This window comes from Megalobrama amblycephala, linkage group LG14 (assembly GCF_018812025.1).
Source record: "Megalobrama amblycephala isolate DHTTF-2021 linkage group LG14, ASM1881202v1, whole genome shotgun sequence".
Lineage (NCBI taxonomy): Eukaryota > Metazoa > Chordata > Actinopteri > Cypriniformes > Xenocyprididae > Megalobrama > Megalobrama amblycephala.
The window spans coordinates 22,180,070-22,252,158 of record NC_063057.1 but is presented as its reverse complement, the minus strand read 5'-3'; the positions used below and the strand labels follow the sequence as shown (position 1 = coordinate 22,252,158).

At 39.7% G+C, this 72,089-nt stretch overlaps 2 protein-coding genes across 3 annotated transcripts in view; both read right to left on the bottom strand.

Annotated features, from left to right (window-relative positions):
• LOC125246013 (neoverrucotoxin subunit alpha-like) overlaps window positions 1-10,582 on the bottom strand; it is a 25,052-nt gene extending 14,470 nt beyond the window's left edge. The window contains exons 1-3 of the mRNA XM_048156856.1: window positions 10,449-10,582; window positions 9,349-9,441; window positions 1,163-2,869 (exon numbers count right to left, since the gene is read on the bottom strand). Of these exons, the coding sequence (XP_048012813.1) occupies window positions 1,163-2,869; window positions 9,349-9,439 (1,798 nt within the window). The 5' untranslated portion in view covers window positions 9,440-9,441; window positions 10,449-10,582. The remainder of the gene's footprint in view (window positions 1-1,162; window positions 2,870-9,348; window positions 9,442-10,448) is intronic.
• A 36,725-nt stretch (window positions 10,583-47,307) lies between these two features.
• On the bottom strand, window positions 47,308-59,241 carry LOC125246037 (tripartite motif-containing protein 16-like). 2 transcript variants are annotated; one of them, XM_048156888.1, is made up of 5 exons: window positions 59,111-59,208; window positions 58,652-58,925; window positions 55,789-55,851; window positions 54,092-54,127; window positions 47,308-48,269 (listed from the first exon to the last, which is right to left on the bottom strand). In XM_048156888.1, exons 2-5 carry the CDS (start codon window positions 58,905-58,907, stop codon window positions 47,710-47,712), a joined length of 915 nt encoding a protein of 304 aa, XP_048012845.1. In that variant the 5' UTR covers window positions 58,908-58,925; window positions 59,111-59,208; the 3' UTR covers window positions 47,308-47,709. The 2 variants fall into 2 exon arrangements, with proteins under 2 accessions (XP_048012845.1, XP_048012846.1); XM_048156889.1 differs by lacking the exon at window positions 47,308-48,269 and adding an exon at window positions 50,737-53,795 and having other exon boundaries at window positions 59,111-59,241.
• Window positions 59,242-72,089: the final 12,848 nt, after the last annotated feature.

The following is a 72,089-nucleotide window of genomic DNA, read 5'->3' as shown; positions in this document are numbered from 1 at the left end:
ACCCCCCAACCTAAGTAATGTGTAACTTACGCATTAACTAACTGGTATATTCACTAGTACGTTCATAGTAAGTACATGGGAATAGGACTGTAAAATAAAGTGCATCCTTGTACATAAACATTACATAGGAATTACCAGGTCTTACCAGTGGCCAGTTGCATAAACTGCTTAGACTAGTCTTAAAGCTAAAGTCATCTATTTTTTTCTTCAGGACTGTTACTAACTTTGTAAAGTCAGTTACATAAAAAGGTAGATCAGCCTAATTTGAATCAGAAAAGTAAGACTGATTAGCCCTAACTAACTGCTAGTTGGTCAGACTAGATCTTAAGTCACAGTCTTAACATAGAGGCTAAGTTTATGCAACCAGCCACAGGTGTAACTTACACATTAACTAATTGGTATATTCACTAGTACGTTCATAGTAAGTACATGTAAATAGGACAGTAAAATAAAGTGCACCCTTGTACATAAACATTACATAGGAATTACCAGCTCTTTTACCTTTGTAAAGTAAAAATAAACTCAAGCATATTAACTAGTAAGGAATGTAAAATAAGATGCACAATTACTTTATTTCTTGAGAATTTTTTTTTTTTAAATGGCATCAGTGAGAAAACACTGTTTGGTAAGCCTCTGTTTTGTACTGTTGTTAACATGCATACACTGTGAGTAAGTGTCCCTTATGTGTGTCCACACTTGGCTGTAAGTACAACATAGTTACCATGTACATACCATTAGTAAGTACAGTAATGTGTCTGTTAGTTACCATATACGGACACTACAAGTAAGTGCCTGTTATTACCCAACACTATTACTATCACTACTAGTACAAAGTAATTACCATGTATGTACCGTTGGAAAGTACAGCAGTGTTTCTTATTAGTTTCCATGTACAAACATGTCAGGTAAGTACTTTGTTTTACCACTCTTTTACCTGTATGTACAATATAATTACTATATATGTACCAGGAAAGTACACGTACTGTAAAATAAAGTGCTACCCAGTCGGATAGGAAACACTTTACAACATGTTACACATTTATTAATAACCACACCTGTTAGGAAATATGGTTGTCAATACAAACATTGACAGTGTGAATATATATGTAATTTTTATTTTTTTAAGTAAAGATTAATGCAAAAAAGTGCATATGGCACTTACCTGAAGGCGGTATGGGGCCGATAGTGTCACTGGCTTCACTCACTCCCACTTTACCCACAATCCTGTAGCGGATCAGGTACTGCTTTCCTAACTCCAATCCAGTCAGAGTAAAGTCTTTATCAGGTGTGTTTTTGGCAAGCCACTCTTCCTCTTTCACCTGCTTGTACTCCACTCTGTACTGCACAGTTTCTCCAGTCGGGGACTTCTGCAGTTTCAGGGACACACTGCGCTCCTTCATTTCCTTCACTTCTGGTGGGGGAGGCTTCGACACGGGCTGGAACTGTGTGTTTGTCAGCTTCCCTTTTTCATACAGATAGATGGAGGAGCCTGGACTGGATGGATCAGAGATGGCAGAAATAATGAAACGGTATCTCTTTTCATTTTTGTTAGCCTCTGAAAAACTTTTGAAAAGATGCAAGATCTCTCTCATCTTTAAAACAACATCAGGCTTGTTGAACCACTCTTCTGTTATGAACATGCTAGAGGACTTTTGCACTACCACTTCTAGCTTCTTGAACTCTTCAGAATCCACAAACTCCTTCAGGTTTGAAAGATCCTGGTCTTCATACTTCAGAGATGTGAAGGTCAAGCACACCACAACATCAATATCAGGATTAAGGAAGATGGTGTAGAGATGGTTTGAGTCTTCAGTTTTGATTCCCTCCAGCATCTTGGTTTGAGTACTCAAGAGGTCAAGTTCAGACTTTGCCTGATCTAACCACTGGATAAGCAGGTCAGCTTTAAAATGGGAGTGGTAGTGGATCTTCAGGATGTCTTCCAGTGACTTCTCCCCCATCTCTCCTCCTCGTATAGCAGGCAAGACCTTGGCCACTGCTTTCAGGATCACTGTTTTGTAAATGTTAAGAGAACCCTGAAATAAGCGCAGCCTCTCTTTGACGTCTCTGAAAACATTTACCAGTGTATTATTGGAGAGATCGTTGCTTGTCCTCTCTGCCTCTACCAGCCCCTCTATTATATCTTCAACGCTGGAAACCAGATGTGTGGTGATTTCTCTCTCCAACTTAGCTGCTTTTTTATCCAGTAGAGAAAGAGGATAGAGCCAGACTTTTATTGGAACAGCATTCTGTGGATTCTCCTTCAGGATAGCGGGGAGCTTCTTGTACACCTCTAGGGCCTCTTTGTATGTGGTGGGGTTCTGATCAAGGTGGACATCACCATAAAATGTGCAGGAGATGTTCTCAGCCATTTTCTTATCACCGTCTGCCATTTTTACATCTGCTCTTCCCTCAATGGAAATTCCAGGGATGGCCTTGACCATGATATACAGTTCTCCCTCAATCTTCTTCTTGTTTTCCTCTTCTGAAAATGTCCGATCAAACACCATGACGGCCTGAGCTCCGTACAGTACAGCCGTGACCACATGAGTCGCAGTTTTCTGGTCAAACACCTCAGGGTAGGTGATTCGGCCCAGATGGGTCATGGTGAGTTGTTCAAATCTTGTGGTTTCTTTGTAATACATTGCAACTCTGGACTGTTGGTTTGAGGATTTGGTGTCACGCAGAAACTTGGCAGATCCTCCCACCTCCACCAGCCCTCCCAAGAAGCTGGCCTTCAGGGAAGCGTTTACATCTAGGAGACTGGACTTATCAGAGAGAGAGTCGGAGCAACTGAACTTCACATCTGTCGTGGGCTTTCGATGACTGTCCAAATCTTCACTCAGTGACTTCTTATCCCACAGAGTAACACCTGAAATGAGAACATTAACAGTTATGCATGAGGACACAATGTACTGTTGAAGTAAACATACTGATGTTGTATCTATAAGACTAATAATTTAACACTCTGGAGTTGGCGGTGGCGCCGGCGATACCACCTTGCTTTTTTCTTATTATTCTTCTTTATGTAAAGCACTTTGAATTACCATTGTGTATGAAATGTGCTATACAAATAAAATTGCCTTGCCCTGCCTTGCCTTATCAGTGTGAAAGAGACTCAAAATACTCCGTAAATTTTGGACATACAATTAAAAATTTTACACCATTCTACTTTGTAAAAAGTCTTTTTTTATTTGTGTACACAAAATGTTGTGCTTTTTGCAAAATAAAGAAAACGTCTCGGGTTACTTGTGTAACCCTGGTTCCCTGAATAGGGAATGAGACGCTACGTCATATGACGTTATGGGAACCTTCTGCGTGATTGCGTCGTGAAGCACTCTTGTATCGAACCAATAATGTGACGAAACGTCAGAGGCGGGTGACGTCACAGACCAGGAAACTATAAAGCATACCCAGAACAAAGAATGCTAGCTTCTGGATTATGGCTAAAGCAAGACGCTCACAGTTATGCCGGGGGTACGGCAACGCGACGTAGCGTCTCGCTCCCTATTCAGGGAACCAGAGTTACACAAGTGACCCGAGACATTCCCTTTCATGGGAACTGTCCCAACTACGCCGTAAGACCAAGTACCTGTCTGTTATCTTGTAGACAGAACTGAGGACCCCGGAGTGGAGCCTACGTCCAGGTTGTAAAACCTAATAAATGTGTGCTGGGATGACCATCCAGCTGAATCACATATGTCATTAATGGATACTCCTGACATTAAGGCCTTTGAGGCCGCCATACCCCTAGTAGAGTAGACACGGACAGCTAATGGAGATGGCTGTCCGGCCGCCTCATAAGCAAGTGAGATAGCCTCGACCACCCACTTGCTCATTCTCTGCTTAGATGCTGGGCCTCCTTCCTTATGAGACCCGTAACACACAAACAATTGATCTGTTTTGCCCCATAGGGCAGCTCTGTGGACATATGCATCTAAAGCACTCACTGGGCAGAGCAGATTGAGTTTCTCCTGATCCAAAGTTGTAAATGGAGGAAGATAGGCGGCCTGAAGTACAATGGGACCTGGGACGTTGGTGGGGACCTTAGGCATATAGCCTGGTCTAGTGTGCAGGAATGCTTTGACCATTCCAGGTGCGAATTCCAGACATGAAGGAGCAACTGAAAGTGCTTGAAGATCTCCTATTCTTTTAAGAGATGAAATAGCCAGTAGAAATATGGTCTTTAGGGTGAGGAATTTCTCTGAAACTTCCTCTAGTGGTTCGAAGGGAGCCTCAGCTAACCCTTCTAATACCACGGCCAAGTCCCAGGCCGGAGTCCTTGTACGTACTGAAGGCCTCAGCCTCAGAGTACCACGGAGGAAGCGTATAAAAAGGGAGGCCTCGACCTACCGAGGAATCCCCAAGAGGAGCATGGCCGAAATGGCCGCATACAACTTCCTCATGGAGGGAGCTCTGAAGTGGAGTATGGTCTCCACAACCTCAGTTGGGAGACCAGCATATATGAGCCTGGCCCCCTCAGAGGCCAGGCCCACAGTCTCTGTAGTTCTGGGCGTGGATGAATTATCATGCCGCCCGCTTGAGACAGGAGGTCCTGCCTGAGAGGAAGCTCCATCGGGGAGCAGTCTCCAGAACTCCCAGGAGCAGAGCGAACGGGGAAATGCATACAGATGCAGCCTCGGCCACGTCTGTATCATGGTATCCAGACCCAATGGTGCTGGATGAGATAGTGAGAACCACAGTGGACACTGGGTTGATTCCCCTGAAGTAAATAGGTCGACTTCCGCTCGACCAAAGTTTTCCAAAGTGAGCTCCACCAACTTGGGGTGGAGTCTCCATTCCCCGGGCCTCGGCCCCTGCCTCGACAGGGCGTCTGTTCCCACATTTTGATGCCCTGGGATGTAAGCTGCTCTCAGTGAGAGGAGCTTCCCATGGGCCCACAGGAGGATCTGACGGGCCAATTGCATAGTTGGCGAGACCGCAGACCCCCCTGATGGTTGATATGAGACCACCGACATGTTGTCCATGCGGACCAACATGTGATGGGCCCTCAGGTCTGGGAGGAAGTATTTTACTGCAAGAAATAGCACCATCATTTCCAGCCGATTTATGTGCCAGGAACTCTGATGGTCCTCCCAGAGACCCTGAGCTGAGCGACCACTCATGATCGCCCCCCCCCCCCCCCAGCCCGTGAGGGAAGCATCCGTCGTAAGCATTACGCGACGACAAGGAACCCCCAACACAGATACTTGGGACAGGAAACAAGGCTTTTTCCACACGACCAGAGCACAAAGGCATCGCCGCGTGACTTTGATCGTGCGAAAAGGATTTCCCCTCGGAGAAAACCCCTGGGTCCTGAGCCACCACTGCAAGGGTCTCATGTGCAGCAAGCCAAAAAGGTATCCCGTTGGACCCGGCTGCCATGAGACACAACAGTCTTTAAAACAAAAGTCTGTTTCACCCCATTCACGGCATTGAGGATGGAACTCACACAAGCAGGAGACAGATGTGCATACATCGTGGTGCAGTCCCAAACTATCCCTAAGTAGTTGGTAATTTGAGCCGGAACCAGCACACTTTTCTTGCCATTGAGCCTCAGGACAAACCTCTTCATGTGTGGCAGAACAACATCTCGATTTGCTCTTGAACTGCCAGATGTTCTGTTTGAGCTATAATCGACCAGTCGTCTATATAGTTCAGTACGCGGATGCCCTGGAGTCTCAGTGGAGCCAGAGCTGCATCCATGCACTTCGTAAATGTGCGGGGTGATAAAGCCGAAGGGAAGAACCCTGTACAGGTAAGCTTCGCCCCCGAAAGCAAACCTGAGGAACTTCCTGTGTTGAGGATGGATGGATACATGAAAGTAAGCATCTTTCAGGTCTATCGCAACAAACTAGTCCTCGGACCTGATCTGTGGGATAACCCTCCATCCTTCTTTGGAACAATAAAGTATTGGTTGTAAAACCATGACAGCTTGCTGGGAGGAGAACCCCTTCTATAGCTCCTTTTTGCAAGAGCGCCATAACCTCCTGTTCCATTACCAGAGACTGCTCGGGGGCCACCACTGTGGGAAGGACCCCATTAAACTGGGGCAGGCGAGACCTGAATTTGTAACCCTTTTCTATTGTGAGCAGCACCCATTTTGAAATATTTGGGAGAAGTTGCCATTCTGCCAGAAAATTTACTAACGGAACCAGTCTCTCGAGACTGGCCTCTGGTGTTTATTGAGCACTTGACTCGACGCCCTGAAGTGGCAAACCGGCAAGGAACAGCCGAATCAAGTGATGACCGGCCCTCCTCAGAGGGTCGGTGGAGACCGCTGCGCCCTGAAGCACACTGGGTGGCAGGGTTAGCAGAACGGTCCCCTGAGGGCACCAAAGAGGGATGGGTACCAAGTATTTTAATACCCGACCCTCTCTGGAGGGGACTGCCCTCCAATGTCCCGCGCCACTGGCATCAGGACCTCTTCGAAGCCTTCTTGGTGATAATTACAGTCCGCAGATCTGTGTTACCCCACAAAGACTTCAGCCTGTCCCTGTCCCCAAGCTTTCTGCGGGGGAGCACAGGTGGCGACACTTTCTTTGGATGAACGGTCAGTCCAGTGCCCTGAAACGGCGAACCGGCAGGAAACATTTGAACTGACCGCTCTACAGTCCTCCTCTTTCTTGGATGAACACTGGAAACCACTGCGCCCTGAAGCACACGAGGTGGCAGGGTTGGCAGAACGGTCTCCTTTATTTTCTTTTAAATTCCTCAGAATTTAATGTATTCAATATTTCATTTAATTCTCAAATTAAATGCAGACAGATTTTTTTTGAACAGGCTGAATATATTTAGAATACAAAAAAGAATTATAGCTCGTAATAATTCGCAAGGTATTTTAGGAAAAGAGAGAAAGGGAAACTCCCGTCTACTCAGTTCCCTCCAAATATAAATACATATATATATAAAATTACTGACACGTGATCTATGCGCAGCCTCGGCAAATGCGAGACCCGAGCCGTATATTCTTTCTTGCAGACTTAATCTACGCGCTGCTTTGGCAAGCGCAAGATCTGAGCTATATATTCTTTAATGAAAACTCAATCCACACACTGCCTCGGCAAGCGCGAGATCCAAGCCTTGCGTTAGACTTTTATTCCCTCGAGAATAAAGCCAACAGGAGTGGAGCTACAAAACTCCCGCTAGAGCATGCTTCTCTTCGGGACATTTTTATGAATGAGCACCGTCACTGTCAGTTGTGAGCTGACGTGCATGCTCCACTCCCAGCAAACGACACATAAATCGCGTGCATCCCCACTCGCTTTGTAGTGTAGCACAGGGGGAAACACGATTCAAACTGCTGTTCACTATTGATTTGTTATAAATGTGTGATTTTGAAACACGATATGTGTGTGACTGTGAGGTGGCGAGTCCTCAGATCAATATCACAATATTCACCTCCTCGGAGCTGGACATGTGAGTATCGGTGCCCCAACCGGGGGAAGAAACCGCAGAGCGTGCTTCCACCTGGGAGACGGCACCTAACCTGGCAGGTGAGGGCAGAGAAAGGGCGGCGCCCGTCTCTAACCCCTCTGTCAGATCCATTTGTGAACCCCACGAATGAAGCCTCCGCCCTGCCTCAGCAGAAGCGGGACCCGATCCGCGGGGAACACTGGAGCATAGTGTGAGTGAGTTTTTACAGTGCACACAGACAACTCCCTCGAGAGCTGCCTGGACATGCTCAACTCCCATTCAACTGCTGTTTCTCGCCATAATACGTGACTTTTTTATATAAATATATGGATTGGTGTAAGATACTCTTGTCCTCAGACGAAGAGATCATGACTTGTTTATATGCAATAAGACAAACAACACCAAATAAGAGATCATGACTTGTTTATATGCAATAAGACAAACAACACCAAATAAGACACACGATAACACAGAGCGCTTGCTGAAGACAACAGAAGCAAGCGTTCTTTGTTCTGGGCATGCTTTATAGTTTCCTGGTCCGTGACGTCACCCGCCTCTGACGTCTCGTCACATTATTGGTTAGATACTCCTCGTGAGTGAGAATGGGTTGACTTTTTAACAGGAATAAGAGGGGAGCAATCTCGCCCGTCACCATGTGTTCCGAGATGCCCGTTTTCATTATCATGGTTTCAGAGACATGGCTCTCGAAAGTGTGAGAGAAAAAATAATTTTACAATAGAAAACTCGTAAATTGACATTTCTTCGACTTTAAGGTCCGTGTACTTTTGCATCCATGCGTTTTTCCTTTTTTGGAAATGAAATATGGAAAATGCAGTTTTTTAATATGTAAAAATGCTAAATTGAATTTACAGTGCGTCATGAAAATTGACCAACCCAGTGATTGGGTTGTTTTAACCCAGTGGTTGGGTTAAATGTTTGCCCAATGTGCTGGGCAGTTTTATTTAACTCAACTATTGTTTAAAAATGACTATATGTCTGACTTTGTCAGCATTCTACCTCCTGTAGTTTGTCTCCATGCCCCTAGAGGTCCACTGTGTTCCCCTCTGCCTTAATCCTTCCTCATTTACTCTTGTTAGTGTTATCCAGGTCACCTGTGCCTTGTTTCTCCTAGGGTATTTTAGCTGTGTTTTTCCCTTTGTTCCTCACTTGGTTTTTGAGTCTTGGCTGTGTGCTACCTGCTGTTTTTCCAAGCCCTTCCAAGCCCTTCCAAGCCCTTCCAAGCCCTTCCAAGCCCTTCCAAGCCCCCTCAAGTAAGGTGTTCTTAGTTATTTGATTGTTTATGTGCTCTAGTTTTGTTTTCTGTCTAGTTTTTTATTTTCCCATGTGTTTTTTTTTTTTTTTTTTTTTTTTTTTTTTTCATTTATCTCTCATGTTATTAATTCCTCTGAGAAGAACTTTTGTTGGATTTTTGGCTTACAAAGATTTTTATTTTATTTTTATCTTTTTATTAAATAAACCAACATTGCCTGGAGTACTGCTTTGAGTTTCGTTTTGGTCCAACATTACAGCCTCTGTGGCCTAATAAACTGACATGTTGATAACACACACACATCAGTCTTTCAGAAAGCTCTCACATGTAGCCTAGATCAGATACACACTATATGCATTAGTGAGTGTGGAGGTGCTTATGGGGTGTCGCTCTGGGACGGGTGAGTATGAGGCTGGGAGGGAAAAATCACAGTATACTCACTAGAAAAAACTACACTACACCACTGGTGTAATGACACTTATGCCATTAATATGTTTACGAACAACTGAAAAAGACACAAATGTCAGGGCATGTCAAAACCCCTGAGGGTTAATATTTGTGTGCTTCATCTTATGTCTCAAAATGACCACACATGTACTGTTTTGTGGATTCACATTTGGGTGAAGAGGGCAATAAAAGGCATTTCAGTAGGTACTGTACAGCACCTGGAATGAAGGTGTCTTTGCGGCAGTCATACAGCATACCAGGATACAGAGCTCTTCCCAGAGCTGCCACTTCAATCGTCTGTGATTCCATGGCTGCAGTAAATAACAATGAACAATGGGGATATTTATACATTTCAAGTTTAATAATGACTGTGTCATGATCTGCTGGTGTTGATAAACATGATGAAGGCAAATGACAACCAAATTCAGACTTTACTTGATAATCCACAAGTAATGGCACACCACACATATCACAATGTACAAAAACACAGGACAAAGACCGGACTGAAACTGAGGGCTTATATACAAGGCAAACAGATGAGTTAACGAGGCTAATTAATAAGACACACCTGGGCTGCGTTCAGCCCCAACAAAACGTTGCAAAATGTTTTTTAAACGGAAACGGTGGTGCGTTGAACACCCTGATCTGATGACGCAAGAGTTGCAACTATGGCAGCTGAGAAGGACATTCTTTGTGTTCTTATTGAAGAATTATCGGAGCCTGATGAAGTCGGTATAAATACGTGTTTAATACTGCAAAATACGCTCGATGTTACAGTCACTGCCCTTGCCGTCCAGAATAAAACATCCCAATCGAGTGAAGGGATTTGTGGAAACTTCTAATTATTGTGATCCAACATTCGCCTTTATGAAACTTTATGAAAGTTTCCACAATGCAATAGCAAAATATATAAGTATAGTATTTTTATGTTACATTAATCCGTGTCTAGCACACCTTCCTAAGGAAAGGATATGGACCAGAAAACATTGCAATTACTAAATGATATTTAGACAGACCTAAAGAAGTTAGAACCCTAACCCATATTGTTTTAAAATTCTTTAAAATTAATTCTAATTCAGTGTTTAAACAAATAAAGGCATAAATCCTTCCTTCACAGAACGTAATCCAATAAATAATGTCTAACCATTGCCTGTGGTGAAATGACATGCATCTGATTAGTTTGGAGACATATTTTTGTTCCTAATGCATTTTGAGTCTTCCTGTATACTGTTGAGGTCTAAACACCTCATAAACTGAAGGTGGCTATTCACAGTGTCATAGCATAACCTGTTCGTATCATTTTAAAGTGGTGTCTCACCTGGAGTCCTTGCGTGTATTCGCTATGTCAAAGAAAGAAGTTGTCTGGTAATATCTTTAGTTGAAGTCTGAAGCCAACTGGGTTCTTTGGTCATATATATAGTCCTTGAGGCATTTTTTACTGCAAGAAAACTGGTTAGACAGAGTATTGCTCAACAGGAGGGTAATTATCTGGCTCTATAAATCTTTCAGAAATGCTGTAACTCCCTGTCCCTTGTTTGGTCTTGTTTTTTCGAGTCTTCTTTGGTATGCTCAGTATTAGGTTAGTTCCAGATAGCTGACATATTTCATTCTTGCAAAAACTGTTAGGTAACACTTTATTTTGATGCACTGCAAAAAATGCTGTTCTTACTTAGAGTTTTTGTCTTGTTTCTAGTCAAAATATCTTAAAGTTCTTGCATCAAGAAGCATTTTCTTGACAAGTAAAAAATATTTTCTTGTTTTCAGGAAAAATAAGTCAAAATTAAGTGAGTTTTTCCTTAAAACAAGCAAAATAATCTGCCAATGGGGTCAGCAAAATAATCTTATATCAAACCAAAAATAAGCGATATAATCTTGTTTTTGTCACGGTGCACACAAAAACAAGAGGATAGGATCCAATTGCAGCGGTTGTTTATTGGGTAATCCAAGGTCGTAGTCCAAAAACAGGCAAAGGTCAGAATCCAGAAAGGCAGTCCAAACAAGCACAAGAAAACACAAGGAACAGAAGTGTATGTAACATTAAACAACGAACCACAACCCAAGACAGAAACAACTCAGTATAAATAGACAGACACTAATGACATAATACAAAACAGGTAAGTGCAATGACGTGAGATGATTAGTCCGGGAAGTGTGTATTGGGATATGTAGTCCATGTAACAGGTGGAAATGAGAGTCCGGGATGGAGTGCCCTCTAGTGACTGAAAGGGCACTCTAACTGGTGATCATGACAGTTTTGTTTTTATAATCTTGTTTAAGATTATTTTGCTTGTTTTAAGGAAAAACTCACTTAATTTTGACTTATTTTTCCCGAAAACAAGAAAATATTTTTTACTTGTCAAGAATATGCTTCTTGATTTAAGAACTTTAAGATATTTTGACTAGAAACAAGACAAAAACGCTAAGTAAGAACAGCATTTTTGTCTTACTTTGCAACTACGTCAACTTATTCTAACCCTACCCGTCTACTAACACACTACTAACAGTCTAATGAGAGTTAGGTGCGACGTTACTTATAGTAAACAGAATGTGTTAAAGGTGTAAGATAAAAAATATCCAAAGGTATTTTAAAATGAACAAAGACATTTGACTTACTGTTTAAACCCCCTCTCTCTTGCTACAAGTACCGTGGGGGAAGTTCTAATCTTCTGATTGGTCAGTTTGAATGTCTCACATTTGGGTTTCAGTCACATGGTCAAGGAAGAGATAAAAGAAGACTGTAACTGTTGTTCTTTTTTATTCTCGGTCTCTTTGTCATTAAACCCTTTTAATTAAACAAATGATGTGCTAACAAGTTTTGATTTAATTTCAACATTAATGTGCTCCCTATTGCATTATTGTATCGTCACACTGTAGCAACGCTCTCCCACATATTTTGCTATTGTAACTGCACTTATTTCCGTCGTTGGTACAAGTAGCAGTGGATGGTAATAGACAAGAAATCTACCATCTTACTGATACATTCCTTTAGTCTTTCAGCAACCCTGCAGCCTGAACCCCTGTAGGCGAACCATCCTTACAAAGGGACCATCAAAATAAAGTGAAACCATTTGCTCTTTGCAGCTATAATTGTATGGCTTTCCTCACACAAGCATCATAATGTTTATTTGATCAGTAATGTTACAACTTCTCTTCCTAGCAAAAATGCTGGTGTTTCTGTGTTTTCGTGACAAAATGTGGTTTTGGGACCGGATAGACTAGTTGGGTGACTGATTTGTTGTCAGCTCGTGTTGAGTGTAACCACCTGTTGCAGATCATTTATGTAGTGTGAACACCACGACTTCGAGACTCCACAGCAAGTCATGTTGTCTGAACAGTAAGGACTATTTCTTGTTTTCCAAGAAAATATCGCACAAATTATTAATAATGGCCACTTTAAATCATTTATGATTTAGTGCTTCACTTTTAATGAAATTGCCAAGGACCTTTGGAGATGTGAGGATAGATATAAGTTCATAATCTAATACATAAAAGCAAATTACAAATGTCGCCCAATTAGAGAACTGTCTCATCCCTTTACCCCAGTCATATGCTTCAGGTGGATCAACAATTATGGTTTTCATGTGATTTGTCAAGTCATAAATATTGTTTTAGTAATCTGAAATTGAAAAACTGCATGATAGATTCAACATTTTACAAACTCCTCCTGCCTGGCTGTTAAAAGCTGTAAGGTCATTCTGTTCTGAATTACAGCACTTCTTATTGCTCTCATTTCGTCATTTAACCTAAACACGAGCATCTCTTCTGTTTTTTCCTGGTCCTCAGTGCTGTTGTTGTGTTGCACGTGGGCCTGGGTCAGCCTTCACTCTACGCGTGTTTCCACTGCGGTAGGTTAGAGTTTCTTCTGATGCACATTTCCATACTTGTATGATACAGAGATACAGTTGTAACAACAATTTTTTTAATTTTTTTTTATTATTTTTATTATTTTTTACAGTTTTACAATAACAAAACTGTGGTACAGGTGTCTTATGGCAGTATATACAGTCATTCATCATACAATCATACAATGGTAGTTCAATGGTCGAGTGGAGGATAATAGCACCAAACTAGTCAAGAATCAAGAAATGTAGACAATCAACCAACATTCTCAAGGAAATTCCAAAGAGGGGACCAAACACGCCAAAATTCATTAGACCTCCGGTGTAAGTCAAAGGTTAATTTTTCTAAAGGTAGAGAAGTAGCAATTTGAGTCAACCACATATTGACAGTTTTGTATCAATACAAACAAATTTGGGAAACATCTCAAGGCCTCAATCCCTGCCCACCGAGAATCTATTCTATTAAGAAACCAGTTTATCATATTTTTAATCTGGGCAGACCAAAAATATAACTGGAAGTTACGCAGTGCAACCCTAAAATAGAAAATTTGAGTCTAGGCTTTTTTTTATCCCAGATGAATTTTGATGTAATGGAATTTAACGTTTTGAAAAAAGCAGCAGTCAAGTAACAGGGTAAACTTTGAAATAAAAAGTTTAACCTGGGTATGATGTTCATCCTAATTACGTTAATCTTGCCCAGAAATGAAATGGGGAGATTTGACCAATCGGACAAGTCCTGACTGATTTTAGTAACTAATGGGGTGTAATTAGCTTTGAATAAATCACACAAATTGGGTGTGATATTTATTCCCAAATATTGAAAACCTGAGGGAGCTAAACGAAACGGACAGACCAAAGCAGCTTCGGGGGGAGCATACAAGTATAAGGCCTGAGATTTATTTAGATTGATCTTATACCCAGAAAATATACTATATTCTCCAATAATCGAAAGGATTGTGTCAACAGAAGTCTCTGGATATTTGAAATATAATAACACATCGTCGGCATGTAGAGAGATACGATGCTCATCTGAGCCAATTCTAATACCCTGTAAGTCAAGTCAAGTCAAATTTATTTATATAGCGCTTTTTACAATTGGTAATTGTTTCAAAGCAGCTTTACATATTAGAAGCACAGAAAAAAGAGAAGTGGTTAAAAATAAGCTGTACAAGCAAGCGTGGTAATATGTAACATATACAAGATGGTGCTACATTAAGCCAATGTCGGCTGACTCCCAGGGGTGGAAAAAAACCCCTAGGAGAAAACCCAGCGTGCTAACACTGGGAAAAAAGTCCTAGGAGGGAAAAAACCCCTTGGAAGATATGTTGGGAAAATTCATTGATTATTAACGTATTACCAGTAGAGAATAGCTTGTATGAAAAGCACTGGAAAGCACCAGGTTTTCTGCACAGAGAGCATCAAGCGTAAATGAAATATAATTGTATTCAATGCAAATTACTAAGTGTATTCAATGCAAATTATAATAGCAAGTTGTGGAAAGTACCAAAGAAACCATTAAAACATGTTTTTTTAAAAATATAGCGGCTGGCGATCCGCCACCATTAAAACCAAAGCTGAGGGGTATTCATAGATAATAGTGGCCAAACGCCAGGGTGGAGCTAAAAGAAAAAGATAGCTAGAGGAATCCTCATTGGACCTGTAACGATAAGAAAAACATATAAAACGAGCTGATTAACGCTGTTTAGATCAGATGTGATGCCTGATGAGAAGCTGACATCTCACTTTGTTGCCTGGCAATAAAGAATATCTTTTGAAGACCTGGAACTTCTGACTCTGAGAGCTTTTTTGAGAAGGAAACAGAATCATCTTAGGACACTGCAGACTGGCCACAACATAATTGGCGAGCCAGCCAGGAGCAGCGAGAGGTCAGAGGTGACCCCCACGGCGGGACTGCTGCAGGAGGCCCTACAAAACAAAAAAGGCGCCAAACAAAGAGGTAAGCACTTTTGCTTATATTTGTTTTGTATGGCCCCTTGTGAGCTGATGCCTGGGTGGTAACTACAAAACCTCAGCCAAACGAACCTAAATTTAAATTGAAATAATAAATGAAAGAATTAAGAAAATTAAAATAATCAAGATTAAAATGATGTATTGTGAATATTAAAATGAGGAACAATTTCCAGGTCTTTGAAGATAGCGCATGCGTAGATTAGTAGTATTTAACACGCAGAAGTGCGTTGTGCCAGAAGTTGGCTACATAAGAAGTGTTTTATGCAGAAGTGCATCTCTGTCTGCCTGAAGGAGGCACAGAGGAATGTGTGTGCGCAGAAGTGCGCTTATTGTTTGATGTGTGTCAGGGAAAGCCTTGTGAAGAGTGGGCAGCCCTGTAATTGTGTTGTATAATAGTGTATAAAGTGTAAAGTAAGGAAAAAAGTGAAATAAGGTGGATAGAAGAATTCTTTGGCTTTGTATAATTTGCATTGAGAAAAACAGTATGCTTAGGATTGATGAAATCATTTAAAGGTGTTTTTGTGAATTGGGAAAACAAGCTTATTAATGGATAATGAGAATCAAAATAAAAATGGAAATGTAAAATGTGAGAAAATTTATGTGAGAACAAAAAATACTCCAAAGACTTTGTGTTGCAGATTATTTGGACATTTTCCAGATTGCAGACGCTGTGATCCAAATAAAGAAACACAGCCAATTAATAATAAAAAAAATAAATAAGACTGAATTGTTTTCCCACTGTCACAAAAATCCGAAAAAAGTTAATGTATTGTAAATACATTGTATATGAAGTGTGTGTGAAATCCCGGGTGTGTGAGTGCGCATTGAAGTGTCCGTGAGCTTGAGGAGGGGAGAGAGGTGTGTGTGTGTGAGTGTGTAGTGGAGCAGAAACAGAGAGATTCCTTTCTAAGAAGCAACAGTTGGCTAGGATCCATGTTTGAGTTATTTGTTTCAGAATATGAGAAAGATAGGGTGAGGGAGTATTGGAGGCTACAGAGAGAATAAACCAAATTTAGACAAGCATTAAAAGAGTCCCAAGGGATACGAAATCATTTTTGGCTTGAAACTGAATATATAGACATTGACGGGCAGAGAAGGGAGCTTACTGAACAGAAAAAAGAACAGTTGCTGAAAGATTTAGTAAAAGTCACCAATGCAAAATTGATTGAAAAAGAATGGCCTTTAGTGGATTGGAGTGGAGAAATTAAAAAACAAATAACACTTGAAAAGCTAAGGCCATATTTAGCTAAATTTTGCCATCCTAGAACAACACTTCTAGAAGCATTGCTGACAACAGCAGAAATAGAATTAGACCCAATTCTCATTCCCTACCTGAAAAGAAATGTTGGGTATCGTTGGCCTCAGGACTTAGGAGGAGCAACTATATTGCAAAATATTTACATCATTGTAAATTCATGCACAAGACCAGTACAGTGGGAAAGTGACAAGATTTTTAAATTAGGAAAAAAAGGAGTTAAAAGTGTCACAACCACTAATTGGACGCTGGGAAAACTGGCAGTGTCAGTGGTGCTGAGGAACAATCCAGAACACATACATCACTTGTGGGTGGAGATAAGGAGGGGCAAGAGGGAAGTGGAGGAGCAGCCAGTGACTGTGGAGGATGACAGACCCTCAAGCAGGGAAGCAGAAGCGAAAGAGGGGGAGGAAGGGGAGGAAGGGGAGGAGGATTTTGAATACTAGAGAGAGAGAAAGTTTGATTGAAGTGTTTGAGCCATTGGATTTTATTACCTTTCCCAAAGCACAATTACAAATTTCAATAACAGTAGTAGGAGGATTTAATGCAAATTTAACCTCATGTCTCACTTATTCATATTGGGCAGGAGGAATAACAGCAATTGGGCGGAGAGTTGAGGAGAACGAGCTCTGGAGTTTTGAATTGATCTGCTTGGGGGAAGACATTATTTGGAAACGCAACAATTACAGTTGGCTGGATCTGGAAGATGTGACTCCGAAGCCATTGACTGAGGTACAAATAAGAGCAATTTTAAAATACATGAGAAAAAGAAAGACCATCAAACTATTGTTTTAAAGTCCTCAACCCAGTACAAGTCCGGTGAAGGTCAGGGGTCGGATACTTTTAGTGGTCCTCGTCTGACTAATCCGGTGAAGAATTATAATAAAATTGGAAAATGATTTAACTGGGGTTAAAGAGGTAAAAGATTGGTCACAAGACACAATGGCTTCGAAGTCACCGGAAACAGACATACCAGTAGAGAGAATAATAACACAATATCCCATATGTAGAGATATTATTAAGAAATTATCAAAAAAGTGGGAAAAAAGGACCAAAAAGTTAAAAACAAAATGGCCAGCAGAGGGAACATTTGATGTAGCAATGTGTAGAGAAATGAAAGCATTAATAAAGAACCATAAACCACATGACAAAACTAAGAAAAGAGAACAAAAGAGACAAAAAGAGCAGGAGGTTTTAGATCTCTTCACACAGCAAGCAATAAAAGATCACAAGAAGAAACAAATGGAAGAACAGAAAAAGAAAATGGAAGAAAAGGTGAAGCGCCCACCTCCCTATGCACCTCCCTACCAGGAAATAAAAAAGCAAATGCCTATGGTAAGAGGTACATTAGAGGTGGATGGAAATTTAAGTGTTGTTGAAACTGATGAAGAGGATGATGAAGAACAACAAATGAGAGAAAGTGAAGAGGAGTATGCCCACTATGAAGATAATGGGCAAGGAAGCTATCAAGAGAAAAATGGACAGAAAAAAACTAGTAAGCCTGTACCAATGAAGAGGAGGCTAACAGCGAGTACAAAGACACAACAACAACAACAAGAACAAAGAGAAGAAGAGCAAAGGAACCCATTGATGGACTGCTCCTATGTGAAACAAAAAAGACAAGAAGAAGAACGAAAAGGAAGAGGAAAAAGAAATCCATTATTGGACAACCCCTATTTCTATATGGGAGAAGCCATACAGGAATTAAACAGAGCTGGAAGAGATGGTGACAATGAACCCATGACACTGGAACAGGGAGAAAGTGGTAGTGTGGACACATTGGATCATGAGCTGAACAAGCTTCAGGAAGCGGTTGAAGAGCTAAGTCTGGAAAAACAACAAAGACACCTGACTAGAAGGGCTCGAAACCTGAGAAGGAGCCTTGAGGAAGATGGGGATGAACATTGGCAAAGAAGAAGAGCACGTTCAGTCAGCCCTTTGGGAAGACACAGAAGAAATAGCTCACAGGAGGAATACAGAAGGGTCTCAGGAACTCTTCGACTTGAGAAAATACCTCCAGGAGATCCGATGTGGAGAAACAGGGGAGAGAGGCAACTCATATCCCCCGCAGAGTCCATGCCAATCCTAACGCCACACCCAATAGGAAACTTGGCAGAAGAGTGGGGTGATCTAAACCCCTTTCAAACACAAGGGAGATACTCTCCAGGAGGACACAACTCAATGTTGGACCCAGAAGTCACAGGTGACCTGCTGGCCTCTGTACACCAAGCACCTATGCTACAAAAGAAGAAAAAGCAACTTCCCATTCTGATTAAGGGGGAACAGGCGCAATACGTGCCCTGGGCGGGACAAGACTTGGAAGGACTTGTGGCTCGCCTACCAGACATACATGAAGGAGCTGGAAAATGGATTTGACTATTGGAAGCAGAAACAATGGGAAAGATACTGGCCATTGGAGACATCAAGGCCTTACTAGCAAAGAGTGTGGGAGGAGCCAAGACCAACGAGATCCTTGAGGATGCAGGTTTGAAGTCTGCAGTAGGGGGAACAAGGAAGGATGCCACCACCTTTGATCAGTACCGATCCATGATATGGAGAGTACTGAGGAAACACTACCCGACACAAATGGATCCCAAGCTACTGAAAGGAGAACAGCTGGGAGAAATGGAGAACCCTACCTCTTATATCCAGAAACAATTAAGAAGATGGAAAGAAGAACTGGAAAAGGATCCAGAAGGAGACATAGTGATGACAACACTTTTCAGAACTGCCATAGTGGAAGCCATTCCCTCAGCAGTGAAAGCAAGATTGGAAGACGTAGTGGGCCTGAACTCAAAGACAACAAAGGAGTTCTGTGACCATGTGGCCCATGCAGTGGAACAATATAGGAGGAATGAACAAAAACTGAAGAACCAAGAAAGAGAACTGCAAAGAAAATTGACTCAACTACAGCTAGAAGACCTGACCAGCAAAAAGAAAAAAGTTCAAGCTACCCTGAAGAGTGGTGAAGACCAGACTGCAGTGATGGCCACAGTGAACATGTCAAGCCCACCTATGCAAGCTTCAGTTGTGACACCAGCACAGGCTCCAGTAATGGCAGCAGCACCAGCATCAGTGCCAGTACCAGTCCCTCAGAACACGCCTGCACCTGCAGGAGGTGTGCACCAACCAAATGCACCAATTGTGAACTACTTACCTGAACAGCAGAACAACAGGAACCCAGCTGAACAACAGCAAAGAGGAAGAGGAAGAGGAAGGCAGTTCAACACTCAACAGAAGAATGGTCGTCCAGGAATGTGTTGGGGATGCAACCAATTCGGACATAACAAGAAGGATTGTCCAACCAACCCATGGCCATTGAATATGCCACCTACAGGACAAATGCAGCAACCATGGCAACACAATCCTCAGAGCCCCACATCAGGCCCTGTCAATCCATGGCGAGGCCCGAATCAAGGTTATTAGGGATGCCCAGAGAATCCTACGGGGAGAAGTCAGCTTCCAATGATATCTTCTGATGCTGACCAAGAACCTATGCTGCAGGTTAAAGTAGAGGACAAGATAACGCCAATGATGCTTGACACGGGGGCCACTTTTTCTTGCCTAAGCCCAAAATATGTCTCTCATCTCCCCAAGTCTGGCAAGTATGTCAAGACAGTAGGATTCTCGGGACAAACGCAGCTAATCCAAATGACGGCCCCTGTCACCATAAAGGTCAAAGACTCTGAAGTAAAGATTCCAGTCCTAATATCAGAACAGACACCAGTCAACTTGTTAGGAAGAGATGCAATATGCAAACTGAAACTACAAATATGGTGCTCTCCAGAAGGAATATACATAGATGACAAGGGAATTAGACAGATGGTTGTAACAGAAGAACAAAACCCACAAGAACCACAGGCAAATATATATTGGCTAGGAAACCTGGAAAAAGAAGTAGGGGAAACTCTTAACAAGTGGGGAAAATATATAAAAGAACAACTTAAGAATCCAGCCATGCCTGAAACTGAATTTCATTGCACAATGAGATATGACCCTACCAGAGACTCTGAGCTAGAAAAACAGTGGTTAGAACAGACCAAAGAACTGGAAATACCCTTAAACTCTGAGTATTTAGTAGTGGGACCAAAAGGAGCAGCCTTACAAATTGAAGAAAATACGTTCATCCAAAAATGGTTTAAGGTAGATAATTCAATTCCACATGTTACTTTATACATAAGTGAGGGAAGTCAACCTGAGGACTTAGGACCAATGATGTTACATGCAAAAGGGAAAGCATGGGAGGCCACGGAAAACCCATTTATCTTTCAAACTACAGATATGATGTATCTTAAAATTCTCTGTAAGACTAAAATGAAAGGAATGCCAAAAATGATAGTGGAAACTAGGGAAATGAAAAGAGAATTGAATTCCAAATTGGATGAATTGATGATGGAAATGGAACAAAGAGTACCACAAAAATTTTGGTCTAAACATGATACAGATGTAGGTTTAGTAAAATCTGCCAATCCAGTGAGAATTAAGACAAAGCCAGGTGTTCAATTACCCAGGAAACAACAATACCCACTCAAGCTTGAAGCAGTAGAAGGGATTAGGAAAACAATTGAAGGGTTAATTAAAGCAGGGGTGTTAATTGAAACAGTTAGCTATTGTAACACACCCATTTTACCTGTTGAGAAAGCCAATAAGTCAAAGTGGAGGTTAGTCCATGACCTAAGGGCAGTGAATGAGGTAGTGGAAGATTGGCCTGCTGAGGTCCCAAACCCACACACGTTGTTGACGAATGTTCCACCTGCTGCTAATTATTTCACAGTTATTGATCTCTGTTCTGCGTTTTTCAGCGTTCCTCTAGCGCAGTGGTTCTCAAACCTGTCCTGGGGACCCCCCACCACTGCACATTTTGCATGTCACCCTCATCTAACACACCTGATTCAAGTCATCAGCTAATTAGTAGAGACTGCAAGAGTTGAATTGGGTGTGTTAGATGAGGGAGACATGCAAAATGTGCAGTGGTGGGGGGGTCCCCAGGACAGGTTTGAGAACCACTGCTCTAGCGGAAGAGAGCAGACACCTTTTTTCCTTCACTTACCAAGGTAAACAGTATACATACACCAGGATGCCCCAGGGGTTCAAACACTCACCACATGTATTTAACCAAGTATTAAAGGTTGATTTGGAAGATCTGAGACTGGATAGCACACTGATACAATATGTGGATGATTTATTAATCTGTTCAACAACATTGGAACAGTGCCATCAAGATTCCATCAAAGTGCTCACCAAATTGGCAGAAGGAGGTCACAAGGCCTCAAAAGAAAAGTTACAGTATTGTATGACACAAGTAGAATATTTAGGCCGAATTATTGCTCACCAGACAAAAGCAATTTCTCCAAGCCAATTAGAAGGAATTAGCAAAGCGCCACAGCCCCAAACTGTGGGACAAATGATGACCTTTTTAGGTATGACAGGGTTTAGTGCTGATTGGATTGAAGAATATGCAATAAAAACAGCCCCATTACGGGCAATGATGAAACAAGCTGGTCATCAAAATCTCAGAGCAAAACTTGTATGGGATACTGAGGCACTGATTGCCTTTGGAACATTAAAAAAGGAGCTCCAAACTGCTCCTGCACTTGCTACGCCAGACTATGGTAAGGTATTTCATTTATATGTTGCTGATAGAAAAGATGGCTATGCTTCAGCAGTACTAATGCAAGAGACATGTAGTGGCAGGAAAAAACAACCACTTGCTTACTATAGCACCAAATTGGATAGTGTAGCCCAAGGCTACCCGCCATGCTATCAGCAAGGCTTAGCAGCTGTATATTTTGCATATGACAAAGCATCCACTGTGACAATGGGCTACCCAGTCATTATATATACCCACCACAAGGTGGCTGAACTGCTAGAAAAAGGAAGATTTGTTTTGACACAGGCAAGATGCCTTACGTATTCTAGCCTGTTAACATATCCTGACATTACTATCAAACGATGTACAACAACAAATCCAGCACACTTCATCCCTTTGGAGGGAGAAGGAACCCCACATGAGTGTGTGACAGAATCTCTGGCTTTCACTCGATTGAGACCAGATTTGGAATCAATTCCAATTTCTGATGCAAATGTTGACTATTTTGTTGATGGATCATGTTTTAGAGATCATTTGGGGAACCATGCTGGATTTGCAGTTGTAAAAAGAGAAGGAGATGACTTTATCCCGGTCTTACTCAAACATTGTGAACAGCCATGCTCAGCACAATTGGCAGAATTACAGGCACTTACTGAGGCATGTCTATTGGCAAAAGATCAAGTAGCAAACATCTATACTGACTCTGCATATGCACATGGAGTATGCCATTTATTTGGAGCAGTATGAAAACAAAGAGGGTTTAAAAAGAGTGATGGAACACCAATCCAACATGGAGACCAAATTACTAAATTAATCTCAGCTATGATGTATCCAACTAGATTGGCTATTATTAAGTGCCAAGCACATAAGAAAGGCAATGATTTTGTAATCAAAGGTAATAATGCTGCAGACTCTTTTGCAAAACAGGCCTCAGGGTGCCAGTTGGCTGTGATGGCACCATCGGTTTTAATCCAACCGGTTCCAACCCTTGAGCACATAAGTGAAATGCAAAACAGAGCGCCCCCTTATGAAGTAGCAATATGGCAACAACGAGGAGCCACAAGAGATGCTAATGGACTTTGGCGCTCTCATGAAGGATTCATGATAGCTCCAAACCCACTGTTGACAATTTTAATCACGGATGCGCATGGGTTTGCCCATTGCGCAAGGGGGGAGATCTTAAAGAAAATAAAAAGACAGGGATTCTGGTCACCCTATATGCAACAAAGAGTAGATGAGTACTTAAGTGAATGTGAAGTCTGTGCACAAAACAATGTTAGAAGAGGAACAGCAACACCACTAGGTTCAATACCAGTTCCAGAGGGGCCCTTCAAACACCTAGTACTAGATTATGTGGACATGATTAAATCTGTAAGGGGGAAAAGATACATGCTAGTGATAATAGATCGATTTAGTAGATGGGTGGAAGCAGAACCCTCAGCAGATCAAGGAGCTAAGACAGTAATCAGATTCTTGACCAGAGAGGTTATCCCAAGATTTGGCATACCATCCCAGATTAGTTCTGACAATGGCTCAGCCTTCATTCAAAGAACAGTAAAGACAGTAATACAACAGCTACGTATCAAGCAGAGATTAGGCTGCATATACCACCCTTCCTCCCAGGGTATTGTTGAGCGTGCCAATGGCACCCTCAAGGCCAAACTCAACAAGATTTGTGCAGATACAAAACTTAACTGGGTAGATGCGTTACCCCTTGCCCTTATGAGTTACCGCATGCAAACTAACAGAGTGACAAATCTGACTCCCCATGAGATGTTGACAGGGAGACTCATGCCTGCGCCCCATTTGAGAGGCCCGTATGAAGGACCGCCCCTAGAACAGCTTGAGACTGAAATAAGGGCCTATATGAGACAATTGACCTCCATACATGAAGCCATACATACTCAGGAGCAAAACAGGGGGCCAAGAGAGGAGGAAGAGGCACCCTGTCCAGTGCTCCCTGGAGATCAGGTCTATTTGAGAGTTTTTAGGAGAAGATGGAATGAGCCAAGGCGAGAAGGACCTTATACTGTAGTAAGAGCAACCCCAACTGCAGTCCAAGTAGAAGGAAGAACGACTTGGTATCATTTGAATCATTGTACTAGGGTGCCAAGGCTGAGACGGAGAGAAGAAGAGACAGAGGAGGCAGAAGAGGATGCAGACCAAGATGCCCAAGAAGGGGAGGGGCCAGGGGATCCAGGTGAGGGACCTAGTAATGTTGTTGCTGAACCTTCTTCTAGGGAAGCTGAGCAACCTGAGACACGAGATGAGATGCGGGGACAGGATGACGCCCCACAAGCAGGTGAAACTGGGGAGGAGGGTCTTGACATTGATCCTGCTGCTGATGTACCTGCTGAATCAGCTGCCACTGATCCAGAGCCGTCAGGTGACCAATCTCCTGAGGCAGGACCCTCCACCAGTGAACAACCTCAGCCAAATGGATTCCTCACCGAACTCCAAGGTATTGACCTACCCACTGCAGACAGCGGATCCCCAGCCAGTTACCTCCCAGGTCTCAACCTCACAGGAGACTTTCCCACCCTCAATCTTCAAGACCTTGAGGAAATCATCGGAAGTGATCCAACTCAGAATGATTAATTCAACTCAAGGTACTGTTGTAAATAGATCTATAAGGAAACGAGCTGCAGACCTGAATGACACTGATTATGAAGGATTAAGGTATGATATGGCTTTAGAAATGCACAAAGAAAAACTGTTGGACATTGCTTATCATAACGAGTGGTATAAGTGGGCAGAATATACTGCCAAACAATCAAAGAGAGAGACTTGTTTGTTGTGCTCGCCATCTCCTTTGAAAAAGTTAACAGTGGTGCCTGACGAATATAGCTTTGCTCATTGTGCCAGATTTTACTCGAATCACTGTGTAAATATATCAGGGCGAGTTGCTCCTTATTGCCCTGCAGAGTGTCTGGCATTACTGGGAAATAAATACTATCACAGGTACTATGAGCAAGAATATTGGGGAGATGAATGTAGAAAATTAGATGTAAGAATTGACCTAAGGCGAAGAGAAACTCCCAGTAATTATGTCTTTGATCGAACCTTAATATATGAATGCTTCAACAAGTCAAAAGGGGATGTAGATTATGGAAACTTTCAAGGACAGTGTGGAATAATTTGGCACTTAGATGGGGACATGTATGAAAATCCAAATGTACATAAAGCATTTAGTAGAATATATGCTACAGCTACTGTAAATATTAACATGACAGTTATTACAACTAAAGAAGCTTGTGAAAATGCCACACTAGCCTTCCCAATAATAGATCAATTTGAAGCAATAGATGAAGCAATTGCTGATCATTTTTGGATATGTGGAGGCAAACGACTAAGAGCCACCTTACCAAAGGGGTGGAAAGGGATATGTGCTAGAGTAAGACTAGCTCAAGAAGTAACAATGATTGATTGGGACCCAGATGATGAAACACCAAGCCAGCATGTAACTCCCGGACATAGAGCCAAAAGAGCATACAAACCAGATCCTAATGTGATAATAGACGCAATAGGCCAGCCTAGAGGCATACCACATGAATTCAAGGCAAGAGATGAAGTGAAATCAGGATTTGAGGCTATATTTGTTTGGATAACCCCAAATAAGAATGCTGAATGGATTAACTACATTTACTATAATCAGCAAAGATTTATTAATTATACAGACAATGCTCTGATGGCTCTGGGAGAACAATTGAAATACACCAGTAAAATGACCTGGCAGAACAGGCAAGCGCTAAATTGGTTACTCGCGGAAAAAGGCGGGGTTTGCGTGATGTTTGGAATTGACTGTTGTACCTTTATCCCAAACAATACAGCACCTGATGGATCCTTTACCAAAGCCATGAAGAAGCTAAAGAGTCTGAGAACAGAAGTCACTGAAAATGCTGGAAGAGACAGAAAAATTGGAGAATGGTTTGACTCTCTCTTTGGCTCATGGAAAGAATGGCTGGTAAAGGTGGGAGTAATAGTAGCAGTTGCTGTTGTAATCTTTGTGTTGTTGTTTTGTTGTGTGTTACCTTTTCTCAGATCAATGATGGCAGGTGCAGCAGCCAAGCAGATGGTGAATGTGTCTGTAAAACAATCTGGGGTTGACATTGGATGCACCACGACAACTGGAGTGTATCCAATAGGTCCAGGTCTGGATGAGCTGGACGAATTCCCGTAAAGAAACCCTTAACTGGGAAAAATGGAAGGGGTGCCACTTTTTTATTTTTGACCCTGAATTTAATGCTGTTTTTGATAGAGAGGGAGGTAGTCAAGAACATGTATTTTCTTTTGGGGCAAAAACTCAATTAAGCATTTTAGAAAATGGGTAGAGTAGGCAGTTAGTAAGTGGATGTTTTGTTTGTTATTTTGGCATAAACCCCCTTCCGATTTTTATTTTCATTTTTGTTTTTCCATTATTATAAAAATACCTGCACACTATTAAATATCACTTTAAGAATGAGAGGGGACGAATGAGGGTCAGAAGCAGGCCATCATCCGGCACAAAGCCAAGCGTAGAAAAAAAAAAAAAAAAAAAACACAAAAAAAAAGTGGCGCTTGGTTGACCGAGGGATGATGCAACCCGATTATAGGGAAAAGAATATGAAGGCCTTTTTACTATTTTATTATTCTTATTTAACCAATGAAAGCTCACTTTTGAATATAATGTGCACTCACTTGTACTTTGAGAATCCCATTGGTGACTGGAGGAAGGATCGACGAGCACCTCAGTGCTTAGCAGCAAGGGCTGACTCTACTGGTGGTTTAAAAACCCGCTGTCAGTCCCAACTCCAGATAGTACCCTAGGCAGGTCCAGGTACCTCTGGCAACGGTGGAGCAGCCCAGATAGCGCTCCAGGCCACCGGAAGCGCCTGAGAGTTCCTCTGGCATCGTGGGACTATATATACATATATATGTGCATTCTACTACTGCCATTATTCTATTACTGTATGATGTAATCACTGAAGTGCATTGATCTACTGATATAACCAAAGCTTGTGAATCAATTAAAATGTGATGAAGTATCCCCCTAAAAGAAGGTTTTAGGTAGGGAGATGGGATCTTTTACTCCTCTCTAGACAAACAAAGGGGGGAGATGTTTGGTCTTATTCTCCTCTGGAGTGTGTCCCCATGGGAAGGTCACTTGGTAGAAAAAAGATGGGTGACTATTTTTGGTCACTAAGCAAGAAGAAGGAAACAGGCTGACCTATGAGGACATGCTCTGGGATAAGGGCATAGAGGTGGGGCTAAAGAAAGCCCCAAAGGGGGGATGTGTTGGGAAAATTCATTGATTATTAACGTATTACCAGTAGAGAATAGCTTGTATGAAAAGCACTGGAAAGCACCAGGTTTTCTGCACAGAGAGCATCAAGCGTAAATGAAATATAATTGTATTCAATGCAAATTACTAAGTGTATTCAATGCAAATTATAATAGCAAGTTGTGGAAAGTACCAAAGAAACCATTAAAACATGTTTTTTAAAAAATATAGCGGCTGGCGATCCGCCACCATTAAAACCAAAGCTGAGGGGTATTCATAGATAATAGTGGTAAAACGCCAGGGTGGAGCTAAAAGAAAAAGATAGCTAGAGGAATCCTCATTGGACCTGTAACGATAAGAAAAACATATAAAACGAGCTGATTAACGCTGTTTAGATCAGATGTGATGCCTGATGAGAAGCTGACATCTCACTTTGTTGTCTGGCAATAAAGAATATCTTTTGAAGACCTGGAACTTCTGACTCTGAGAGCTTTTTTGAGAAGGAAACAGAATCATCTTAGGACACTGCAGACTGGCCACAACATAATATATATAATATATGTAAATGGATATGGAGATCAAAATCTGAATTATACATTTTTATTATAGAGATTAAAAATAGATTATATATAAATATATGTAAGCGGATACGGAGATTAAAAATCTAAATTATAGATGCAGCCAGAACTGGATCTGTAGGCCCATTGTCTCCTGGGCTACGTTGTAGTCAGGTCCAGACACAGGTTCTCCATCTGATCTGGATACGGCCTGGATCCAGCACCCGGCAAACCTCAGGATAAGCAGAGAGATTGATATTAGCGTAGATGCCATTCTTATTCTGATTTACAGGTATATCTAGTGTTATAGGAAATGTTCTCGGTTCCGGCCGACCTAATTATTGCAGCGTAACAATCCTTTAACGGATTTGAAAAATGTTAATGTATTGATAATGTGTTATGTGTATGCAAGAGCAAAGAGATGTGTTTTTAGTCTAGATTTAAACTGACAGAGTGTGTCTGCTTCCCGAACAATGCTAGGAAGATTGTTCCAGAGTTTAGGTGCCAAATAGGAAAAGGATCTGCCGCCTTCAGTTGATTTTGATATTCTGGGTATTATCAACTGGCCTGAATTCTGAGATCGCAATAAACGTGAAGGACTATAATGCATTAAGATCTCACTTAGGTACTGGGGAGCTAAACCATTTAGAGCTTTATAAGTAAGTAGCAAGATTTTAAAATCTATACGATGTTTAATAGGGAGCCAATGTAATGTTGACAGAACTGGGCTAATATGGTCATACTTTCTGGTTCTAGTAAGAACTCTAGCTGCCGCATTTTGGACCAACTGTAGTCTGTTTAAAAGCCGAGCAGAACAACCACCCAGTAGAGCGTTACAGTAATCTAGTCTTGAGGTCATGAATGCATGAACCAACTGTTCCGCATTTGTCATTGAGAGCATATGTCGTAATTTAGATATATTTTTTAGATGGAAGAAGGCGGTTTTACAGATACTAGAAACATGACTTTCAAATGAAAGATTGGTATCAAAGAGCACACCCAGGTTCCTAACTGAGGATGAAGATTTAATGGAGCACCCGTCAAGTGTTAGAGAGTATTCAAAGTTTTTTCGTGAGGAAGTTTTTGGTCCAAAGATTAGGATATCAGTTTTTTCTGAATTTAATAATAGGAAATTTCTTGTCATCCAGTTTTTAATGTCAGCTATGCATTCTGTTAGTTTTGTGAATTTGTAGGTTTCGTCAGGGCGCGAGGAAATATAGAGCTGAGTATCGTCAGCGTAGCAGTGAAAACTAACACCATGCTTCCTAATTATCTCTCCTGTATACTTGTATTGGCCCTCATTGCCACAGCCAGAGGTTCAATGACCAACGAAAATAAAAGGGGTGAGAGTGGACAGCCCTGGCGGCAGCCTCTACCAACAGGAAATCTACTAGACATTAGCCAGTTCGTATTAACTGCCGCCATAGGCTGGGAATATAAAAGTTTAATCAAATTGATAAAATTGTGCCCTAAATGTATCTTCTCTAATACGGCGAAAAGGAAAGGCCACTCCACCCTGTCAAATGCCTTTTCAGCGTCAAGTGAAACAATTAATGTGGGATCTTTGGTCATATGTACATAATCTAGAATATTCAATAATCTACGAATGTTATCAGAGCCATATCTAGATTTTACAAACCCGGTCTGATCTGGCGAGACGATAAAAGGAAGAATGGATTCAAGGCGTCGGGACATTGCTTTAGCCACGATTTTGTAATCTACATTCAATAAACTGATGGGGCGATAGGAGGAGCAATCCAAAGGATCTTTGTCTTTTTTCAAAATGAGGCTGATAACAGCAGAGGACCAAGAATCAGGCATTGAATTTAGCTCAAAGAGATCATTAATCGCAGGCATTAAGATTGGGCTAATATCCTTCCAAAATTGCTTGTAAAATTCGAGTGAAAACCCATCTGGGCCCGGGGCTTTGCCTGATGGCATGGATTGAATAGCTTGCCAGATTTCCTCTTTAGTAAAGGGGGCATTTAGAAAAGTTCTGTTTGCTTCAGAAACAACAGGAAGAGAAATTTTATGCAAATAGTCTGATGAGTCCCCCTTCAAACTACAGCCCTCAGATTTGTATAAAGTCCTATAAAAATTGGAAAGAGTATCGTTGATTATCTGGGGATCAAAAGAGACCCTGCCCTCTGGAGTCCTGATTGCCTTTATAACTCTTTCTTGTTGTGCTTTTTTGAGTTGATATGCAAGTAGACGACTAGGTTTATTTCCGAATTCATAATATTTTTGCTTACTAAAAAACAGTAATTTCTTAATATGCTCCGTGTGGTCTAAATTTAGTTTTGCTCTGGCTCTGTTCAGCTGAATCCAATTGATCTGTTTTGGTATTTGTTTGTGTTGGTTTTCTAAATGGATCACTTCAGTCTCTAATTCTCTCCTTTTTTTGGTCTTGAGTTTACTTACTAAAGAGGCATAAGAGATAATATGGCCCCGTAACACCGCTTTAGCAGCATCCCACTTTGTCGCAGAAGAAACAGGATAGTTCTGGTTGTCCTGCCAGTAATTGACTATTTTCTGTTTTAAGAACATACAAAAATCGTCATTGTTCAGATGTGAAACATTAAACCAATAAGAGTGAAATGTTACGTCCCCCTGGCGTCTAGGGGATATGGAGATGTAACACGAGAAAACTAATTGTTAAAATGCTGTTAAAAGGAATGTGCTCATTTATTAAGGAGATGTGATGTGTGCAATAATGAAACAGGCAGAGAGGAAAACTGAATTGGAGTTGCTTTTAGTAAGAAAAATTAAATATAACAAAACACCCAATAATACAATAAAGCAGTGAACCAAATATACATCCAAAACAAACAAATACCTATTTACAAATTATATACAAACATAAAGAATAAACGATAACAAAGCGAGGGACAAGAGCGGTGCTAAAGCAAAGAAATCAATAAAACAAAACAAGATAACTAAACCCCAACAAATACTAAGCTAATCAAAAGAAAACAAGGAAAATAACATCTTCAGTGTAGGACACCGCTAACTACACTGTGTAGCAAATATAAATACATGAATTGGCACCCGCTCGTAACCTAGTGTGTTTAGACAACTTTACTCTACGTGCTCTGAGGTGTAAGTCACGTGACGTACTAACCAATAATTAAATTCCAATAATTAGATTTGGGAATGGACAAATTGACATCAAGGTCTAAATAAACAGGACTGTGGTCAGACAGAACGATAGGGCCAATACAGCAGGATTTCACTTGGTGAATGCAATCGAATGGTGCGAAAAAATAATCCAACCTGGAATAAGAATTATGAGGGTGAGAATAAAATGTGTAATTTCTGTCTTTCGGGTGTAGCTCCCTCCAAATATCTGCTAGGCCTAAATCTTTACAGACATTACGTAAAATACGGGAGGATTTGTGGCCTGTCATGGTCTGTGGGGTGGATTTATCCAAATTATTATCAACTATACAATTAAAATCACCACCCCAGAACCCCAGGTTTCCGCTAAACCGGTTAAACTGCAAAACTGTCTGAGATATAAAACTGGGGCAGTCAATAATTGGGGCATATACATTTCCAATACTGAGATGTACTCCAAAAATATAGCCAGAGATTAATACAAATCTCCCCTCAGAGTCAGATTCTACATAATCCAGACTGAATGGGATGTTCTTGTGAATTAAAGTTGCTACCCCTCTACTATGTGACGTAAAAGAAGAGTAATATATTTGACCCACCCAGTCTCTTTTAAGCTTACAATGTTCGTTATCCGATAAGTGGGTTTCCTGCAAAAGAGCAATGGATACATGCTCCTTTTTGAGAAATGTGAAAAAAAATGTCCTCTTTATAACGTGGCCGATACCCTTCACATTCCAAGTTACTAACTTGACAATATCATGCATGCAAACAAAAAACGACAGGGCACAAAGAGCATCAAAAAGTCACAGAATGAGAAGATGTATGTAAATAAACAAACATGTCATCATACTAATGAAAGTATAGCAACCACATGAGCCTACAACATTTAAATCCCCTTCAAAAAAAATAAAAAATCCTGGATAACGAATATTAAAAACAACAATATACAGTAAGTATATAAGTAATAAAATAAGTAATAATAGAAAATAATAGAAAAGAAAAGAAAATGAGAAAAAAGGCTAATGTTACACTTATTATCTTACAAGTCTATTGGGCTCAAAAAAAGAGTAATCCTCCGAGAAATAGAGTACCTTACATTGTAGATAAAGATGAGAGAAAAAAAATTATCTGTCCAGTGAGTCCAAAAAAGCTTTAGCCGAGTTCGGATCATCGAACAAGCGAATCTTCCCCAGGTGTAAGCATCTGAGCCGGGCAGGGTAGGCGAATCTGGGTTTAGTATTTGTAGTAACCTAATTTCTTACCTCTGGATCATCATCCTGGATAGTGCTCATTCGTTCAGTGCTTGGTTACTGAGACTGTGGTTGGAAAAGGAAATCAGGGCCATTTAATACAGGTTTTAAGCTTTAGAAAGACATCAGTCTTCATGCCTTGAGAAGCTGTGTCTGCGGGATTCAACTTCAAATTGATATGTCTCCAATGAGTTGTTGTTGAGAGAGACTGAATTAATGACACTCTGTTTGCCCCAAAGGTTTTAAAGTGTTTGTGATGTACCTTAGAACTGTTGTGCTGTCTGAACAGAAGGTAGATTCATCTAACCGAAATTGCAATTCAGTTTTAAGTATTTTGTTAAGACGAACGGCTGAGACAGTAGCAGCAAGCTCCAGTCTAGGTATAGATGTTTGCCTCAGAGGTGCTACTTTGGATTTTCCCAGAACATGTTTTGCACTGTGTTCATCACTGATGCTTGAAATACGCAGGTAAGACACAGCACCATAGCCAGCCTCACTGGCATCACAAAAATGATGCAATTCTACTGCTAAGACTCCAAAATCTTTGGGAATGAGGCATCGGTTTATGCTCTAAGCATTCAACAGACTCAAATCATCCAACCATCTCTGCCACACTTCACTCATGTGCAGGGGAATGATCTCATCCCATCTCAACTTTAGTTTGCACAGTTGCTGCAAAATTTGCTTGGCAGGAAGAATGACTGGCGCTACAAGGGATCATAAAGAGAGCTGACAATGGACAGCATGCCATGCCTGGCTATAGAATGGGGTTTAATTTCAATGCTAAAGGTGAATGTGTGATTTTCCATGTTCCATTGAATCCCTAGAGCCCTTTCCATGGGCAACTGGTCCATGCTGAGGTCTAGCTGCTTTACACCCTTAGCTCTGTTCTCTTCGGGGATAGCAGATAAGAGCATGTGATTATTGTTTATCCATTTATTGAGTCTGAAGCCCTCTGGCACACACCTCAGTTAACTCGTCCCCTTGGAATTATAAGGTTCTATCTGACATTTTTGTCAAAATTGAGTTATTCACATATTCCTATTCTGTGACAACTTATTTACATTATATGATGTTTCTTGTTTTAAGTTGAGTACATTTTGGTAGTTTTTTTAGAAAACAAAAAGGTTCCATCTACAAAGTCGCACTCTAACAGGTTCTATCTGCGTGAGCCAATCAGCACTTCCAATGCACACACGAGGACCAATCAGGATCAGCGTTATTTGTCATGTCGCGCGCGATAGCGGAAGAGAGCTCACGAAAACGCTAAAACGGTGAAGAGAAGACTAAATAATTTCACACAACGTGATGTTTATTAGAAACCTCATGATCGACTATTTTATTTATGATCTTGTCAATGACAGCAGCCCGAATTCCAGGGAATTAGTCTTTTTGTGTGTTTTTCTGTATCCAATTGCTGAGGAGTTATTTTCAGTTAAACACCACGCTAACGTTAGCCAGCAGCGCTATTAAAAGGATAGGTCTGGGTTTTGTAGTCTTTTTGCTTTACTCCAGTCATGTCATTGTCATACCAGGGAAAGTTATGTGTATATTAGGTTATGTTTTAACCTTGATCCATCCTGTGTGCTTGAATTGAACATACTGGGTTAAAGTGTATACTAGATTAAGTGAGATGAAATGGTACATTTTACATTGTTGGTAAAAACTGAGTTGTTGCATAGTTGAAGTAATTTAAATATTTTAAGTGTGGAAAAATTGTTATTATATAGTCAGTGAAATATTTTTCAATGTTTATTAAACTCTGTTTTCTTGCAGTTTTTTTTTTAAGTCTTAAAATGTCTTAAATTTTACAATATTAAGCCTTAAAGGTCAAATAGTAAATAATTTATCGATGGGGTTTTAATCACAAATAACATTACAATAAAAATCACAATAAACATTAGCATGTTATTTCAGAAATACTGATGTCTAGAGAAAGCTATTTTACCTGTCCCACTTTCTGTGGAATAAAGTCCTGCTCAGATGTAGTAGTAGCTGCTTTCTGTCTAAACAAAAGGAAAATTAAACTTAAATGGTTCCTGCAATAATGTTAAATTACCCATCATATTCATACCTAAATTTAACATCTGCACTGGACAAAAGGTTTAAGCACTGCCCTTTATGCTTAACTTGAACAAGAAAAGATATTCATTTAAAATATGAAATAAATGTCAATGTTTTTTTTTCAGAATTAGAAGGTTCTGTCTCAGTTTGACCCGTTCCAAAAATCCCCATTTACAAATTTTAGAGGATTTTGATAATGTATATTTAGAATACATTTAATCATTCAAAATATATATTAAAGCGGTAGTGGATTCCAGAATACACCCCCTTCAATGGTGACCGATGGACGATGAGACCATGCCGTGGAACGTTCGATGGCAAAGACCCAGAGCCCAGAGACGACAGCCCACAGTGGAGACGAGGGAGGGAGGAGCCAAGGTGGCATGGAGGTTGATGCCAACTGGGGAACGACCGATGGAGGGCGAGACGATGGATCCGGAGGCCTGGGCGATACCGCAGCGACGATCGTCTGAGGTGGAGCCAGACTGCCCAAGGACTGAGGTGATGCCGGTGTCATACATGTATATTTATTTAGCATTGAAAGATAGCCTAACTGTCTATATTTCATATTTCAATGTTTCCTTCCATTTCACACATTTTAGTCTGTTAAAGGTGCCCTAGAATTAAAAATTTAATTTATCTTGGCATAGTTAAATAACAAGAGTTCAGTACATGGAAATGACATACAGTGAGTCTCAAACTCCATTGTTTCCTCCTTCTTATATAAATCTCATTTGTTTAAAAGACCTCCGAAGAACAGGCGAATCTCAACATAACACCGACTGTTACGTAACAGTCGGGATCATTAATATGTACGACCCCAATATTTGCATACGCCAGCCCATGTTCAAGGCATTACACAAGGGCAGCCAGTATTAACGTCTGGATCTGTGCACAGCTGAATCATCAGACTAGGTAAGCAAGCAAGAACAACAGCGAAAAATGGCAGATGGAGCAATAATAACTGACATGATCCATGATAACATGATATTTTTAGTGATATTTGTAAACTGTCTTTCTAAATGTTTCGTTAGCATGTTGCTAATGTACTGTTAAATGTGGTTAAAGTTACCATCGCTTCTTACTGTATTCACAGAGACAAGAGCCGTCGCTATTTTCATTTTTAAACACTTGCAGTCTGTATAATTCATAAACACAACTTCATTCTTTATAAATCTCTCCAACAGTGTAGCAATAGCCGTTAGCCACGGAGCACAGCCTCAAACTCATTCAGAATCAATGTAAACATCCAAATAAATACAATACTCACATAATCCGACCATATAAACATATACTGTGCCAACATGTAAACTAAAAAGGAGACCTTATTAGGGCCTACCCTAGTAAACATGTGGCATCAGCCAGTCCATGACCATACCAACCATCAGGTTATGCATTCAGTGGAAAACCTTTTGCCCATCATACTAAGATAAGGAATGCATATTACGCCACCATACTCCACGAGAGGCCTGCTTAAGGCCTACTCAACAGAGGTGGGGCGTGGCCGATGGTGGTATTGGATTCACAAGCATCCTGCCAGCATGTCAGCTAAAAAGGAAGCCTTATGGGGCCTTCAAGTTCAGCAACAAAGTGGCGTTCAGCCCGTTTGAAACATATAAACACAAACTGTGCCAACATATAAACTAAAAAAAGGAGGCCTATTAGGGCCTACCATTTCAGTGACATGTGGCGCCATCTCGTGAATATAAGGGAACCAAACTTACAGGGAACCAGCTCTAACCCAGCAAAGCTGTGGGAAGCTAAATACAACCTGAGCTATGGCTACACATTCCAACAGGCAATGTACCCTACACCAGTGACTAAAGGGAACCATTAAATGCCTACATCGTCTAAGGGAGGCCTACCAAGGCCTACTACCCTAAACAGACACGTAGCAAAAGCCTGTGGCAGTGTAAAATCATGTGAGCAAACTATGATCAAATAACAACAGCACTTGAGAAACACAAGCTGCTAAACTAGAAGGAGGCTAAAAGCACTAGAGCCTACAACTCCAAAGTTATATGCAATATAGCTGTTGTCAAGATCACCAAAGGGAGCTAATAGAAACCAGACTGCGAAAGCGGTTCTAACACTACCCTGAGTATGCAATCCAACAGGTGATGCACTCAGTGACACACAATAAACCCTAACTGCGGAGTATAATAGTCACCATCAGGGGCGGCGCTAGGGGTGGGCTAAGGGGGCTGGAGCCCCGAAAGTTTTTCCAAAAGCCCCGAATCTTTCAGATTTGAGGTTTCTTAACAGTGCATTTTTCTAATCTCTCTATTAAAATGTTAAACAGTTCAATGTCGCTTTTCTGCAGTATATATACACCGATACCTGCAGTGCTTTCACTCTCTTCTCTCCGACAGCGAGTTCACGCACACCGCAGTTGTACACAGACACGCCTCTGTCACTCACTCAGAGCAGCGGCAGGCCTCGAGACTCGCGTTCAGTCTGGTTGAAGAGTTTTTGTTATGATATAACAATTGATATGACAACTTTAGCACATTTGTCAGCTAAACATTCATTCAGTGTTTTCCATTAATGACACTATGCTGCCATTGTTTCATAATGAACCGAAAATTTAAAACATACATTGCCTAAATGGTCTCAATGTTGTATTTTGCCAACGAACTAAAATCGAAAGCATGTTATGGCTTTGTGCCTTTATAAAACAGCAAAAGACAGCCTGTTTGTGCTGCGTGTTTTAAAGAGAAGTGCGCACATTTGCTCACGCGATCAGCTGATTATCAAAATAAAAGCGGTTTATCTCTTGCAAGTGAAGAAAGTAGTAGGCCTACAAAAGTATTGTAATTTCCCTATACTGTATTGTAAAGTAACTACTTATAAAATGTTCATTTATTTTACTGTGCATTTGTTGCAATATATGGATATTACTGTCATATGAATAATTATAAAGGACTAAATCATATTATAATATTATTGTAGGCCTAATAATTGTTTGGCATCCTAAAACACCAGTGTCAATGTAATGTAGACTGAGACTCTGTATCACAGCTATAAAAAGATGTTTGAGCCTTCTTTAATGTCCAGGTACAAGTCAATTCTGTTCCTTTGTTCAATTTGCACACTGTACATGGGCTTAAGCTCTCAGTTTTGAGCTCTCAAAGTGCACCAGATTGATGCATTTAACCTTAAAATGTACAAAATGTTCTTCCAGGGGGGCATGCCCCCGGACCCCCCTAGAGGAGGTACACCCAACAAAATTTAGCACATTCCTGTGGGAAACAATGTACATTTTATGAACTTTACTCCAGCATACTACTATAAAGTTCCTTTCATGACAGTAAAACTGTTAAAGGAAAGTTAAATTGTCATCGGACAAATATAGATTTGGCCTAAGCCCCGAATGTTTATAATGTCTGGCTCCGCCCCTGGTCACCATGCTCTTAAATAGAGGCTGATTTCACAAGCATACTATTATGAGAACAGGTGCCAACCTGTGGCAGCACTAGAGTAAAGCTCACATAAACAAATGTAGGGCAAAAAGCTAGAACTCAAAGCAAATACAATGCTTTGAAATACATGCCATCATAAAGAGGATAAATGCTCTCACCAAACAGATTTAGCAAATCTGTGCTGAGCCCTAGAGAACGGAGGCTAAAGAGCTAGCACTGTCAACTCATACTTGAATGTTAAATCAAGTGGCTCAGGGGAAAGACAAATTCATAGCATGAATGAAGTTCTAGACAGTGGGGCCTAGCGTACACTGCATCTACGCAAAGATAAGGGCCTACCACCTGAGAAAAACAGCACCAGGGAGGCTAATAACAGTCTACAACCTTAGTGTAACCCAGGTTACCAACATTCTATTGAGCTGGGAGTAGTTATTTTCATGAGCTCTGAAGCTGCCAATAAGAGCATTTCATATATTGAAGAATTGACCAATCACGAGTGAGAATGCAGCATAGTGCTTTTTTTTTTTCTGTAATTCGCTCGCGGTTAGTGTGCGCTTTTCTCTCTCTCTTGCTTCGGTGGAACAGAAGTGAGCGGAGGCGTTTCAGGTCTCTTCTATTAAAATATTAAAATCTGCTTGGCCAAATAGACATATTTGATCAAAAAGAAAAGAAAACCCAGAGTGATATTCGTCCAGAGACGCTGTATCGAGAAAGTTGATGAGACTGTTACGTCGTTTAGGCCCAATCCCAATTCTATTTTATACCCCTTCCCCTTCCCCTTACCCCTTCCCCTTGCCCCTTGAAACAGAGTGTCAAGGGGTAGGGCTGAAAATATTCCCCTAAGAAATGGGACACCACTACTAGACCGTTACACGTCATCATAAGTCGTCGCTAGCTCCTACGTCATAGATGCGCCAATGTTTATCACACACTTCTAAGATGCCATCGATAGCTGTAGTGATCTCTGTTGCTTGGGCGACAGCTATTTTTACTATTAGTGCACATATCTCACAGTAATCAGGCACAAGCAACATAAACGTTTAACAGATGACTCACTCCCAAAGTTGTTTTGCTGTGTATTTCGATTTCAAGAAACGCTGCTCGTTTTCTGCACGAAAACGTATGAGCCTGCGTGTTTCCTCAGGAGTCCCTACATACAATACTGATGAATAAGCACGCAAACTGAATGCACTTTTTGTTTATATCATGTAACGTACACGTATTTATGGACGTAACCACAACAAAACAATACATTAATCAGTCTCAAGTACTGAACTACAAGACTGTTGAAAATTGAGCTTCGAATTCACATTTGAGTTTATTCAGATTATTTGGGTTTTCTTCCAAATTGTTTTTTTCCCTAATTTGCTCAAGTCTATTTGTATTTGTTTTTTTTCTTATTTTCCTTTTTTTTTTTTTCAAGTTCAATACAAGGAAAACGTATCCCTTAAATTTCAAAAAGGGTGAACACGCTCAGTTATTAATATAGAATAGATTATAAAATATATAAATATATAATATTATAGAATATATAAAATAGATTTATTTCTTTTTGAGTGTGAAAAGAAAAGGACACAATTCCCATTTTATTTTACTTCAAAGGAGCAAACAAAAAGATTATCTTCATTAACATGTGAAGTGGTGGTGAATGGTGATTGAAGTTGCCATTTGAGTTTTCTTTAGTTTTCATTTGAAGTCCTTGAAGTCTATAAAGAAAAAAAAAGGGAAGTTACTGTCATTGCATTGAAATATCTTTTCTTTTCTTTGTATTAATTGTGTTTTCTTTATTTATTTTATTGTTTTTGTTATTCTTCTAATTTTGGTGCATTTCGATTAAGTCAAGCATTGGCTTTTGGCAAATAACACCTGAATCGAACATTTTACCGTGTCTGAGTGATTCATTGTTGTTGTTGTTGAGCTCCTTACTCTCCATAGGCGAACCTGAACTCCTGAAAAGCTGGTCCATACTCAGAATCTATCGTGTCTGCAGTACTTTGTGCAGCGGGTTACATTAGCTGTTAAACTCAACCAGTTGCACCTACGTGAACAAGGGGAAATGGGCATACGGCCTAACAACTCCCTCAGGAGGAGGCCAGAACTAGGAACTATACAACCTGACAAGGGATAGTCATACATAGGGTAGGTTAGCACACCTAACCTAGCTCTAGCCTGGCCGCTAAGCTGCGGGCCTACAGGGCCAAACGCCTAGTATAGCCTGGGCTTCACCTCCAAATCTCATGGATAAGAGAAAGAAAGCGAAGCTCACAAGCAAACAATGTCAGGCGGCCGATTAAAGGATTAGTTCACTTTTAAATAAACTTTTGCTGATAATTTACTCACCCCCATGCTATCCAAGATGCCCATGTCTTTCTTTCTTCAGTCGAAAAGAAATTAAGGTTTTTGATGAAAACATTCCAGGATTTTTCTCCATATAATGGACTTCAATGGGCACCAGACGGTTCAAGGTCCAAATGACAGTTTCAGTGCAGCTTCAAAGGGCTTTAAACGATACCAGATGATACCAGACGATGAATAAGGGTCTTATCTAGCGAAACAATCGGTCATTTAAAAGAAATAATAAAAAAGTTTACGTTTCATAAGCACAAATGCTCGCCTTGCTCTGTTCTGCGTTGCGCGTTTGTGACGTCACGTAATACGCAATTACGTTGAAAAGGTCACGCTTGACGTAGGCAGAAGTACCGAGTCAGTGTTTACAAGTTAAACGTGCAAATACTAAGTCAAACGCCGTTTACAAAAAAAGGTAAAACAACTAATGGTTCTTCCATCATGTGTTGTCAGTGCCATCAGACTGTCATACCCTTCTCCATCAGAACAAAAACACCTCTAAAGGGGGTCGCACACCGGCCATGCACATTTTATACGCGCAAGCTCAATTTTAACTCGGCTCCTGATAGAAGAGCTGCACAATGGGAGTGTTTTACGTCAACAGGGAAACGTTACATATATATGCCTATGCTTTAATATATCGCACTGAGGTTAGTGTACATGAAAAAATGCCACAACAAAGCAAAATGAAAGAAAAGTGCGACCCCCTTAAAACCCTGTTGCTCAGTAATGGTGGAAATCCATTTTGTCCGGTAATGCAGCGAGATGGAAACAGGGACTCACCGACTGATTCTAAAGGTGGGATTGAAATGGTCCAGTCGTGGCAGCATTGAGATTCTTCCTCTGTTGGCAATGGTTGGCATTTGCCACATGTGCACCACCACGTCTCGTTAGATCTTCGTCTGCCCGATGCTTGAGAGGTGTGTGTCGCCGCAGCAGTCTCTTCCATCTGCCTAATTTCTTCCTCTGTGTATTCTGGTTCAAAAAGGTAGGGCAGGGCGAAAAACTCATCTTCTCCTCGAAGTTCAAAATCGTCCGACATTGCTGTTGTAAGGAACCCCCCATCGGCCCAAAAACGGAATCGGACGGCCTGGGCGAAGGTTAACGCGTGTATGCCTTTTCAGCGCCTCTGTGAAGTTCACTTAATTTCACTCGTTTAATCTGACTCCAATTTCAAATGATTCTTACACTTAGGTTGTGTTTCCAATTAGAAATGAATCATTAAATATGCATTAATTTAGATATTTGATGATTCTGGGTATCCCATATTTCAATTATTCTTTCAGGGACCCAATGCCGCAGAGATACTCGCCTCAGGATTTCGCGGTAAACTCACGGACATAAACTCGCCAGTCTGATCTTCGTCAGAGGGTGTAATAAGTTGGCTAATACCTTTAGTCGGTAGGCTACTGCTCACTCGAACAAAAGTGTATTTTAATTTAGCCACTTCCATACGCCTTGCTAAATCAGCGGTAAACAGAAATCAAAAGGTCTTCAGATGAAGTGCCTACTGCTCCTTCATTCATGCGCCTTCAGTTTGTTTTACCCTGGACACAGATTTACGGTAGCATTAGCCTCCCATAATTTACTGGTCATAATGATTTCAAGAGAATCCAGAGTACATCAAATATAACATTTTATTTGTCAGGTAAAAGTGTATCGTGCCAATTACACAAATAACCAATTAAAGCCAATTCAGAAATAATAAATTCATAACATCAATTACTCAGAGAAATACATATACACACAGTGATGTGTGGGGGGTTCTGGCTACAGAAGATCCCCGCTGACTGTTTTGCAATTTACCTTATATACAGACCAAACAAAAGGGTTATAAATATTTACTGCACCAACACCTGTTTTGGGGGAGAGGAGCGGGTTTTCACAAAAGGCACCACCCAAAAAGAGGACAGAATTCTCCTTAGTTTTCAATCTTCTTCATAATACCAGTGACTGCTGTGAAATTGAGACCATTTTACCAACCACACTGAGACATTTGAAATGATACCAAACATAAAAAGGAAAAACAATAGATACACAAGTTACATTATATGTCTTGAAGAACTTTCAGTGACTTGCATCAGGGGGAAGGGAAGGTGTGTGTGTGTGTGTGTGTGTGTGTGTGTGTGTGTGTGGGAGGCGTTGTCCTTTGCTATTTCTTTGAGATCTTCTTTAATTAAAAATAATTTTATTTGCTGGTATCAAGAAGGTATTGGCTGAGTAATTTTCGCAGAGAGTGACTTGTTATCACCTCACTGATCTTTTAGAAGGCATTTGGCCCTGCAGCTACAGCTGTGATGGCATTGCATTGTTCACAGCAACAGGTTAAACTGGAAACAGAAACAGACTTCGATGCTGTGAATATTGGGTCAAATCATTTGCTCAATTTTAAGATTGTTGTGACTACAATATAGAATTGGACACAATTTTCTTATTTTTTTTGGGCTAAGATGTTATCAATTACATTCCTCTGAGAATCTATTTGGATATGGAAAGAAAGGTTGGACAAACACAGGTTTGATTGAGAGTACAAAGATTAATTTTTGGTCTTTTTGTTTTTTCAGTCTCTTTTGAGACACTGAACAACATACAAGAGTGCAATAATTTTTTAAATTCTGAAATAAGACCAAGGTAAAAGATATGTTTTATAAGACTGAGCCTTAACCAGTGCTGTTTACACCATTTATGACATCAGTTGTAAACCTTCTTAGCACCTCTTGAAATTTCTTTTATGAAACAAAGACAAGCTGAGCATGTCCTCTGAATGAGTGAAATCCTCAGGCTTGGTTACAAGTCTCTCAGTGACATTATAATTATCATTATATACATCAGTTTTAACATTTAGTGTATTTTCCTAATTGCAGTCTCTAGGACTTCTGCATGGCAGCAATTCTCCAGGACTGAGACAGAGTTATACCCAAATCTTTTCTTTTGAAAGCTTTTAATTTTACAACATTGTTTTGTCCAGCTTTACATTTCACACACAAAGGATACCAGTGAGAGATTTTGTTTCTATCTTTTGGTTTATCCAAAAGGTAAACGAACATTCGCTATTAGCTTTAGCCCGCTAGCAGTAGCGGCGTGGTCACTAGCGTTTGTACTCTCCTCTCACTATATTATTGTTCGTCTGTTCTAATGGCGAGTGTATCGGATGTTTCTCTACCTTTGTGTGCAGGTGAGGACACGTTTGAGCTGCATGCAGTGCAGTTGGAGCTGGAGGCCGTGGAGCGACAGATTCAAGACCCTCTCGAGAAGCAGGCCGAGCTACGCGAGTGGCAGACAGTGCTGGAATCATCCTGTGCTGACGCTCACCAGTCCTCGGTCAGTTTACAGCACGATATTAACACTCCTGCTTCCTCTACGCCGTGTGTTCCGACTAGATCTGTAACGGTCACGTGAATTGGTTAGCTACGCCGATGACGTCACCACGGAGCGAGCCAGCTATTGTGAATTATTGGACGACACAAGTAATTCAGATTTAATAGCGGCAAAATATAAGGCCTTTTGAGAGAGGAGTAGGAATCTCGCCACAGACTCTCTAAACACGCTGAATACTACGATTCAATTCGTTTATTCAAGCGGAAATTAATATTAAAACTGTATTGCAAAAGATTGTCGCCCTCTTGCACACGAGTCTGAATATTAATGGACTGCAGTTTCTTTTACGGTCAACAATTCGCTACAGTGTCTTCGGACACAAAGCAGCTTGTTAACGTATCTTCAAAGTGAGGACGTCTCACTGAATAAAGCGCGCATCACACATTAAATCACACAAATTTATTCTAGATTATTCATACACCAAAACCAAGTTTAAAACGTTGCTCGCAAAATCTCCACCAAATATCTGTAGCGGTTCTGTACAGTTATTAATTCATTTATGGGTTAGATATATGAATATAATAAAGCTTTATGATTTATTATTATGCATATATCGACCCAAGGGGGAATTAAACATATATTGTGAATTAACTACAACGAATTATAATCAATTACATATATGATTAGCTCTGGTTTAATAAGAAGTATTTAGGGAAACTATGTTTGTCCAGCAAACCCTAGCTTTTTTTCACGTGGAAAGACTCTAAAAGCAGCCAGAGCCGAGCATCTCTGCAAACTCATAGAAAATAACCAAAACAATCCACGGTTCTTGTTTAGTACAGTGGCTAGATTAACAGACATCACCAGAACAAAACATTTCATTACAGTTTAATAGTGATGACTTTATGAATTTCTTTACTGAGAAAATCGAAAGTATCAGAAATACAATTGTAAATGAACAACCTTTAACAGAGTTTTGTGATTCAGCCTCAATTATCGCCCCTCAAGAACAGCTGCAGTGCTTTACAACTATAGGACAGGAAGAGCTGAATAAACTTATCACTGCAATATACTGAGAGAATTGAATCGATGAGCTGAGTAAGAAAGTTGACGCTCCTTTTGCTGAAATTAAAGAGATGGAGAATAAGATGTGTAAGATGGAGGGTTGCATGCTTGCCTTAGAAAAGCCCGTCAAAATGCTTGAACAGCGAATGGATGAGATGGAATCTTACTCCAGACAATGGAATCTAAGGTTAAATGGTGTTTCAGAAGATGAAGATGAAAATGGCCAGGCCATCAAGATTTGCCAAGCTGTGCTAGACATCGCACATCGTCTGGGCAAGAAGGGTGCAGCTAACTCCCGTCCATGACCCATCATTATTCTGTTTGCATCACAAATGATAAGAAATCTCCTGCCTTTCTCAAAGCTAATGGACTTTTCTTCATGGAAGACTTTTCAAAAACTTGACTTTAGGCTGTTTTTTTGCTGTTGCTTGGACAATTGATATCCTTTACTTGCTTATATACTGTACGCTAATTTGTTCTGTTTTCTTTGTTTCGTTCTTTTATGTCTTTATCACTTGTTTCTCTTAATACTAGGATGTTGAGAGACATGTTAAAAGGAAAGCTTTATTTTTATTCTCAAAGCAGCTTAAAACTGTTTGTTTTTTTCCCCAAGAGTTGCATTCTGTAACCGATGACGCAAAATTCTGGAGATCACAGAGGAATAAGGATTTGTGGTTTGCTCATGGCTCAGCAAAAATACAATTTGATTGATATTTGGAGAGAGATGCACCTTAATCAGAATAATTTAGCAATAAAAATGGCACGAGGCAGTCTCGCTTAGACTTTTGGTTGGTCGCAGACAGTATTTTAAAGGAGAATGTTTCGGTTAATATTCTTGTTTCTCCCCTAACAGACCACAAGTGACTCAAGCTAAACAGGCCAATAAGATTAATAACTACCGTTATTCATTTTAATTATTCTAAAATGTACAATTCTTGCTACTGTGCTGATTCTGCCACTTTCTGGATTCCTTACAAAATGTACATTCAATTAGTGCTATAGAAAAAGATTTCTGTGATCAGGATACACACTTAGAAGAGGTAACTGATGCCATAAAACATCTCAAATGTAAGAAGTCGCCTGGCAACGATGGCATTACAGCAGAACTCTATAATCAATTCTAGTAGTCTGGAAGGAACAGCTATTGCTGAAGGAGAGGTGATCATCAGTCAGCTGAGGGATGCTATGCAGATCCCTCTGGCAATAAATATTATTGATTTTTTTCTCCAAAGCCTTGGGTCTGCATTTAAATATTAGAAAATATGAGCTTTTGGCCATAAAAACTGCAATGACCTCCTTATTCATTATGTTCCTGTAAGAGAAAAGGTTTGTTATCTAGGAATTCAGATAGTGAAGGACCAAAAAGAGAGATGCACCTTTAATTTTCAACCTCTTACGGGTACAGAAGATATTTAACCAGTGGCTACAAGGAGATCTCTTTGAGAGGTAGGGTACTTCTTACAAAGGCTGAAGGCCTCTCAAGGCTTATTTATGCTGCTCAGTCTGTTCATCTGGAGCCAAAGCTTGGTAAAATTATTAATCAGACACTTTTTAATTTTTTGTGGAAAAATTCAATTCATTCTATTAGAAAATCTGTCGTAATGAATACTAGTGAAAAGGGTGGTCTTAATATTTTGGATTTTAGTACTCTAAATGATTCCTTCAGAATAAATTGGCTGAACCAGTTTAGAAAGAATTCAGTGTCTTTATGGAACTTTATTCCCAATTATGTCTTTTCTCAGTTTGGTGGCCTTGATTTTCTTCTGTTATGTAACTACAAAATTGAAAAATTACCAGCTTTTCATAGGCAGGCTCTTTTGGCTTGGTCTTTGATATTCAAGCACAATTTCTCACCTCATAAATATTTTATTTGGAAGAACTGTATATTTTATACAAGAATAAATCTATATTTTTTCAGAATTGGTTTGATAAAAATATTTTATTAGTCAGCCAATTACTCAATTCTCAAGGGTTGTTGTTGTCAATTTCTAGATCATTTTCAGTTTCCTGATTCTCCCAAAGAGTTTGCAAGAGTAACGGGTTCAATCTCATCAGGTGTTTTTACTTTACTGAGAGGTGATCAATCCCAGCTTCCAGTCTCTCTGAGTTTGGTTAATACTCCTGTTGGCAAATTGTGTTTTGCTTCACCCTACAAAAATAACAATAGATCAGTCTGCTCACTATTCCAGCAGGACATTGATACTTTACCACCTGTGACTGCTTATTGGAGTGATGCAGTAGATAATATCTGTTGGAAAAAAAGTATGGATGCATCCACATTTCTTTTTTTTTAACCAATAAAGTAAAAGAGATTTCTTTTAAAATAATTCATAAGTGCTACCCTGCAAACCACTACTTAAAAAATTCAAAAATGATATTTCCTCCAGTTGCTCTTTCTGTGATAACTCTGATTAATCTGTGGTTCATTTTTTTGGTATTGTCCCTTCACTAAAACGATTTGGCAAGATGTTCAGGATTTATTAGGAGTGAAATTTATAATGATTGTGTGTTGTATTGGAAGGATGTGGTGCTAGGTTTTGTTGACTATAAGCAATCTAAAAAAAAGTCAGTTTTATGTTATTAATTTGATCTTGTTACTAGATAAATTCCACATTCATAATTCTAAATATCTAAACACTAAACCTCTTTTTCTTGTTTTTATATAAGAATTTGGAAAATACCTCACTTCAATTAAATTGTCTGAAAACAAAAAAGCTTTAAAAACATTATCTGTTTGTAATTATTTTCCTTTTTTCAGTTTCATGTCATTTTCATAATTTGTCAATATGTTCAATTTATATTGTCCCCCTTTGTATTTTGTTATTACTTCTATACTGTTTTGAGCATCAATAAAAATAAAAAAATAAAAGATTAACCTCTGTTAAATTGAACTTGAGAATTTTTTTTTTGTTGATACAGCTGCAGATCTGAGAGTGTGTTTCAGCTGTAGCGCCCCCTATGGCTGGATCTGAGTATATCGGTCTGTTTCCTCATGATATCATCAGTGTATCAGGATTCATTGGGTTTGATCAGCAGATAAATGAGTGTGTTGATCATTTCATATCTTCACAGAGCTTTAATGTATCAGGGTTTTCATGAGTTTTGAGTGAACAACACCAACAGTCCAGAAGAAGTTTTTATTATTTCCTCAATGATGTACAGACATGTTTAGAGCAGAAAAACAATCATTGATAAACAGCACAAACACAATAATGATGCTGCAGCTTCAGCGCTTGAACCCCTGAAATACACCTGATTAAAACATGTTCAACTAATCTCAGTTCTACATACACACACACTACGAACATGGTTTATTAATATTTTTTCTATCTTTGCTGTGTTCGAAATCACCCCCTATACCCTCATTCACACACACACACACACACACACACATATTTATTGTGACATGATATTTCAGTGTCAGTATTAATGTAAATAAGAGACTCTATAACATCTCACTGTCACTGGATCATCATGAGCTCAAAGCATTATGGGTATAGTTTCTCGTCAGTCTGTTCTGATTCATCAACACAGTTTCATTGATGATCCATAAGATAAAACCCCAAACCCAGGATAGAGCGGTTGAGTGAATGTGGTCTGGACTGTGTGGATAGGGATCATTGAGTCTCCAGAGACGCTGTAGAAGGACAGAGTTCCTGCTCTGTGATTCACATACACTCCTACTCTATAGTAATACCCATTCACTTCTTCTCTACTGCTGATGGGCTCTACAGGGAGATTAGTCTCTGTGTTATCGTGTCTGAATGAGTAACTGGAAGAAGAGCAGTCCAAACTCCAGGACTGATCATTATATCCAAACCCACACTCATAACCCTCTCCCTTCCTGCTGATGCTCTTATATGACACTGATATAGACACACCATGTTCTCCTCTCCTTTCAACCTCCCAGTAACAGCGTCGATCACTCACACTCTCTCTACACAACACTTGAAGATAATAATCAAATCTGTCTGGATGATCAGGATACGATTGTGGCGTGTTAGTGTCAGTGATCACTCTGTTCCTCTCAAACAGACGGAGGTGTTTATTCACTGTGTTCAGATCCAGAGCGAGTTGATGGGAATCTGATGGAAATAAAACACATCACAATCAGGAATCATCAATCTGTCCATCTTTTAATCTACACTGTAAACATGATTTCTGCTGCTTGTTAAATGAACTTCATTAAAATGAGTTAAAGCACACAATTACTGCACATTCTGTCCTGATTTAATTGAGTAAATCCACTTAAACACGTCAAACTGAAGTTCACTTCATCATTTGTGTTGAATGAACTGAAACTGGGCAGTTCCCAGCATGCTTTGCTCTGGTCTGGATCTACAAACCCGATTCCAAAAAAGTTGGGACACTGTACAAATTGTGAATAAAAAAGGAATGCAATAATTTACAAATCTAATAAACTTATATTTTATTCACAATAGAATATAGATAACATATCAAATGTTGAAAGTGAGACATTTTGAAATGTCATGCCAAATATTGGCTCATTTTGGATTTCATGAGAGCTACACATTCCAAAAAAGTTGGGACAGGTAGCAATAAGAGGCCGGAAAAGTTAAATGTACATATAAGGAACAGCTGGAGGACCAATTTGCAACTTATTAGGTCAATTGGCAACATGATTGGGTATAAAAAGAGCCTCTCAGAGTGGTAGTGTCTCTCAGAAGTCAAGATGGGCAGAGGATCACCAATTCCCCCAATGCTGCGGCCAAAAATAGTGGAGCAATATCAGAAAGGAGTTTCTCAGAGAAAAAAATGCAAAGAGCTTGAAGTTATCATCATCTACAGTACATAATATCATCCAAAGATTCAGAGAATCTGGATCAATCTCTGTGCGTAAGGGTCAAGACCGGAAAACCATACTGGATGCCCGTGATCTTCGGGCCCTTAGACGGCACTGCATCACATACAGGAATGCTACTGTAATGGAAATCACAACATGGGCTCAGGAATAACATTGTCGGTGAACACAATCCACCGTGCCATTCGCCGTTGCCGGCTAAAACTCTATAGGTCAAAAAAGAAGCCATATGTAAACATGATCCAGAAGCGCAGGCGTTTTCTCTGGGCCAAGGCTCATTTAAAATGGACTGTGGCAAAGTGGAAAACTGTTCTGTCATCAGACGAATCAAAATTTGAAGTTCTATTTGGAAAACTGGGACGCCATGTCATCCGGACTAAAGAGGACAAGGACAACCCAAGTTGTTATCAGCGCTCAGTTCAGAAGCCTGCATCTCTGATGGTATGGGGTTGCATGAGTGCGTGTGGCATGGGCAGCTTACACATCTGGAAAGGCACCATCAATGCTGAAAGGTATATCCAAGTTCTAGAACAACATATGCTCCCATCCAGACGTCGTCTCTTTCAGGGAAGACCACATACTGCATCAATTACAACATCATGGCTGCGTAGAAGAAGGATCCGGGTACTGAAATGGCCAGCCTGCAGTCCAGATCTTTCACCCATAGAAAACATTTGGCGCATCATAAAGAGGAAGATGCGACAAAGAAGACCTAAGACAGTTGAGCAACTAGAAGCCTGTATTAGACAAGAATGGGACAACATTCCTATTCCTAAACTTGAGCAACTTGTCTCCTCAGTCCCCAGACGTTTGCAGACTGTTATAAAAAGAAGAGGGGATGCCACACAGTGGTAAACATGGCCTTGTCCCAACTTTTTTGAGATGTGTTGATGCCATGAAATTTAAAATCAACTTATTTTTCCCTTAAAATGATACATTTTCTCAGTTTAAACATTTGATATGTCATCTATGTTGTATTCTGAATAAAATATTGCAATTTGAAACTTCCACATCATTGCATTCTGTTTTTATTCACAATTTGTACAGTGTCCCAACTTTTTTGGAATCGGGTTTGTATTTCAGAATCTTGAGTTCAGATCTGACGAGTTCATGTAGGATTTGTCTCAGATCTGAACTTGATTTAGGATCTTCTCGTCTCTCACAGAATCTCATCTGTAGTTGTGAATCTTAAAGCTCGGTGATCGACTCTCAGGTCTGTTACCAAGAGCAGCTGCTGTGAAGAAACGCCTAAGCAGAGCTGCACAAACTTACCAATGAAGGGCCAAAATCAAACTTGACTGAGGCGTTTATTACGTGATTCTCTATAACATGCGATTCTGATTGGTCCATCAGCAGTTAGTACTCGGACATATTCACTGTTGTCCATGGCAACACGGTTTCATTCAAACAACTGGCGCCATCTTGTGTTTCATTTATTGATTGTGTTGAAACAAGATATCAGTTCAGTATTAATATTAATGTAATGTTGTTGCACTTGTCAGGGTTTATAATGTTGATCTCTAACATGACACATAATAAACAGCACAGAGCGGCACGATTCAGGATACATTCAGAATCACTTTTTTTTTAAATAGAGATCACGGTTGTACATGTTTTGGGAATGTCCAATGGTCCTGGACTTATGTGAATTCTGTTTTGTCCTTTTTCCTGCAGGTTGATTGCGTCTCTGGTCCAGGTTTATGTCTTCACAATAATGATTCTGACTCCTGTATTGATTCATTAAAAAGAGAATGTTGTTTGCTGGCAATGACACAGAGCTGGTTTTCTTCCAGCTTGTTGGACTGTGAATGGGAATGACAATATAATGTGATTTTTTTGTAAAATTATTGATAATATGTTTGTTGTCCTCCCTTCCCCATTTGTCTGTTATATGTAATAAAAAATAAAAAATGTTGATCACAAATAAAAAATTCTAAACAAACTACTAAACAAAATGACATGAAAATTACTAGAGGTTCTGACCAAATGTTAATTGCTGCAGAGTATTTATTAATAATGTTTCATTAATTTGAAGGAATTATTTTAAAAATCAATTGATTCAGTGACTCGCTCATAAAGACTTCTGTTGAACAGGTGCACCTTGGTCTTGATGGAGATCGTCATGGTTGCCCAGATGGGCTTGAGTCTTTGGAAGACTGCCGAGGCCTTCCCAATCTGGCACACGACATCCTGTTCGGCATCTCCATCATTGGCCACGACACTGCCTAAATAGGTGAACTCATCAACTTCCTCGATTTGTTGTTGTCCGATCGTCACAGGGGCGCTGTTCTTGCTTCTGCCAGCATATCCAATTTGCATGATCTTCATTTTGTGGAGTCCGACCTTAGCCACCTCCTGTTCAAGCTCGGCATCATTTCTTGGGTGTCCATTTTTGTTGCTCCGATCAGGGCAATGTCGTCGGATAAGTCGAGATCGGTCAGCCATTCCGGCTCTCGCCACGGGATTCTGAATTCGTGTTGGATCATTGCCCTGCGCATGACGAAGTCGACCACCATAAGAAACGGGAACGGAGATAGAATACACCCTTGCCCAGGCAAGTTCGGTCCTAGAGAGCCGCTGTCCTGCAGAGTTTAGCTCCAACCTTAATCAAAACACACCTGTACAAGCTAATCAAGCTCTTCAGGATTACTAAGGCTATAGGCAGCTGAAGGTTTTTTTTCAGGGTTGGAGCTAAACTCTGCAGGACCGCGGCTCTCTAGGACCGGACTTGCCTACCCCTGCCCTTGCCGTACGCCAGTCTCGATTAGGGATGGGTACCAAAACCCGGTATTAAATTGGCTAAATTATGAAAGACCGGTGTATCGATAAGCTCTGACGTTACCGGTTCTGCTATCAGTACTGGAGAAATTATGAAGAAAATACACGTACATTTATTATTGCTATATAGACATTATCTTATAATTCTGTCTCGCCAGAGTCGCCAGCTGTGTCTGTATGCAATAATATTAGGACATTTGTGTATGATGCATTTTTGCTTTCGCAACCCAGAAGAGAGATCTCGCTCACAACATGAAAGCCTGTTTAATGGTGACGATAGAGGGAGAACTAAACAACTAAACGTCTGCTTACACTTTAGGCCTGTGATATTAAGGCTTCCAAGGATCAGAAAGAAGATATCTGAGGTAAAACTTTTCATTTCGTCTTGCACACCTTCATTCTCTTCAGAGCTGTGCGCGATCCTTCCTCCCTAAACCCAAACTTAACGTCAGAATCAGCACAGTCGGTGATTGTTGTAAAATGCAGTCTTTACTGTTGCTAAATTGCAGTAAATGTTTGATAATTATTATCAATGTTTTAGAACGCTGAAAGCACAATAATCCACGCAAGACACGCTGCTCCTCAGGCTGAATTGTGTGTGCGCTCCAAAACGGATAAAAATAGACAAACAAATTACACTTTGGGCTTCATGTGCACGTCCAAACGATCAAATACACACACAAGTATGTTAAAATGACCGGATTGGAGCGTGTTTAGCTACTTAAACGCAGTTTATATCGTAAGTGTACATGAACAGCTGGGAGAAAATCCGATGTGTGTTAATATCTATTGTCTTAAAGTGACAGCAGTCGCCTTCTGATGATTGTGCCATCTGTGTTAATCAAACAACAAAATGCAAAGAGAAAATCACTCACAGCTCTTCATCTTAATATAGTTAGCTTTAATAAGCATTAATCTGTTAATTTATACTGTGAAAACCATGCAGTGTTATTTTACATCTGGTTACTTTACTTAGATTTCTTTTATAGGCTAGGCCTATATTACTTACCTGAACACATGAACAAATGAAAGCACTTTATTTAATTTGTATCTTTGTTTTATTGTATTTGTCAGTTTGGTTTACTTTGTTCTTACTGTATCTTATATAAAACATATAATATAAAGAAAAGTTAATTTAGCTCTCTCTCTCTCTCTCTATTTTATATATATATATATAAAGTACCGATAAGAATACCGTTAAAGTACCGGATCGATAAGCAGTATCGGTAAGAGTAGTAATACCGTTAAAACCTTAACGATACCCATCCCTAGTCTGGATAGTGAAATAGTCAGTATTGCCCGCCTCCGTTGGAACGCAGCAGCTGGATTCATGGTAGAGTTCCCGAAAGACATTGACGAATCTTTCAGGAATGCTGAATTCACAGGCGATGCACCACAGCGAGTCCTGGTGCACACTATCGAATGCCTTGATGAAATCGATAAAGGCAATCGATAGTCGCTGCTGTAATTCCAAGCTTTGCTCGATGATGTTTCGTAGGATGAAGATTTGTTCATTGCATGACGTTCTGCGATGGAATCCGGCTTGTTCTTCTCCAAGTTTCTCGTCCACTGCCTGTCTTAGGCATTGTAAAAGGACGATACCGAAGACCTTTCCAGGGATGGACAGAAGTGTAATTCCTCTCCAATTGTAGCAATCGGTGAGATTTCTTCGGGAGCTTGACAATGACCCCTCTTCGCCAATCCTCCGGGCCATTTCCCAGCACGAGTGTAGGAGGGCCGTCAGCTGATCGACGATGAGGTGGCCGCCGTGCTTCAGCATCTCCGCCGCCACCATGTCCAGTCCTGGCGCCTTGTTGTTCTTTAATAGCCATATTGCTGCCGCCGTCTCGGCCGTTGTGATCCCGTCCATATTCACTGCCAGGTTGTTTTCGGAGCAGGTGGGTCGAAGGCAAAATGATCCACAGGCGTTGGTAGGTTGAGCGTGTCCTTGAAGTGTTCGACCCATCTTTCTCTTGGTCTTCAGCTGTCAGTAAAGTCTTGCCATACTTGTCTTTAATGGTGTAACGATGCAATAGATACAATCATTATTTCAAGCGACAAGTAACTTTTTATTTTGATCCCTACCATAGACATCAGTGTTTATATGTGAACTAAACTTTTATCTCATTACTTCTGTGTTAATTTGAACATTTGTAAGAGAGAAATAACGTTATTGTTTTAAGAAAAGCAACTGTGTGTGTGTGTGTGTGTGTGTGTTTTTGTGACTTGATTTTTTTTAATTCAACATGCATTTGTTCACATGAACACACTCAATGAGTTTCTCTGCTTGTTTTCTCAGTGACTTACATTGTAGGAAGTCATTCCTGGTCTTGGGATCAGTTCCTGTGGAAATCAAGAGACATGAAGAGTGTGATTATAATCAGGAGAAAATCATCCCTGCATCATTACTAACATATTTCTAATATGAGGATCTACATGAGATGATGGAGGATCATTTCTGAGAGCAGATGAATCATGAGATCTTTTTGAGCTTCTCTGCGCAGAAATCCTCCAACACAGAAGATATTTAGAGAAATGCTGTTTACAGAGCCCAAATCCTGACACAACATCTACTGAGGGATTGATATCATTACTGACACGTCACCATATTTGATTTGTCTTCTGTAGACATGAACTGATCACAGATCTGATTAGAGAGGGAATGTAACCATCTGTGACACAATCCTTAAAATCTGTAAACTGTGAGAAATAACATGGAAATTAAAGAGAAGAATTGTGATTGAATAGATTTGAGTTTTAATCTCAGACCTCCTTATTAGTCTTTCTCAAAGAGACACTGAGTATGACACATTATTGATCAGTCAATCAATGATTAGCTTATATTATAATTCTACTGTTTATTATGAACACTTCTGTGAACACATGGAAGCCACAGTTTAGTTCTAATTAAATATGTTTTAAATACTGATATCTTAAATTCTTAAAACACACTGTTATCAGATATTCGTTCAGCTCTTGGTATCAGTAGAATCAACAGTATGTAAATGTGTGATTTTAACAGACATGCCTCCGTATAACTAATATAATAATAATAATATTATTATTAAATAATAAGAGACTATAATAATATAGTCTCGAGAACTGGTGATGAATTAGTTTAGTTCAAATGTTTACTTGCATAACTGTATAAAAATATGCATGAAATAATAAGACAATTGTTGTATCACTCAAGTCACTGTAACTGAGTTGAATCTGAACGGAGTAATATGAAATAAAGAGCAGCTTAATTGAGTGATATTTATGTTCACATTATCTCATGAATACCTGCAGAAAGTGCAAAGAAGTGTTAGTGTTACTATTACTAATAATCTAATAATTATTTTTTCATTCATATTATATCGTGAATAGGCTAATTTGTTTCCTCAAAATAAGAAACGAGAGATGGCATGGTGAGCTATCAGCACTCAGTTAAAGCTGCTTGGGAAAATATTTTTCTGACTTGATAGCAAAGCATGCACACAGCCCAAAGACTCGGTTTAGTACAATACATAATGTACTGAATCACTATGCTTTCATTCCCTGATGCTACACCTACAATTTGTGATAACTTTTAGAAGTAACACTTTACAATACTGGTTTTAATGTATGACTCATGAAGAACTAAACCATTAATTAATGATTACTGCATCAGCAACTAAAAAAGAATCTATATGATTAATAGAAATGCTATTAATTAAACGTTTCATGATGTATTAATTCCTTAATAACATATTTTATTAACTAATAGTGTAAGTTAGTGTGTTAATTACCACAATGGGGCCAGGCAGAAAAAGTCTGGGAACCAATGAGCTGCAGTTTGTTGTGGATTTTGTGTAAAGCTCAACACACTTCTTTACATTTTAAGAGCCGTGCCTGCAGGAATCACTGTGATCATGTGTGACGAACTGTGTGATGCCAGGTAAAAACATGCATTCTTCAAGGCCACATCTGTAAGAATAAACTCAAATCTGGGTTTCTCTGTACAGACGGTGATGATTATTTACCCTTCGTCGGTTCTGAACTGGCTCCAGCGGGGTCAGGACCCTCGATACTGCCCTCAGCCTGAGCTGTGAGAGAGAGAAAGAGATCAGAATGAAAATAATATCAAAAGCAGCAGTATATTGAAAACGAATAAATCAGTCAAAACATAGTTGACAATGACAGTGACGTAGTTGACTGGACACGTTGCTGCAGTGGCACACAAGTCATTAAAATGTGACGATCTCTTGTGTTTCCACTTGCAAATTAACAAGTTAATTTAGTAAAATTAGTGAAATATCCATCCATTGATGCTTGCTCATCTTGATTCACCTTCATGCATGTACACATGCTCATGTTACACGCACACACACTTCATGTCCGACGACACATATATAGGGTTAAATTATGATAAAAACTAATCTATGGCAAGTAATTCATTATCATCAGAGGACGCAGTCACACAGTGGGGTCATGAACACTATTTTATTCAAGAGTAACAGTAACCATTTTCACTCATCATTTCAACGGCAGGCCTTGTCCGGCCAACCAAATGCTGTTTTCTCCATCAGGTTAACCTCACATTTCAATTTTTATTTGAAATAAAATCATAAAAAATATTGCAGGTCACATGGTTTTGGGATAAACCATTTTTTATTTTTCAGGGTGTTTGGTTAGTTATTTTCTGTCAGTTGACAGAATTTTTGTGGACATTAAAAAGATGAAATATTTTCTGATTTGAAAGAAAATTAATTTTAAACTATTTTTCCAAAATATTTAGATTATCTATTTAATTCATTTCTATTATCCTGACTTTAACATTTTTATCCCTCTGGTGTTTCCATATGGCAACATACGTTTATTTCCTTGCCACTGTCTCTTGAAAAGAACGTTCTTGTTTTTTTTGTTGGTAAGAGAAGACCTTAGTTTAGCCAATGATGTGCTTTGGTTAAGTCACATGACATGCGATTTTTTCTGTGGCGCGATTTTCTGACAGACTGCCGACTCTTGTATGTAGTTGCTGAAAGCAAATTAAAACGTCAGTAACAAACAAGGACCCGCCCATGTCACATTCACAAAAAAATTGTTAACATCATCACAGGTAGGGTATGATGACATATTCACCACTCAAAAAAGTTTTTATGAAATTAGTTTTTGGTAAATCGATAAAATGTCTGTGTTGGCATATGGCAACACTGCAATAACTTTATTATAATAGGTTAGCAAAGACCAGCTGCAGTCTGTTAATATGTAACAATAACAACATTAATGCTAGTGATATAATGTTGATTAGTCGTTTGTTAAGGACTGCCATGGCATTTGTATTATGGATTAAATCACATCGGAGATCTGCCACCACAGCCAGTATACTGGCCCGTACCTACCACTGGCCTACCATTGTGTCTCAAATAGGCAGGTGTAAGTGGGATGTAAGTGTATTGTTAGGGTGAACTGCACCAAATGTGATGTGTACATGTGTCTCACCTCTGAAAAAAAATGCTTTTTGAAGTTTCATACAGAAAAAAGGTGAAGTTTTTAAGGATTTTGGGGGGTTCATGTTCATAACCTTCCTCTCATAAGATTGCGTAATGTTTAATTTTCATGAACTGCAATGATTTTGGTTTTATGTCAGTGTTTTATGATACATGATGACCAGTATTAGATTTGTCTTTAACTGTCTACATTTGCAATTTAAATAATATTCATGAAAACGTAATGAAATTCAAAGAAGCATTATTCAGCAAAAGAGAATGGAATAAATAAAAACACAAGATGTTGGAAAATAAGTATAAGCTGTTTATAATTACTGCTAAAGCTTATAATAGCACCAATTTATTCAATAGAAACAACATTTCTAAGGAAAAATATTAACTATATACACTTACACTTATTCTAAGTTATTTCCACTATTGCGCGTTGTTGCCATATGGCAACATATCATAAAGTACCTTAAAATAATATTTTTTTCCAATTTTTTTTTTTTTACAGCACTTCAAGTTAAGCCATTCTAAGAAAAGAAAAAGAGTCAAATATTTTTTTCTATAGATTTATCATAATGTGTGTGGTAGAGGGTTATTCATTATTTTGGACTCACTTCAGAAAGCGGACATTAAAAAAAGTAAAATAAGAGCAGTTTCATGGAAACTGAAAAACAGGGTGCATGAAATATTGGTGTGAGATTATAGGATGCATTCTCTTAATGGATAACATATGATATAGCTGAAGAAACTCTTAGAAAAAAGTATCATCAATGGACATGAAATTATAGAATGATCTTTATTATGTAAAGCATCACTCTTTAAACATTCACTCAACTCACTGTCAACTACTTACAATGAAAAGCAGCTAAAGCCTGCTTGAAGAGTCATTAGATGACATCATGTGCTAATTAGCATATCCATGACGCCCTGTGTCAGGCCTTTAGTTGTTTTCTTCTCTCTTTCGCTCTGTGCTCACACTGAATATTTTAATACAGCACAATAAAGCTGTTCTCATATTTCTCTGTTTCTGTCGTCAGAACACTGATCAAATAGAAAATATGAATTGAAGGACAACCTTGAATAATAGCCTCGTCATTGTACACATCCATTAAAGGTGATGACTGTGCTGTGAATTTGGCTGTTTACATGTCAAGTGATCACTCCGAGAGAAAGCTAGAGCACCAGAAGGTCTTTCTCATGTAGTTGCTGCTGCTCGTCTCTGACACACGCAGGAAAACAAGACCTCGCGCTCACTGGACGATGATATCAACTCTCAGAATATAGAGTAGATTTGTACACTATAGTTATATCGCTAGATGCTTTTCTGAAAAAAGTCACTAAATCTAGCATATTTCAAGTATGTTCAGAAAAATCAATTCTTTAGTATCACTTTACATGACCCTGTTACCTTGCTTGTGTTTCTTCTCCAACTGTTCAGCCAGATGGTTCTGGTTCATCTTCCTCAGGATGCCCACCGTGATCTTCACAGCTTCTTCTGGTACAAAACACTTCATCATCAGGTCCACTGTGTCAGGAGCGTCTGCCTTCTCCAGATCAGCCCTGGAAAAGCCCTTACGATTTTTTAAGCGCCATTTAAACCTCTTCAGTTCATCTGTTTCTAGATCGTCCAGAGCATCCAGAAGGTGATCTGAAACAGACTCCATCGTCCTACTGATTCACGTCTGCAGGACAAGAAGACATTTGTGTTAAACAGCTATAATTACTTTGAAATGATAAAATAGTTGCCTTGATCTTTATTAATGAACACAAACTAATTCACAATGTCTCAGTGTCTGATGCTGAAGGTCTGGAATCAGTTCATTTAAATCTCCATAGGTCAGTATTTTATGAAGCAGTATTTACTTACCGTGAAAAACTAGGACATTTGTAGGCTTCGTGTTCCTCCTCTGAACTGGCTTCTCGAGAAAAAGCTCTGAAACTCATTTCCGGGAAAACAAAGGAAACCGGTTTTTCAAGAGAACGCCTATGGGGAAAATCACAGCCTGTCATCAAAACGCATGTACGTCTCACCTGATGTATGCAGTAGACTGATAGAAATTGAGAAATGACTGTTACAGCCAGAGCCAGGTTTACTTTAGCAGATATTTTAAGTCACTTTGCATAAATCTAAGAAACATCATCATTTGTTAAAAAAAGACAATGATGATTTGACTCTCACATATATTGACCTGAGACTTGTGCTGACAATCAGCCATTGTTTGCAATGTTTATCTCGTAATGTTTATCTCGAAGGTATTTCCATTGGGCTCTAATCTCATTCGCTGCACAACATACAACAGTAAAATAACAAATAAAGTTTGGTACTACGGCAGAAACACAAACTCTGTACGCGATCTTAAGAGATTTACTTTGACCAAATATGTCCTGTTCTCCCTTCATGTATAATCTTTACGAAGTTCGACAGCAAGTTAATCTCCGTCCATTACAGATTTACGAAAGTTGTGTGCCGCGTCGCCCTCTGGATGGTTTCTACCATCTATCTTGGTCACGAGACACTTCCTCTGTTCATATTACTCAACTCCTGTAAAAGATTTTCACCTTTGTAGGTTCAGAAGGAGTCAGGTAGGCCAATAATATTCTCTTCTTGGATTATATTGTGAGGGAACGGCGCGAGGAGATAACGAGCTCCACCTGGGAGGCTCACCGGCCTCGAGTCTCTCACGGAGGAGCTCCGGGAGCATAAAAGGAGGAGCGACGACAGTGAAGGACGACAGAGGACCAGGCCTGGACCTTATTTGATGTTTTATTATGTTTGTGTGGCCGGCAGATGTCCGCGAGGGTCTGCCGGCATTACTTTCGTTTTGTTCTTTGTTTATTTTATATTAAAGTTTGTTTAAACGTTTGCCGGTTCCCGCCTCCTTCTTCCCATATCTACGAACTGTGTTACAATATTATCTCGGGGTCACTACTGTACCCTCTAGGCCTACAGTTCAGAGATCGACCAAGCCTACCTGGGTGGCACCAAGCCGACGGGCAGATTTTGTGCTTCGGCCGACTAAAGGCAGGCATACACTGTGCGATATCTGTGCGATTTCAGCAAGGTTACCAACTCACACTGTACGAGTAGATCGCGTGCGATGTAAAGCCAAAACGCACGATTTATGTGCTCACACTATGCGGTCCGATGGTCGAGACGTGACTCTACTGCTCACACTATGCGTTTGAAATATGCACGATAAACCCACGCACTGGGATGCGCCGATTGACAATATGTTTCCAGAGATATTGTCAAAAGCAGCAGCTATGGATATCAAGAGGATTTAGCATTTCCAATTTATATATTAAATAATAATAATAATAATAATAATAATAATAATAATAATAATTAGCCTATTATTAGTAGTAGTAGTAGTAGTAGTATAGGGTAGGCCTATTTATTATTAAATTGATATTACAATTAATTTGGCCCGCAATATTTGATAGCGCATCACCGTATAACCGACGCGCTGCGAGGATAATAAAAGATTTGATTAGCTTATAATTACTCCTCACTGAAAATTATTTAAAGACATTTATACAATGATTTAAATGCATATAATTAAAATGATTAACAGTAGCCATGTGTCCGAAGACTGCAATAATCAGTCAATGAAAAGCAGCTTCATTCAAAAACAACTTGTTTAATACTAAATACTTCTCTTCTCATTTTCTACGTAGTTTATGGGCCACAAGAGAAATATTAATTTTCAATTTCAATTTATTTATAAAGCACAATTAAACACAACTGCTGTTGACCAATGTGCTGTACAAAATAAAAACGACAGAATCACAAAATAGACGACAGGACATCGAAACAGGACATCAACATCACCCGTCATGTAGAATAGGACAGATCGAATAATACAGTTTTTAACTTAGATTTAAAAATGGACAGAGTTGAGGCAGTTCTAATATCCGTGGGCAAACTGTTCCAGAGTTTTGGTGCCGCTATTGAAAAGGCTCGATCTCCCCTGGTCTTGAGCCGCGATCTAGGAACCACTAAAAGCCTCAGGTTGGCAGACCTGAGAGCACGTGTAGGCTGATGGATTGTCAGCAAATTTGAAAGAAAATAAATTAAGACATATAGCCTACCGTTATCAGGTTGAAGTAGGATTTATCTCTCGTTGTCTCTGAGAGAATATGCACCGAAAGCTCGTCGGTTTTACTTGTATTTTCTGTAAAGGCTGATGAATAATTGACAGGGGATTGAGACGTCTTCATCGGCATAACTCTCGCGCAAAGTTTGCACATTGCTTGTGTGATATAAAGTAGACACTGACTCGCCTTCCTGGTTTAAAATGGAAAAAATTCCTATATGAGACGTGACATTTTTCTTTATCACCAATTGCCAAATGATGGACAACAGTTCACATTTCCGCATTTAATAAAATTAAGTAAATATTAAATAGCCTACATGAGTAAATAGAAAGTGAAAAGCGAAACATATAAATTAATGATCAAGTAAATTAATACAAGAGGCACCGGTTATGTAGCTACACCCAGGTGGCTTGAAAGACGTGGGTTTATCCATCATGCAACACGAACTGGAGGTAAGCAACATTTTGCTAAATTGCAGCAAGTTGGATAGATAGAACTTAAAGATCTCCGTTTTCTTTCTTGCTGCATTGAAGATTGGTTTAATTTATTTTTTCACGCAGGCGCAGTGAGGGAAAAAACACAGAGTTTAGGCCAGTCGGTTCGTAGCTCTGCTTCCCTATTATGGTGGTACTTGGAGAGAGAAATATTTTCTTAGGTGGAACTTGGTGTAAAAAGTTTGAGAACCACTGACGTAAAATAAAAGGTATAACAGTTTCTGTTGCCAATTTTTCCTCCTCTATTTCCCTCAAATAAGCAAGGAGTAAACACCTTTGGCGATAGAAATGATTGTAAATGAGCATAAGCCCTGTACGGTCCGCCATGCTGGTTTGCTTGGTTTGAAGTCGTGACTTACGTGCTCAAAAACTGCCTGGAACACAGCATCAGTAACGGAATGTGATTTTACAAGTAGTGAAGTAGATTACAGCTTAATTTGCACTTAAATACAAGTAAAATTACAGATTTAAAAATGTACTCAAAATAGTCAAGTCAAGTCAAGTCAAATTTATTTATATAGCGCTTTTACAATTGGTAATTGTTTCAAAGCAGCTTTACATATTAGAAGCACAGAAAAAAGGGAAGTGGTTAAAAATAAGCTGTACAAGCAAGCGTGGTAATATGTAACATATACAAGATGGTGCTACATTAAGCCAATGTCGGCTGACTCCCAGGGGTGGAAAAAACCCCCTAGGAGAAAAACCCAGCGTGCTAACACTGGGAAAAAAGTCCTAGGAGGGAAAAAACCCCTTGGAAGATATATATAATATATGTAAATGGATATGGAGATCAAAATCTGAATTATACATTTTTATTATAGAGATTAAAAATAGATTATATATAAATATATGTAAGCGGATACGGAGATTAAAAATCTGAATTATAGATGCAGCCAGAACTGGATCTGTAGGCCCATTGTCTCCTGGGCTACATTGTAGTCAGGTCCAGACACAGGTTCTCCATCTGATCTGGATACGGCCTGGATCCAGCACCCGGCAAACCTCAGGATAAGCAGAGAGATTGATATTAGCGTAGATGCCATTCTTATTCTGATGTACAGGTATATCTAGTGTTATAGGAAATGTTCTCGGTTCCGGCCGACCTAATTATTGCAGCGTAACAATCCTTTAACGGATTTGAAAAATGTTAATGTATTGATAATGTGTTATGTGTATGCAAGAGCAAAGAGATGTGTTTTTAGTCTAGATTTAAACTGACAGAGTGTGTCTGCTTCCCGAACAATGCTAGGAAGATTGTTCCAGAGTTTAGGTGCTAAATAGGAAAAGGATCTGCCGCCTTCAGTTGATTTTGATATTCTGGGTATTATCAACTGGCCTGAATTCTGAGATCGCAATAGAACGTGAAGGACTATAATGCATTAAGAGCTCACTTAGGTACTGGGGAGCTAAACCATTTAGAGCTTTATAAGTAAGTAGCAAGATTTTAAAATCTATACGATGTTTAATAGGGAGCCAATGTAATGTTGACAGAACTGGGCTAATATGGTCATACTTTCTGGTTCTAGTAAGAACTCTAGCTGCTGCATTTTGGACCAACTGTAGTCTGTTTAAAAGCCGAGCAGAACAACCACCCAGTAGAGCGTTACAATAATCTAGTCTTGAGGTCATGAATGCATGAACCAACTGTTCCGCATTTGTCATTGAGAGCATATGTCGTAATTTAGATATATTTTTTAGATGGAAGAAGGCGGTTTTACAGATACTAGAAACATGACTTTCAAATGAAAGATTGGTATCAAAGAGCACACCCAGGTTCCTAACTGAGGACGAAGATTTAATGGAGCACCCGTCAAGTGTTAGAGAGTATTCAAGGTTTTTTCGTGAGGAAGTTTTTGGTCCAAAGATTAGGATATCAGTTTTTTCTGAATTTAATATTTCTTGTCATCCAGTTTTTAATGTCAGCTATGCATTCTGTTAGTTTTGTGAATTTGTAGGTTTCGTCAGGGCGCGAGGAAATATAGAGCTGAGTATCGTCAGCGTAGCAGTGAAAACTAACACCATGCTTCCTAATTATCTCTCCTAAGGGCAGCATGTACAGAGTGAAAAGCAACGGTCCTAGTACTGAGCCTTGTGGTACTCCATATTGAACTTGTGATCGATACGACATCTCTTCATTAACTACTACAGACTGATAACGGTCAGATAAGTACGATTTGAACCATGCCAAAGCAATTCCACTAATGCCAATATAGTTTTCAAGTCTTTTTAAAAGAATGTTGTGATCGATAGTGTCAAAAGCAGCACTGAGATCTAATAACACTAATAGAGAAATACAGCCATGATCGGATGATAAGAGTAGATCGTTTGTAACTCTAACGAGAGCAGTCTCAGTACTATGGTATGGTCTAAATCCTGACTGGAAATCCTCACAGATTCCATTTCTTTCTAAAAAGGAGCACAGTTGTGTTGAAACTGCCTTTTCTAGTATCTTTGACAGAAAAGGTAGATTCGAGATTGGCCTGTAATTTACTAAATCTCTCGGATCTAGTTGAGGTTTTTTAATAAGAGGTTTAATAATAGCCTGCTTAAAGGTTTTTGGCACGTATCCTAGTGTTAAAGATGAATTAATTATATCAAGAAGTGGACCTACGACCTCTGGAAGCATTTTTTTCAGTAGTTTAGTCGGCATTGGGTCTAACATACATGTCGTTGATTTTGATGATTTGATAAGTTTAGATAATTCTTCCTCTCCTATAGCGGCGAATGATTCTAGTTTTACCTCAGGGACACTACAGTGCACTGTCTGAAGCGAAACTGTAGACGGTTGCATGTTTTTAATTTTCTCTCTAATATTATCAATCTTGCAAGTAAAGAAGTTCATAAAGTCATTACTGCAATAATGAATAGTACAAAAACCCAAAAAAGCTACTTAATTACAGTAACAAACATGAGTAGTTGTAATTCGTTACTTCCACATCTGGAAGAATGTCAGTAACCAAACAGATCTCTCTCCCCATTTACTACCATAGTATTTATTTTTCCTACTATGGTAGTGAATGGGGGGCAAGATCAGTTACTGACTGACTGGATTTTGGCAGATTACCTCCAGTAAGTGTTTTTATTGTTGCTATTGCCTCCTGTGAGACTTTACTTATACACAAATCCGGCGAAACACGGAAGTAAAGCAGCGCCGCCATTACTGCGTGCCTTGCTGCTAATTATTATTTAATTATTATTGTGATTTGATTTAATATTGACTCATTTGGATAAATATTAGGTAGGCTACACAAGGTAGGCATTAATTTTTCTCAAGAAAAAAACAACTCACCTGACTTAATGCTGTAAACATACAGAGAGCCCTATCAGCTGGCAGTATTATTTAAAAATAACAATTTAAATATAATGCATTTTTTATTATAATAACAACTTTATTTATTGATATAAGTAAAAATATAATAAAGATATAATACAGTACACATATCAGCCAAAACAGGTTCTGTGTGAGGGGCTGCTAGCTGACAGCGTTCGGTCATTTCTGAGAGATTTACCTCAGACGAAGGTAAGTGTGAATACATAAATCCATTTTGAAAAACATGTTTACAAGAACATAACATTATACGTTGTTTGATGTTGTAATATTTTTTAATCTGTATTTCTAGCATGTCACATTTACAAGCACCAAAACGGTATTTATTGTTTGAATTTCGTAATAAAATTGACAGAATCTGAGCTGAGATTTTTTTTCTATCATAAGTAACCTGTTCTAGTATGTCGGTCTTACTTCGCGATTTTTCTGTGCGTGAGAAAATGGATGTGTGGCGTGAGAGCGTGTGAAAAGCGTCAATTGCGTATGTCTCACATTTCATTGCATTTGTATTAGCTGTTTAAAAAGTAAAAAAAAATCTGTGGGTCTTAACGCAGTTACAATCGGCAAGTCGGTCGGACTAAAAGGGGGAAAAAATAATTAATTGGGTCGGTCCTAAATTGACAGGGTCGGTCGGGTTATGGCAAACAAGAATATTTTTAAGGATGGCCTAATAATTATACTTGTGAAGCTTTTGTGAACATATTAGCAACACAGCTAGACAGCGTTCGGTTTTATTGTTGTCATCAATTAATACACTTCTTAATTACATTACATTACATTTTTACATTATTACATTATGTTGTCAATAAATTACCTTTATCGGTAAGTTTTGGCCACTGCCTGACATCATCTACCCAATGTTCCCTTTCACCAGACATTTTCTTTAATGAGCAGGATGCGCTTTCATTGAAATGTCATTAGAGGGCACCGGCAAGTGTCACACCGTCACACTTCGCAGGCACGCAGTAATGGCGGCAGGCAAGATGGCGGCGCCCATAGAGTTCGCGGCGGATTTGTGTATAACTACTGTACAAACTGAGCCTCAATAAAGAATAAGCACAAGGGAGTCTTCTACGTCATTCCTGAAGAACTTCAACCTGTGGGCGGGTGAGCACTTTACGGTTAGCCAGGCTAGATTCCCTTATCTTTACCCGACCTGAATAATCATAGGGTTAAAGGTGAAGATTAAAAAATACACACACCAAGTAACATGGAATATAATCACAATGAAATTCCCAGAAGAGAAATTAACCTTAATAGCTTTGATCTGGAAAATTAGAGATGATGTATAAATAAGACATTTTGAAAAATAAATTTTTGCTGGGATGAGAAGTTAAATTACTGATTAAATAACCGTTCTGATTCTTGTGTGAGGAAAGCCATAATATTATAGCAGCAAAGAGCAAACGGTTCCACTTTATTTTGATGGTCCCTTTAACACATTCTGTTGACTATGAGTAACGTCATGTCTACTAACTCTCATTAGACTATTAGTAGTGTGTTAGTAGACTGGTAGGGTTTACGTTATTTTACCGTGCACTTGCATAAACACCGCATCCGTAGGGGCTGCTATTGTTGTTTCGCGGGCTATGTGACGTCAGAGCGCAGAACTGGGAGTGCGTCGATCTAGTGCGAGTTCACGGGTGGGAAGTCAGGGGTTTGACTGCCATTCCAGTGCACTTTCACGGGTAGTGAAAGTTTAATTTTATTTTACGCAGCATGAGTATGCCAACAATTCAAATATTCAAACCTTTGACCAGCATATGCCAACAAAGAAATCCGATCATAAACGGACCAATGAAAACCCTGATATTTTACCAGCGGCGCGTTCTCATGTGTCAACACTGTTGACAAAGCAAATGACCTAGTTGAACAGGGGATTACCATTGATGGTTTATTTACACCTGTTCTCCCTCTATCAATGCCATCTAAGAAGATAACGCTGTCTAATGTTCCTCCATTTATCAGTGATGAGTTATTAATTCGGTCTCTTTCCCGTCATGGTAAGGTGGTTTCTCCAATTAAAAAGATCCCGATTGGATGTGATTCCCCATTGTTAAAACATGTTGTTTCGTTTAGACACTTTGTCTATATGATTGTAAAAGATGACGCTGAACTGGATCTTACGTTCAAATTCCGTATAGATGATATCGACTATGTTGTATTTGCAACAACTGGAAAAATGAAGTGTTTTGGTTGCGGAAAAGTGGGGCATTTAGTCCGCGATTGCCTTGAGAAAAAAGAAACGCCTGTAACTGAGCAACATTTGAATGCCATTACTGACTTACCCGTGACAAATCAACCTCCGGTAGTCCGTGCGGAGCCGGACGCGATCGCGGTAGAACAGGCCGCTGAGGATCGGACCGAGATTGAGCAGACTGCTGCCGGGCGTGCTGAACCTGAGCTGGTTGCGGACGAGCTGCAAGGGTTTTTTCAGCCCCAATCTGAAATAACCGAAACGGAGACATTTAACAAAACGACGGATGGTGATAGGCCCGCAGGTTCTGTTGATGTATGTGAGAATGATGGCATTTTCATGGATGCAGAACAGACAATGTTTAAAGTACCTTTAAAGCGAAAGAAGAGTGATAATACTTGTGATTCAAGACTTGCGAAGAAAACAGACTTAGCTGAATGTGAAGAAGACCAGGGTGACTCAGAAAGAGCCACAGTGAATCGGATTCCAGCGTCTCTCTTTCACAGAGTGATTGTGTGAGTCGTAGTTATGATGTGGATGATATTAAATTATTTCTTAAGTCAACGAAAAACAGAAGAGGGGTACGAGTAAATGAATATTTTCCTGACATTAAACAATTCATTGAAAAGACAAGGGGTTTGATGGCTGAAGGCTTCTTTACTAATAAGGAAGTATATAGGTTAAAGAAGTTGGTGAGAACTCAATACTGAAATAAACAATGATGGTGGTGAAAAGAGTTCAATTTGATTTTATTCAGTGGCTTGCTTGTACTGTATTTTCTCTTACCTCTTATGGGTGAAGTTAGCGTTGCTTCGCTATATGTTATGCTATATGAATGTTTTAAGCAGAAAAAACTAGATGACTTTGAGCCTGGACGAGTTGTACAAGGCCCTTCAGGGCATGGAGGCTGGGAAAGCTCCTGGGATCGACGGTCTCCCAGTAGACTTTTATAAGTCTTTCTAGACAGTGTTGGGGGAGGATTTTGCTCATGGTGCTTGGTGAAAGCTTGGCTGAAGGTCCTTCAGAGCTGTCCTTACACTCCTCCCGAAGAAAGGAGACCTGACTGATATTAAGAATTGGCGCCCTGTGTCGCTTCTCTGCACAGATTATAAACTGCTCTCTAAAACTCTGGCAAACAGACTAGCAGAAGTAATGGAGCAAGTTATTCATCCTGACCAGAGCTATTGCATACCTGGTAGGTCTATTTTCGATAACATTTCTTTAGTGCGGGATATTTTGGATGTCTCCAAGCTGTTTAATTTAGACTGTGCCTTGATCTCTTTTGATCAAGAAAAAGCATTTGATCGAGTTGAACATAATTACCTGTGGAAAACTTTAGCAGCCTTTGGTTTTTGCCAGGATTTTGTAGAAATGATTAAGATGCTGTATACTGATGTTGAGAGTGTGCTGAAAGTGAACGGTGGCTTATGCACTCCTTTTAAGGTAGGTAGAGGTGTTAGGCAAGGATGTTCATTGTCAGGAATGCTTTATGCGTTAGCCATAAGTCTTCCTGACGGGTTGCTTTGTTGTAAAGGGGGCTTTAAATATTTGGGGGTTTATTTGGGGGATGAGTCTACTGTGCAGAAAAACTGGGAAGGAATTGTCAAAAAGGCTAAAGATCGATTAGACAAATGGAAATTGTTGGCTCCAAACATGTCTTATAAAGGGCGTACTTTAGTTATAAACAATTTAATTGCATCTTCTCTCTGGCACAAATTGGCCTGTATAGATCCACCTTCAAAACTGATGATTCAAAGCCTTATTAGTGGACTTTTTTGGGATAAATTACACTGGATTACTCAAAGCATCTTGTTCCTGCCTAAAGAAGAAGGTGGACAGGGGCTGATGAACTTGCAAAGTCGAACAGCAACTTTCCGTTTGCAGTTTATACAAAGACTTCTTTCGGGACCAAGTGACCATGGTTGGAAGGCTGCTGCATGTGCGATTTTATGGACTCTTGGAGGCTTACAGATGGATAAATCTCTGTTCTCTTTGGATCCCCTGAGACTGGATACTCTCAGATTGCCAATCTTTTATCGCAGTCTTTTTAAAGTATGGAGTCTTTTTAATCTTCAAAGGAAGTTTGGAATCACTCTTCTGGTTGCTAAATGAACCCATAGTACATGGAGCCCATTTGGATATTTCCACTGTTGACTGTATTGTTCCTGGTCCTGGACACTGCCCATTCCTGGTTCCTGGTGTAAATCAAGGATCACCACTTTGGGTCTTCTGTTGAATGTGGCTGGTCCTAACTTCTTGAACACTGAACAAGTAGCTTCCCATCTGGGCGTATTTTCAACCCGCACAATTGCTCATCTGATGGTAAAATGGCAATCTGTTCTTACAAATGAGGAGAGACCAATTATTCACTGACTACTGCACAGGACTAAAGGCTCCTAATGCTGATGACCCTTTTCCAACTATTTACTTGTCCCCCAAACTAGATGATTGTGTGGGGTTGTTTTTAAATTCTGGAAAATCTTTGAGTGTAGATTTCTTCTCAGTTACAGAGAAAATGTTGTACAAACTGTGTGTTTTGGTTTTTAATAAGAGGGTTTTGGACAGCAAAGTAGATACACCATGGCGGTCTTATTTTAAACTAGATGAAAATGTTAAAGCTGAGTTTTGTATAAGCCACCGTTAACAAAGTGAGTAGGGGATATACAGTGGAGGGTTCTCCATGGAGCAATTGCTGTTAATGCTTTTATTTCTGTTTTAAATCCTGAGGTAAGCCCTGAATGTCCTTTTTGTTTTAATAGAGAAACTGTTTTTCATGCTTTTATGGAGTGTTCTAGACTAAAGCCCTTATTTATTGTTTTAGGTAATCTTTTTGACTGTTTTAATGAAATATTTTCTATGGAAACGTTTATTTTGAGTATCAAATATGTGCAGAAAAAACGTGTTACGTGTCAGTTACTGAATTTTATTTTGGGTCAAGCTAAGTTAGCTATTTACTCAAGTAGAAAAAATAGGATTGAACAGAAGCCTGGACAAAATGTTACGGTCTTGTTTTCTTCTCTTGTAAAGTGTTGATTGATTTTAATTTCTACAAAGCTATGGATGATCTTATGTCTTTTGAATTAAAATGGTGTAGCAAAGGAGCATTGTTCTCCTTGTTTGAAGATGAATTGTTTTTGCACATTTCTTGTAATTTTTACTTTTCTATGAGATGATTTATATTTTGTAAACTGTCTTTTGGTGGATTTGTAATAAAGGACTTTTTAAATTCAATTCTCTCTCTCTCTCTCTCTCTCTCTCTCTCTGTTGCATGCTGGGAGTGAGTGTGGCGTGTGAGAGGCACGTGTGAGAGCGTGAAGTTTCCAAACTTTTTAATAGTTATTTTTATTTCATTTTTTTCCCACAGGATTGATTTATTGTTTTATTATTATTATTTTTCTTTTTCACTGATATAGTGGATTTTGCTTAGTTTGCGCGGCGGTTTTTTTTGGGGGGGGGGGGGGGGTGTGGGATGACGTCTACCCCCGTGGGGGATGAGCCATCTCTGTTGCTTCGGAATGGTTTCAGGTGCGTTCCCGAGGCAGGTACAGCGATTGAGGACGTTCTGACGTTCTGAGAACAGGTAGGCCATGAAAATATTATTTCTGCTTCTCGTATGAACAAGGCAGTTGTTGTCTTTTTAAAAAATGAACAACTGGTAATCAGGATAATTTAAAGTGGCATTTGGGTAAAGGAAACTTTTGTACCCGTTACACCTCTTCATGCTCCAGCTACAAAAGTTACAATTTCCAACGTGCCCCCTTTTGTTAAAGATGATGCGATTGTGCGAGAATTAACTCGGTTTGGAAAGATGGCTAGTGCTGTAAAAACGATTCCTTTGGGTTGCAAATCTGCTACCCTTAAGCATGTATTGTCTTTTAGACGACAAGTTTTCATGTTTTTGATGTCCCCTACCAAAACACTGGATGTTTCGTTTCGTGTGACATATGGAGATAGTTCCTACATGGTTTACGCGAGTACGGATAATTTGCGTTGCTTTGAGTGTGGCGATATCGGCCATAAGAGATTTTCTTGCCCTCATAAACGGGCCGAGGAAGAAGCAGGGACGTCAGGATTGTTGGGTGAGAGTAGTGGAACAAAAGGAGAAAATGAAGCTGGTGATGGAGTAAAGGTGAGTGTAAATGAGTCTGAAAGAACTGAGGGTAGAAACGAAGAAGTTTCATCTAACAGTTGTATCGTTTCTGGTGCTTTGAGTTACAAGGAGGATAGGTTGCAGGAACGCATTACATGTTCAAATGATGAAGCTGAAAAAGAGTCCGAAAGACGACAGTATTCAAGATGATGATTCATGCGTTGATGTTGATGTCAGTAGATTTGGAGATTTTTATTCTGTTGAGCAGATAAATCGTTTCCTAGATGAAACTTAGTGTAGATATTGAAGAAATTTTTCCTGACCTAGAGAAATTTATCGCATCTGTAATCAAAGCTCGTAAAGAATGTAGCGTCGAAGTCTTGTCACAGCAAAAAAGGTTCAGATTAAAGAAATATTTGACAATAGTCAGGCAAAAAATAAAAAAGAATAAGGGAAACGTAGGTCTACCAGAACTAACTCTAAATAAGTGCACATGGGGATCTGGCCTTTTCTGTGTTTCTATCTTTCTTTTTCTCTTTCCCTGCTTACTATGGATGTTATTAGAGTGGGATCCTTAAATATAAATGGGGCAAGGGATAGAAGTAAATGGCCATTATTAAAATAATGCTTAAAGTTGAA

What these genes read in the sequence shown, in the direction of transcription:
- LOC125246037 (XM_048156888.1), bottom strand. Translation starts at nt 58,907, where the DNA reads ATGGAGTCTGTTTCAGATCACCTTCTGGATGCTCTGGACGATCTAGAA. An exon ending in GGAGAAGAAACACAAGCAAG is followed by an intron (nt 55,852 to 58,651) that starts GTAACAGGGTCA and finishes TCTCTCTCACAG; the next exon opens with CTCAGGCTGAGGGCAGTATC. An exon ending in CAGTTCAGAACCGACGAAGG is followed by an intron (nt 54,128 to 55,788) that starts GTAAATAATCAT and finishes TGATTTCCACAG; the next exon opens with GAACTGATCCCAAGACCAGG.